Source organism: Anolis sagrei, chromosome 2, assembly GCF_037176765.1.
Source record: "Anolis sagrei isolate rAnoSag1 chromosome 2, rAnoSag1.mat, whole genome shotgun sequence".
Lineage (NCBI taxonomy): Eukaryota > Metazoa > Chordata > Lepidosauria > Squamata > Dactyloidae > Anolis > Anolis sagrei.
The window spans coordinates 179,186,422-179,257,869 of record NC_090022.1 but is presented as its reverse complement, the minus strand read 5'-3'; the positions used below and the strand labels follow the sequence as shown (position 1 = coordinate 179,257,869).

The following is a 71,448-nucleotide window of genomic DNA, read 5'->3' as shown; positions in this document are numbered from 1 at the left end:
GTGTCATATTTTGCTTCAGTTGTGCTAGATTTTATGAGTTTGAAATGGCTGACTGAAATGCTTTAAAAAAAATAAAACAGACCTTTCAGACATATTGTAATGCTTGTGAAAATCCCATTTCTAAGTACATTATTTGGACAAAGGTTTTGCAAACTTATCATTTTCAATAGATTCTAAAACTCGCGGAAGATGAGCACCAACCTCCAGAGTCAGGCACGACTGGACTTAATGTCAGGAGAAAACCTTTACCTTTACCTTATAATATAAAATAAACTCAATTCTGAAACATTTGGATGTATATGTAATCTCTTGTCATGAGACTAGAATTAATATTCATAATGATTAAACAGGAAGAAGAAAAATGAGGGAAGAGTTTATTTGGATGCTTAATCTTTAAACATCTATATAAATAAAAATGTAATGTTCGTTTGTGGGATTAACATAACTCAAAAACAATTGGACGAATTGCCACCAAATTTGGACACAAGACATTTACCAACCCAAGGAGTGGCTATCACTCAAAAAAATTGATTTTGTCATTTGAGAGTTGTAATTGCTGGGATTTATAGTTCACCTACAATCCAAGAGCATTCTGAAATCTACCAATGATGGAATTGAACCAAACATGGTATACAGGACTCCCATGACCAACAGAAACACTAGAAAGGTTTAGTGGGCATTGACCTTGAATTTGGGAGTTGTAGTTCACCTACATCCATTGGCACGAATATTCCATATGCCCAAATATGAACACAGAGTTTGGGGGAAATAGACTTTGACATTTGGGAGTTGTAGTTACTGGGATTCACCTATAATCAAAGAGCATTCTGAACTCCACCAATGACAGAATTGGGGCAAACTTCCCACACAGAACCTCCATGACCAACAGAAAATACTTAAGGCCATCCAGTCCAACTCCCTTCACCAGGGCATGAAAACGTAAACAAAGCTCTCCTGACAAAGAGCCATCCAGGCATAGATAGATATGATTCACACACAGAGAGATATATAGTATCATAGATCTGAAAGGGACCCCTAAAATAGGACAATAATATGCTGCATGTTCCAGAGTAGGCAAGCCACACAATCTCTACATCAACACTGACAAAGAAGTACTGTTTATCCACAACCATCAAGACATTCCATATATTAGAAACCAACACTTTCTCATTACTTTATTTTCGAGATCACCAGACTGGGCCACAACAATATGTGGCAGGGGACCACTAGTCATTAATAAGCAACTTAGCTTGTTTCAATGCTTCCTTGACACTAATGTCTGGTTTGAACTGCTCAGTTCACATCACTTCCTTTATTTTGCTGCTGTGAAGATTCAGCTGCAATGCCAAAGGAGAGTTCTTGCTTCTATATCTTTAAGCAATGAGTAACAAAGAAAACCAGTTTTGGGGCTCCTAAACTGATGGAAAATACCCCCTTAAAATATTTAGACCTGCTGCAGCTAGTGGCTTTCATGTCAGTGTGATGATGAATCCATTCTGGATTCTGGTATTGGCTTTAAATGAACTGTCCAAGGTGCTGAAACTGCCACTTCGTACCCATACCACTCATTTGGTTTATCCCTTGCCATTCAACAAAATCCTAGAGTGGTTTAAAAAACTCTAACAGTTTTAAGCCAAATTTAAAGTTCAAATTTTGCAATACTAGCTTTTGATTGTTGCTAATTACCATAGCTTGTTTATTAATTAAGAGCCAATAGGTTTTGCAACGAGTCCCTCAGTCGATTGTGCATTGACTTTATACAGAGTGAGGCAGCTTAATGTCCTTTTTAAAAATGTGCGCCATTCAGTTGGTTGAAGACGTAGCGGAGCACTAGTGGTCTCGTTCGAGAAGTGGGAGTATAAAGTTTTGTCACCATCATGCGTTGGAACAGTGAGGAGCGTTGTGGTGTCACGCACTGAGCCTATGACAATGTCTGTTTATACGACGTGCTTTCTGTATGCCCAATGGGATGCCAGGGTGCCTCAGCTAAAGGGTCCCATAGGTTTCCCAACACAAAGTTCTATAGAGGCTCAAAATAGGTTCAACAAAGTTCTTTATTAAGGCTTAAATCCTCGAACAAACGAATTAAATGCTTTATAATCTTGAAAAACTAGTAGCTTTCTTGATCTGCCAACAAGGGACAGGCAACTGCTTGATAAACTGTTCCTATCTTCTTTAGGGAAACCTTCCGACCCGTCCTTGGACAATCTTTCTTTACCCTGCTGGTGTGAAGCCCCAACTCCTGGCTCCAAGCTGCGTTATGGATAGCCCGAGTGTTCCCTTACCAGGCAATGGTTGCTGTAGATCTGCCAAGCTGGTGTCCTGTAGATTTGCCCTACGAAGGCCGTGGAACCATTCCTTTATTTTCCAGAAAAAGCTGTCTGTATTCCCCTGGCAAAGCTGTGGAATTGTAACTTTACTCCCCAGCAAAGCTATAAAGGTTTTCCTTTCCCCCCAGCAAAAGCCGTAAGAAGTGAAGCTTTTTGCAGGTGGGACAGAGAAAACCCACATATCCTGCTGTAAGGCTCCAAACTGTGAGACTGAACTAAAAGTCCCCTTTTCCCTCCAAACCTGGGGAAAGGGGCAGATCTAAAGGCTCTAATGATGATTGATAGGTTGTTGGCCCTATGATTGCAACCTGGGGAAAGCTAGCCAATTGCAAAATGCAAGGCCCAAATAAATTCAAACAAACTAACAGTGCAAGAAAAAGAAATTCAAATCTCCTGGCACAGCTGTGCCAGCACAAGCGTGCTTTTGCCATTGAGGCCTACTTTTCGATCAGATTTGGAGTGGCCAGCCCGCTCTCCAGATTTGGCCCCTTGTGATTTTTTCTATGGGGTTTTTTGAAATCCCATGTTTATGTGAACCGTTGAAGGACCCTACAACGGGTCCATTTGTAGACCAACATCCAGGAAGAAATTGCCAACATAACACCTGCTATGCTAGCAAGAGTCATGACAAACGCCAGAAATCGGTTTACTCAGTGTATGGAGAATGGGGGACATCACCTACCTAATTTGATCTTCAAAACTACATAAAACAAAACTTTAGGTATGTGCCTACATTATTAAAAAAAATCTGATTCATACAATGGGTTTTATTAAGTTTTGAAAAAAGGAAGTTACGCTGCCTCACCCTGTACTAGCTTAGGTACCTGGCAATGCCTGGCTTAGGTTGTTTTGCAATGATACATATTAGAAGTAGTCATTTTGGTTTTGGATGTTGGGAATAGAGGCAATCACAAGTTACAAACATCCAACTTATAAATGACTCATAGTGAAGAAAGGGAGTGAAAGAAGAGGAAGTGAGAGAAATCTAGCCATTGGAAGGGAAATTCACTCCTACAGAAGACATGATGGGACAAAGATGTCTCCACTAAAATTTTAACACCAATCCTGGTTCCTAAACCAAGCCAAATTTTTCAAAATGCAGTTATCACAGGGACAGAAAATGAGGTGAAATCTTCTGAACAGGGCCACTGGCAGCAAAACAGGCACCACAGGGGTGTTAACCCTTCCCTATACTAGCCTATACTTAAGGGGCTGTTGTGGCACAGCAGGTTAAACCTCTAAGCTGCAGAACTTGCTGATCGGAAGGTTGGTGGTTTGAATCCACGGATGGGGTGAGCTCCTGTTGTTAGCCTCAGCTTCTGCCAACCTAGAAATTCAAAAACATGCAAATGTGAGTAGATCAATAGATACCGCTCTGGCAGGAAGGTAATGGCACTTCATGCAGTCATGCTGGCCACGTGACCTTGGGGGTGTCTATCAACAATGCCGTCTCTTTGGCTTAGAAATGGAGATGAGCACCACCCTGCAGAGTCGGACACAACTAGACTTAATGTCAAGGGGCAATCTTCCCCTTTACTATACTAGTCTACCTAAAACAATAATATTTTAAATAAGCAGGGGAAAGGACCCATAACTCTGACACAAGACCATTGCATGCCTTCTGCCCCCCAATTTTCCCCAATCCTTTGTAAAAGGATTACGGTAATTTGAAGGATTGTTTTCTGGAGTCTAAGGTGTGTTGAGCAACATACCAAAGCAATTCATGAAGAATGTATTGTCGAAGGCTTTCATGGCTGGAATCACTGGGTTGTTGTAGGTTTTTTCGGCCTATGTGGCCATGGACACAGCATATTATTTGAGAACACAGAAATGCTGGACCACTCTAACAACCACCATGTCAGACTACACAGAGAAGCCATTGAAATCCAAAAGCATGTGGACAATTTCAACAGAAAGGAGGAAACCATGAAAACGAACAAAATCTGGCTACCAGTATTAAAAAACTCTAAAATTAAAACAGCAAAACAGCAGAGGGAAAACAATCAGGGACATCTAATCACCTCTCAACAAAAGATTGCTCCAGGCACTGTCAGGGCATCAAATGCTAATCAAGGTGGTCAGTTGAAACATTCACACCTCACTCCAGCAGACAAGAGTCCTTTGCCCCACCCTGGTCTTTCCACAGATATATAAACCCATTTTCCTAGTTCCAACAGACTTCACTACCTCTGAGGATGCTTGCCATAAATGCAGGCAAAACATCAGGAGAGAATGCCTCTAGAACATGGCCATATAGCCTGAAAAAACCTACAACAACCAATTTCATGAAGGAATGTTACAAGACAAGGGCAAATGTGGGCTTGCTATATGTCTCAATGGAGCCATGTGTCATCATTCATGTATTAAATAATCTGGGGTCCAGTTTTCAGTAACAGTTCCTTCGTGTCAGTAAAAATAAACTTTCCTAAGCAATTCTTTGTTATTCTGAGAAACAAAAACATACCTAAACTATACACTCTTCCCCGAAAAGAGAAGTAAAATGAGGGAAAAACCTATTGCAAACTGGATGGTACTTTAATTAGCTCTAAGAATGAAAAAAAAGATGTGTCATCACAAACAGAATTCACAGTGACTTAGAGGATTTTTGTCATTGTTATCTAGCCCAAAACTCTTAAAGTAATAAAACAATTGAAATATTCTAGCTTCACCTGTTACAAGTAACAAGTGGTATAAAAAATATCAAACCATCTTAAAGTCTTTTGAGAGTGATATACCCAAATTTCCAAGATTTTCTTAATCAGAGATATTCACACTATGCTGTGAAAGAGTTGCTTTTCCATTTTTAATCCTATGGTTATCTCCTGTAGAATTCTTGGGTTTGTAGTTGAATGAGGTCCAGGAGCTCTATGGCTGAGACTATTAAAGGCCCCTCCTTTAACAACAAACCCCAGAACTCCGCCACAGCATTTAAAGTGAGATAGCAACTCTTTCACAGTGTAGTGTGATAATCTCCCATAGTTCTTGGATTTGGTGCTTTAGGAAGAAATTGAAGTCGTGGTTCTGGGACCAGGCTTTTGGATAACAGACATAGATAGCACTTTGGACATAGAATTGGATATGGAATTGACTGGAATGATGTTACGGGTATTAATACTGTTTTTACTGTTTTACTTATTGTTTTAATTGTTATTATACTGCTATGTTATGTAGTGGCATCAAATTGCTGCCAAATGTAAACCATCCTGAGTCCCCCATTCGGGCGTTGAGAAGGAACGGGATAGAAATGCCATAAATAAATAAATAAATAAATAAAATGTTCTGTAAGCATTCTCTCCTGACGTTTTCCCCACATCTACGGCAGGCATGCATAGATGTTTAGGGGTCTGTTGGACCCTGGACACCCTGGACATTCCACGGATATATAAACCCCACTTGACTAATTTCCAACAAACCTCACAACTTCTGAGGATGCCTACCATAGATGTGGGAAAAACATCAGGAGAGAATGCTTCTGGAACATGGCCATATAGCCAGGAAAACTCACAGCAACCCAGTGATTCTGGCCATGACAACACAGAAAAGGTTTTGATGTAGATTAACCTCTCTAGTGACAATTATTTATTTGTTTGTTTGTTTACAATATTTATATACCACCTTTCTCACCCCTGGGGGGACTCAAAGCGGTTGGAAAATTACCCACAACATTTGTTACAAAAACATCTAAACAAAAGAAATCTTGATATATAAAACTAGATTACAACAACTAACAGAACTATATCTAAAACAATCATCCCGGCCTACATAAAACCACACTATTAAACACATACTAAACATACAAGAACTAGTCTACAAGCCTCATACTCGTCGCCTGTTTTTACTTCTTATTTTCTGTTCCCTTAAAATGTCACCTATATACCTACTCTTCCACTTTTAATAACACTCTTCTAAATCAAAAAACCAATAGTAGACATTTGTCCTTATCTTTGCTGTAGGAAAATGATAATCAAGTCCCAATCTTTCTTAAAATTAGTCAGGGATTTCTACTTGATCAACATCATCAGTTTGTCTATCTCAGTGGTTCTCAACCTGTGGATCCCCAGATGTTTTGGCCTTCAACTCCCAGAAATCCTAACAGCTGGTAAACTAGCTGGGATTTCTGGGAGTTGTAGGCCAAAACACTTGGGGACCCACAGGTTGAGAACCACTGGTCTATCTCTTCTAATTCATACGTCTTCACCAGTCATTCTTCTTCTTTTGGGGTAGCTGATTGTTTCCATTTCTGGGCATAGATGATTCTTGGTGCAGTAATCATGTATTAGTTCTCCATGTTTCCATGCTAGTTTCCATGCATGTTTCCATGCTTGTTCAGAATTCCCTACTAGTAAAACTGTGGTTTCATCATGATTTTAACCTTAACAATTTCTTATATTGTATATATTGAAGTCCAGTATTTCTGGGCCTTTTTACAAGACCATCACATAGGGGAAAATGCCTCATCATGTTCCTTGCATTTCCAACATTTATATGAACTGTCTTTAGCCATTTTAGAAAGCCTCTCTGTTGTCATACACCATCACACTATGAGGATCAAAGCATGAGGATAAGCATTTTAATCTATATAAATAAAAATGTAATGTTCGTTAGTGGGATTAACATAACTCAAAATGTAATGTTCGTTTGTGGGATTAACATAACTCAAAATGTAATGTTCATTTGTGGGATTAACATAACTCAAAAACCGCTGGACGAATTGCTGCCAAATGTGGCCACAAGACACCTACTAACCCAAGGAGCGACCATCACTCAAAAAATTGATTTTGTCATTTGGGAGTTGTAGTTGCTGGGATTTATAGTTGACCTACAATCAAAGAGCATTCTGAACTCCACCAGTGATGGAATTGAACCAAATGTGGTACACAGGACTCCCATGACCAACAGAAAACGCTAGAAGGGTTTGGTGGGCATTGACCTTGAGTTGTAGTTCACCTACATCCAGAGAGCACTGTGGACTCAAACAATGATGGATCTGGACCAAACTTGGCACGAATATTCCATATGCCCAAATATGAACACAGATGGAGTTTGGGGGGAATAGACCTTGACATTTGGGGGTTGTAGTTGCTGGGATTTATAGTTCCCCTACAATCAAAGAGCATTCTGAACCCCACCAACGACAGAATTGGGGCAAACTTCCCCCATGACCAACAGAAAACTTCCCCCATGACCAACTCCCTTCACCAGGGCAAGAAAACATAACCAAAGCCCTCCTGACAAAGAACCATCCAGCCATAGATATAGATAGATATGATTCACACAAACACAGATATAGTATCCTAGATTTGAAAGGGACCCCTAAAGTAGGACAATTATAAGTTGCCTGTTTCAGAGTAGGCAAACCAGACAATCTCCACATCAACACTAACAAAGAAACAGCAAGAAATACTGTTTACCTACAAGCATAAAGACATTACATATATTAGAATCCAACACCTTCACATTATTTTCCAGATCACCAAACTGGGCCACAGCAACGCGTGGCAGGGGATGGCTAGTCTTATATGAAATAAATAAACATACAATCTTACAATGAAAGAAGACATTGGATGATGGTATCATGGGGTATAGCACATGACATGCTGGGAAATCCCAAATAAAATAAACAAACATGCAATGTTATAGTGAAAGAAGACGTTGGATGATGATAATCATGGGGAATAGCACATGACATTCTGGAAAATCCCAGATGTCCAAATAGGTCCCCCATTAAAGCTAGATTCACTCCCTGGGCTTGAGGTTTTCCACTCCTGGTTTCATATGAATCAGTTCCAGGAGGGAATGCATAGATGGTGTAGATGTTGTTCTCAACCTAATTTCATTCACCCATCAGCACTTTGGATCTCAAGAATATGCAAGCCCTTCATTGTTCTCTGTGTGATTGCTCTTGGTTGCTAGGCTTCACAAATAAAGAAGCATATAGTAAATCAATAGCATGTGCACAAGACTTAAAGCTAAAGTACCTGGAAGCTTTTTTATAATAATAAATAAAAATGCTAGGGTTAAACTGCTAGCTGCAAGAAATCCGCTGACTGGAGGGTTAGCAGTTCAAAGATGCGAGTCGGGGTGAGCTCCCAGCTGTCAGCCCTAGCTTGAAAACATGTAATACAAGTAGATCAATAGGTACTGCCTCGGTGGGAAGGCAAAAGGGTGCCCCGTACAGACATGTTGGCAACACGATTAGAGAAGTCTATGGACAACAGACTCTTTGGCTGCAAATCAATAGCATGTGCACAAGACTTAAAGCTAAAGTACCTGGAAGCTTTTTAATAATAATAAATAAAAATGCTAGGGTTAAACTGCTAGCTGCAAGAAATCAGCTGACAACGAGACTTGAATTATACCATTGGTTGTTGATTCTGATGCTTGATCTATATATTGTTATGATGTTGTTTTTATGTTGTTTTATACTAACGTTTTGTATTTTAAAATACATAACATGTGTATTTTAAAACATATGTTTTAAATTTGTTGACTGGGCTTGGCCCCATGTAAGCCCCCCCCCCCCCCGAGTCCCTTTGGGGAGATGGAGGAGGGGTATAAAAATAAAGTTATTATTATTATTATTATTATTATTATTATTATTAAAATGGAACAAAACCACCTCCCTGTGGCTGGAACTGAGTATTGCCTCCAGATGCCGGAAATGGAAGGGGAAGTTTTTTTCCTCTGTTTGTGTATTGTATGTCGTTGTTTACTGTGTAAAAAGGTATTGCATGTTTGCCTTATATATGTAAAACTGTAATCCGCTCTGAGTCCCTCCAGGGAGATAAAGCAGACTATAAATAAAGTGTATTATTATTATTATTATTATTATTATTATTATTATTTTATTTATATTCCACCCTCTCTCCCTGAAACAAGGTAAATCCAGCTCTAAGCTGCAGGTCAGCCACTGAGAAGTTTTCAGATCTTCAGCTTAAGCGATCCCTCGTTGACCAAGTAGGATAGTCTTCCAGGATCAGTATTCTGGTGGGTTCGTAGGTGACTGTGGAGCCCTATTCTTGATCTGCATCTTCTCCCACAGTGAAGGCATTGGTTTCCAGGTGGAAGGCAGTCTCAGTCAGGGTTGGCTTGACATGCCTTCCTCATGGCACGTTTCTCTCTTTCACCTTCTATTCACGCCTTTTCAAATTCTGCAGCACTGCTGGTCACAGCTTACTTCCAGCTGGAGTGCTCAAGGGCCAGGACTTCCCAGTTCTCAGTGTCTATGCCAAAGTTTTTAAGGTTGGCTTTGAACCCATCTTTAAATCTCTTTTCCTGTCCACCAACATTCCTTTTTCCATTCTTGAGTTCGGAGTAGAGCAACTGCTTTGGGAGATCGTGGTCGGGCATCCAGACAACGTGGCCAGTCCAGTGGAGTTGATGGTGGAGGTACATCACTTCAATGCTGGTGGTCTTTGCTTCTTCCAGCATGCTAACATTTGTCCACCTGTCTTCCCAAGAGATTTGCAGGATTTTCCAGAGGCAGCGCTGATGAAATCGTTCCAGGAGTTGCATGTGACGTCTGTAGACAGTTCACGTTTCGCAGGCATATAGCAGGGTTGAGAGGACAATAGCTTTATAAACGAGCACCTTGGTATCCCTACGGATGTCCCGGTCCTCAAACACTCTCTGTTTCATTTGGGAAAATGCTGCACTCGCACAGTTCAGGCAGTGTTGTATTTTAGTGTCGATGTTGACTTTGGTGGAGAGGTGGCTGCCAAGGTAGCGGAAATGGTCAACATTTTCTAATGTTACACCATTAAGCTGTATCTCTGGCATTCGAGAGGGGTTGGCTGGTGACTGCTGGAAGAGCACTTTGGTTTTCTCAATGTCCAATGACAGGCTGAGCTCCTTCTATGCTTCTGCGAAGGTGCTTAGAGTGGCTTGTAGCTCTTCTTCTGAATGCGCACAGACAACATTGTCATCAGCATACTGGAGTTCTATAACAGATGTTGTTTCAGATCTTATGATAATCAGGTGGGCATGAGAAGTCTCGGAAAGTGCATTTCAAAGAGGGCAAACTGATAGGGCTGGTGGATTCGTAACTTGATCTGAAACCTGAGGAAACGTGGAATGGTATATCAGCCCTAGAAGAAATAAGCAAAAACTCACATACACACTTTTTCTCTTGGACTAAGAAAAGGGCCCAGCTTACCTCAATTCCTGCAAAACACAAACGTGGTTTTCACTCATTCAGAAGTGGAGAGAAGTCCAGAGGGGAAGCTAACTGCTACAGCCTCCCTGCGATATTACTCAGCCAGATGTGTCAAAGTTTTCATCTGTAAAATCTTAGAGGATATGTATCCTTTTGTTACAATTTTTGTGTGAATTTAGAGTTCACTTCCACAAATGCATGAAGGTCCTCTTCAATTGACAGCAGGGTGTACGTATACACACACCATCACTTAGGTACCATCCAACCATATGTCACATGCACAGCAATCTTTGAAGAATGTTTACTAGACATTTAAAATGTAGCTTGGACCACCTGGAAAAAAACATTTTTGTTAAGTGTTTTTAAATAAGAAAATGTACATTATAAATAATGTATAAGTGCACATTCACATAGAACATAAAAAAATAAAGATCAGCTTTCAAATGGTTGAAGCACAAAGTTGTGTCAAGGAAACACAAAGTGAGGAGACAGAAACATCATTTTCTTCATACTGTACTCATGCCAGCCTCCCTCCATCTCTTGCTCTCTCTCTCACTCTTCATGAAGCCAAACATATCAGGAATAAAAAACACACAACATCAACTAACTCAAAGTTCCTCAAAGCAAACAAGAACAAAGTAGACAGCAATCTCCCAAAGCAGTCAAGAGGCCTAAAGCCCTGTACTCTCACGCTAATACTCACTTGGATGCTAGCTCTTAACTCAAAATGCTGCTCTTATGTCAAAGCAAAACCGTTGCTGAGTGATAGCTCTTAACTCAAAACACATTTATCTTGGGGTGCTCTTAAGTAGAGGTTCCACTGTATAAATTAAGCAAGGGGGGGGGGGTTCCTTCATTGTATAATATATCTCTTGTTGACTTCTGCTTTAACTTTTAGCACATGCTGTTGTCAGATGAGGAGACAATTTCAGATTACACCATTTCCCCATTTTAGATTCATTACTGTCTATTTTATTGCACAATTAATCTTCTTCTTCCCGTTTAGACCCAAAGGAATTGTCAGAAGGCTTGGCTATAAAAGCCACCAAGGTTCTCCGAGGATCCATGCCTCATCCACGAGGGAACTGCAGAGATGAAACTGTTGGCCTTCATCCTCCTCTGCCTCTTCATTGCTCTCAATGAAGCCAAAGTGTATGAGAAATGTGAACTGGCTAGGATCCTGAAAGAAAAGCAGATGGATGTCTCATCTGGCTACAGCCTTGACAATTGTAAGTTTTCTCCTGCTTCCTCTCCAACATTGTCTTAATATGGTTTTGGACTTTTTAACAGCTAACGCAAAATGTGGGGTAGGGTGTATTTATTTACTATATTTATATACCGCCATTCTCAGCCTGGGGGCAACTCAAGGCGGTTTACAAAACGGCACAATTCGATGCCCACAATAACATAAAAACAGTTAAAACATTTAGCATAAATAAAATTCAGTAAGTAATAAAACTTATCAAGAAACAATCCACAGCCCTATAGATATACCCTACTGACTTCACTTTCATTGTTCTTGGTAGAGTAAGAGAACCACATAAGGATGGAAATGTCCACTTCACTGTAGATCTCTGTAAACAGTGATGTATTATACTTAATCCAGGGAATATGGGGCTTGTTAATCACAGGTGGCTCCAATGCTCTCTTGCGCCCCTGGAGCTCCTCTCCATAATTTTTCAGGTATGTTAGGTAGTGGTAAGGCATCTTGAGGTATGCTGGATGGGCAATGTGGCTGTTTACTTTTGTTTACTTCTCCCACACAATTCATGGCCCTTTAAGACCCTGAGGTCTTCTGGGAGGCAGCTACTCAACTGGTCAGAACCCGACTTGCAACCATCATCCAGAGGACCTTTTCAGCAGCTTCCCCAAGACAGTGGAATGACCTGCCGGAATATATTCGACAGCTAAATGAGCTGTCAGAATTTAAAACACAACTGAAGACCCATCTCTTCCAGCAGGTCAACTTTGAACCATGAATTTTGCATTTGCATTCTACTGCTGCTGTATATCCTGTATTATGGTCGCATATGGTTATATTATCGTTTATTTGTCATGTCAGGGCAACCAGTCAATTGTATTACATTTCTAACAGAACAAAACAAACAGACAAAACACAAAATTTGCAAGTTTGGTAGTTGATTAAATGTCCTTTGACCAGTATCTGGCCATTTGGAGTGCTTCTGGTGTTGCTGCAAGAAGGGCCTCCATTGTGCATGTGGCAGGGCTCAGGTTGCATTGCAGCAGGTATTTATTTATCGTGTCATCCGCAACCAGAACATTGTATTACATTTCTAACAGAACAAAACAAACAAACAGATAAAAAACCCACAAATTTTTCAAACTTGGTAGCTGATTAAATGTCCTTTGACCAGTATCTGGCCACTTGGAGTGCTTCTGGTGTTGCTGCAAGAAAGTCCTCCATTGTGCATGTAGCAGGGATCAGGTTGCATTGCAGCAGGTGGTCAGTGGTTTGCTCCTCTCCACACTTGCATGTTGTGGATTCCACTTTGTGGCCCCATTTCTTGAGGCTGGCTCTGCATCTCGTGGTGCCAGAGCGCAGTCTGTTCAGTGCCTTCCAAGTCCCCCTGTGTGCCCAGGGGGAGTCTCTCATTTGGTATCAGCCATTGGTTGAGGTTCTAGGTTTGAGCCTGCCACTTTTGGACTCTCGCTTGCTGAGGTGTTCCAGTGAGTGTCTCTGTAGATCTTAGAAAACTATTTCTAGATTTAAGTTGTTGACGTGCTTGCTGATACCCAAACAGTGGAATGACCTGCCGGAATATATTCGACAGCTAAATGAGCTGTCAGAATTTAAAACACAACTGAAGACCCATCTCTTCCAGCATGTCTACCCAGTCAACTTTGAACCATGAATTTTGCATTTGCACTTTACTGCTGCTGTATACCCTGTATTATGGTCACATATGGTTATATTATGGTGTATTTTATATTAGTACGTTTTGAAGCCGGTCTTAGTCCCTCTACGGAGATTGAGAAGATTGGGATATAAAAGTTTTAAATAAATAAATAAATGTATTTTGTTGTATATATTTTATGTTGATGTATTTTGAGCTGTAAGGAGAGGTGAGTAACAAATAAAAACCATCATCATCATTATTTAGTGTCCTAACTTTGCAATTTTATGTTTTAAGGTTAATTTGAAATGGGGAAGGAGGGGCACTTTTGAAGAAGAATGCACTCACATTCACAAAATATTCCATTTTCATGTAATTTTTAAAAGAAGCTTTTCTTTACTAAAAAGAAAAAAAACACCTTTCACCTTACTGCAGTTCTTTGATGATAATTTCCCTACCTCTTGCTAAACTTGTCCATTTTTGTTTCCCACCACCACCACCACCCAGGGGTCTGCTTGGCTTACTATGAGAGCAGATTCGACAGCAAGGCTGTGGGGCCACCCAACTGGGACGGAAGTCGTGACTACGGGATTTTCCAGATAAACAGCCGCTATTGGTGTGACAATGGAGAGGGACAAACTGCGAATGGCTGCCACACCTCCTGCAGTGGTAAGCTTGTTATAAAACCCACATCGTCAACTATTAAATACTCTATCAGGGCCTGTGTAATTCCCCAAACAGGGTGGTTGAGTGATGTTTTCAAAGGAAGGTTGTGATCCTCCATTTGAACCATTCTCCTATTGCCAACTTAGACATGTTGCCTGCTTGTCCTCTTCAAGAAATAAATCCCCAATGTTTCCCCAGTTACAGAAAAATCTATAATTTTGTCCTCACTTGTACTCCTCAAGACACCATCTCTCCACACACATAAAACCAAAGTCTCACTCACCTTAGCTTCATGTTCCACCTGGAAGGATACTGTGGGGCTGATATTTCAACTTGTTTACTTATTTAGGCGATCCCTCGTAGCTCGAGGATGATGGTCCTCCAAGTCTGGTGTCTTGGCGGTGGGTCCGTAGATGGCTGTGAAGCCATATTCTTGATCCACATGTTCTCCCGCAGTGAGGACGTTGGTTTCCAAGTGGAAGGTGGTCCCAATAAGGGTTGGCTTCACGCAGCTTCCTCTTGACACATTTCTTCCTTTCGTACCTCTTTGAATTGATATTTCAGCACTACCCTACAAAGCTACTAAAGCTTTGCATTTGAGTCCTCCCCAGTCTGGTGTCTACCAGATATTTTGGATTATATCTCCCCAAACCCCTTATCCTTGGCCATTCTTCATCTTATCTATAGGTGTTCCCATCCATACTATCCCTAGGGGAGGGGTAATACCTGGTGAAAGAAGTCCCACAGTTTTGATGTAGTGTGCTGTCACTGAAAGGGATTTTGGCCTGCATCAATAGGAGCATAGTGTCTGGATCTAGGGAAGTAATGCTACCCCTCTATTCTGCTTTGGTTAGACCACACCTGGAATATTGTGTCCAATTCTGGGCACCACAATTCAAGAGAGATATTGACAAGCTGGAATGTGTCCAGAGGAGGGTGACTGAAATGATCAACTGTCTGGAGAACAAGCCCTATGAGGAGCAGCTTAAGGAGCTGGGCATGTTTAGCCTGAAGAAGAGAAGGCTGAGAGGAGATATGATAGCCATGTATAAATATGTGAGAGGAAGCCACAAGGAGGAGGGAGCAAGCTCGTTTACTGCTTCCATGGAGATTAGGACAAGGAACAATGGCTTCAAACTACAAGAAAGGAGATTCCATCTGAACATGAGGAAGAACTTCCTGACTGTGAGAGCCGTTCAGCAGTGGAACTCTCTGCCCCGGAGTGTGGTGGAGGCTCCTTCTTTGGAAGCTTTTAAACAGAGGCTGGATGGCCATCTGTCAGGGGTGATTTGAATGCAATATTCCTGCTTCTTGGCAGGGGGTTGGACTGGATGGCCCATGAGGTCTCTTCCAACTCTGATTCTGTGATTCTATGAAAGTGCCATCTTTGCACAAGGTGGCTGGAAATGACTCAGTTATTGAATACGCGATAAGCTTTATTTGTCCCTTTTACGGCTTCAATCCATCATGGCTACCATAGGGTATAAGTCCACATGTTGAGTGATGGCTATGGTGATCCTTTTACCACTTCCCTATTCCTTTATGGGAGGATAGACCTAATAAAGTCCCCTTATCACATTATTATTCTCTGCCTGATAAGAAGTGGCAACAATAGCATCCAGCTGTGTCCCTATAGGCAAAATCAAAGAGATTACCTAGCCACTTTGTTAAATGCGGAGGGCCAAAGTGAATACAAACATTTAGGGTGATACAAAATATATGCATATGTATAGTAAATGTACACATGTGTTTGTCCCTAACAGACCATTGGTCATTAAATTCATTCATAGCTTTAATTTGGTTTATTATTTTGATTTGTTATATTCTTGTGTTTTCTTTTTGGGGGAGCAGCTTTCACAACTGATGACATCACAAATGATATTACATGCGCAAAGAGAATTGTTAAAGATCCCAACGGAATAAGTGCCTGGTAAGTCTGTTTTGTTTCTTGGCCATCTGTCTTCTCACTTGTTCAGATTCAATTGCAACCAAACCTTTTTTCTAAAATCCTTTTGGCAAATCAGAATACATAAGAAAAACCACAGACTTTGCCTTCCTTTGGTATAAAGATAAAGGTTTCCCTTGACATTGAGTCTAGTCATGTCCAACTCTGGGGGTTGGTGCTCATCTCCATTTCTAAGCCAAAGAGCCGGCGTTGTCTGTAGACACCTCCTAGGTCATGTGGCCAGCATGACTGCATGGAGAGCCGTTACCTTCCTGCCGGAGCGGTACCTATTGATCTACTCACATTTGCAAATTTTCAAACTGCTAGGCTGGCAGAAGTCCTTAGGTATAGTTGGTAGCTAAAGAGGTTTCCTCAACTGGGACACTTGGTTAAATGGTACTTCCTTGCAGCTGAGTGACGGATTTAAGACTATCTATAGATTCTATATAAACAAAAATGTAATGTTTGTTTGTGGGAACTTCAAATTTGGACACAATACACCTATCAGGCCAACAAGTGACTATCACTCATAAAAACACTGAAAAACACAGCAAAAGAGACTTAGAAAGCCAAAAAAACAAAAAAATACATTACAACGCATGCGCTAACCCACACACGCACACATACACATATACACAAATATATATACACACAAAACACATCTACACAGTCTGGGCCACAGCAACACGTGGCAAGGGACAGCTAGTATATATATAGTTATAGCACTTTGGTATCACTGTAATGGCTATCGCTTGTCCCTTTGAAGTAATGAGATTGATAATTCTAAGGTGTTTAGAGTTATTTCCCTGTGGGCACCACTGCTTCCCCATATCAACTCTGAATTTTAAGAGTTTTCTTTGTGTTATTATACAGCAATGCCCTTACTCAGGGTGCACCAGTGGGGGGGGGGGGCACATTAAAGACATTGTTCCCATAACGATTCTGCCCTCCATGAAAATGTTCTTCACTCCACAAATGGATAGCCTTGCAATCTCTTTCAACTTCAAATTCATGCATTTATTAAAAAAGTATGCTGACCAAAAGATCAGCGGTTTGAATCTGGGGAGTGGGGTGAGCTCCTGCTGTTAGCCACAGCTTCTACCAACCTAGCAGTCTGAAAACATAATAATAATAATAATAATAATAATAATAATAATAATAATAATTTATTTGTACCCCGCTACCATCTCCCCAAGGGACTTGGTACGGCTTACATGAGGCCGAGCCCAAATACAATAATACAAGCAATAATAATAACAACAACAATGCAAATATGAGTACATCAATATGTAATGCTCTGGCGGGAAGGTAACGGCACCGCATGCAGTCATGCCAGCCACATGACCTTAGAGTTGTCTACGGAGAACGCTGGCTCTTCAGCTTAGAAATGGAGATGAGCACCACCCCCCAGAGATGGACTCGACTAGACTTAATGTTAAGGAGAAACCATTACCTTATAGATATCCAAAGAAAAAAGGTGTAGGCAACATGACCAGTGGATCGTGAGCACAGAAAATGGATGCGTTCTTGCATGAATTATATTCTATGTCTCGCTCTGTGAAATGTTAGAAATTTGGAGACATTCAAGGAAGGGGTGTATTAGGGGAGCAATTCCCTTATTTTGTTACCTCTCCCCATCCCCACACCGATGGGGATATCAGTGGCCCTCACTTGTAGTTGTCAAAGGAACCTTTATCTCTAAAATGCTCTCGTTCTGTCTTTTAGGGTCGCTTGGGTGAACTACTGCCAAGGAAGAGACCTCTCTGGCTGGACAAAAGACTGTAGCCTCTGAAGCTGATGATACTAAATGATATTATTCAGCATTTCTCTTGAGTCTGCTTATGAGGAAAGCAATTCCTTTCCCTATGCAATTCGCTTTCAGCTAATTCTTTCTCTGCAGGTGGCTTCCCGCACAATAGAGGGATTCCCTTTCTCTGCTTATATTATGAGGCCAGATCAGATATTAAACATGTGGAGGCGGGTGGTTATCTTGGTTGAGAACTTGGTTGAGAACTTCGGTCTTTCTTTGATCAAAATTCTTCAATAAACTGAACTCATATCAATTCTTATATTCTGGTTTCAAAGGTTTTTGACCGCCATCTAGTGCCTGTTTTAGACATTGACACGAACCTGTCAGCAACAACATGTACAGCAAATGCTGCTCTTACTAATGGTTTTCTTTTCAATTTCAGAAATATTTCTCTTCCGATTTTGGGTCTAAAAGCTAAGTTGGGTTCATAGACCATACTCAGTTGAAATAAAAACTTTCAAAAATTTTCAAAACTTTCAAAATTTTCATTATTATTTCATTCTTGATTATTTTTATGACAGAACCAATTAGGAACTCCCATTTATAATGAAATTTTGAAAGTTTTGTTAGAGTTCTGAAATTTTCACCACCAGAACTTTAGCAACACTGTAGAAGCAAAGCACCAGCACCCCCTAGTTTTCACCACCAGAACTTTAGTTTTGTAAGTACCGTATATTTCGGCATATAAGACGACTGGGCGTATAAGACGACCCCCAACTTTTCCAGTTAAAATATAGAGTTTGGGATATACTTGCCGTATAAGACTACCCCCTCTTCCAACACGCACCAAATAAAATTTTTAAAAGCATCAGATTTGATTTCAATATGGTAATTTTTAAATTACTATACCTCCTTCTCTGCCTCTCAGATCTCACACCTGCACACCTGCACCACTTCACTGCAGTCTTCAGGAGAGAGATTTGAGAGGCAGAGGAGGAGGTACAGTAATAGGATACAAGGGCGGGCCGGACAGGTAAAAGAGATGTGTTTGTCTGGGCCCAGAGCCACTCTATCTCTTTTTTCCATACCCCAGGCGCCCCGGAAGCCTGCAGCTTGCTCCACCCTTCACTTACACCTTCCCGGTGAGGCGCCCCTTCACTCACCATCAGGACCACATTAAGTCCACGAATCCTGATTAATGGATTTTCTTCTACCGTACTTGTACAGTGTCGCCCTTAATGCTTTCATACAGTTGCTGCATACAGCAGGGACGTGGCCACTGCCATTTTTGAGCTCTCCCACAATATGCAGCAACCACAGATTCTCCAGTCCGGATTGGAAGTTTCAGCACCCGCTCTATAAGACGACTCCCGTGTATAAGATGACTCCTGCGGATAAGACGACCCCTGACTTTTGAGAAGGCTTTCTTGGGCTAAAAAGTAGTCTTATACGCCAGAATATACAGTACTTTAGAACCATGGATTGCATATGCCTACTAAGTACTCTAAAGACATACAGTGCTGTCTGATGTTGAAAGGTAAGCAGGGCCGACACTGGTTAGCAATTGGGCGGGACACCACCAACAAATACCAGGCACTAGGATGGATTGCAGAAGAAAGGAACCAGCAAAACCACCTCCAAGTATAATTTGCCTTTTAAAAATAACCCTATAAACTTCATGAAGTTACCATGAGTCAACAAGCGCTCTGAAGGTGCAAACATATGGGCTAATAAATGCATTATTAAATTCACCAGATGGATTTCCCTTTGGAAAATACAAGTATTTTCTTAATGGATTGAACTGTTTTCAGAAATGCTTAAAGGGAAGGTAGTGGCAGAACTTTTTAAAAGCTATAACTGGCTTTTAATGTAGCATGCTTTCTCAGATATTAATTCACATCTTCAGATGCAGTCCAGAGCAGAATCATGTTTGTGGATGTGGAACAGAAAGTATGAGAATCCAGAAATATGTCCTTTTTTTTTTTAAAGACTGTGTAGGTCAATACAGGTCTCACTATACATCGAAGTCAAATGATGACGAACAACAACAAAAAATCGGGATGTGGGTCCATTATTTTAGAAAGAATTTTCCCTGTGACTATTCCACAATTGTGGAATATTCTCACATGCAAGTACGCCCGAGGCTGACATTTATGGAGGGAGAAATTTAAATAATACAATTAGAACAAGATCCCATCTACATTATTTTCAACAGTTATACTTCCTCACCATTTAAGGCAGTTGTAGAAAAAAACACAGGGTCCGAATTCTGGGTGAAACGGGCCCCTGCACAAACATTTCCAGTTTCCCTAAATAGGGAGTTGCAGGTAAGGAATTATCACCATCTACCCAGCATGTACACACACCAAGCAAACAAGCAGTTTTGTATCGTTTATTTTTTTTTAAAAAAGATCACATTTCCACATATAAATGACTGATCTAGTGGAAGATGGAAAACATTCAAGTCATGGGTAATGGGAATGAGCTGTGCTGCTGAAAGCGTTCAGTAGCAAATGGGAAACAGATTTGAAGGGATCTAAAAAGACAATCCAAGTATGTTATGGATGGCTAAATACTAGGGCTGGGCGGTTTCGTTTCGTAATTTCATAATTCGTTAAAAATTCGTTATTTTTTTTATAACGAAGCGATATTGAACCATTCAGGAGCAACTAAAAAATGAAACGAATTTTTCCAATTCGTTTCGTAATTGTTTCAGAATTGATTCTTTATTGATTCGTTATTGATTCGTAAATGTTTCGTTATTATTTCCGCATGTCTGGTGCAAGTTTTTGTTTTCTCAGTGAAAAAAAATATAATTATCACACCAACAGTCAACAACAGAGGGAGAGGGAAGCTTCAGAAGTTTTTTTAGCGTACTGCGCGATCGCGGCCGCCATTAACGAATCGATTTGTAATCGATTCGTAATTGTTTCGTAATTGGTTTTTTATTTCCGAAATTTCATAAATATCGAACTTTTTTAAAGGAAAATTTCGGAATTCTTTTAAATAACGAAACGCAAAAAACCCCTAAAAACGAATCGAGTTTAGAAACAATTTTTTCCGTGTTTGGACAGCCCTACTAAATACCTAGACCGCACCATTATCTACCCATCCTTCACAGATCCAAGAGAGTAGAACTCAGCCATCCAGATTCTATATGTCCTTTCCTCATTTCATCTGAACAGTGTTCATTGCCAAAGAGTATCTGCTGGGTCTGCCCCAAGCATGGACTGATCACTTTGCTGGAGTAAGATCATAAACTGCAAGACAACCATCTGAACCTCCATTGCCGAGAGTAATGAACAGCTGGTGTCCTTCTAGCTTGAGTTCCTTTTAATTTGTGACCAGGATAAATGCAGAATACCTTCCATGAAACTTCTAATATCACTGATCTAAGGCAGCAGTGCTATGAGATAAGATACATGTGCTCCCTTTTAGTTTTGAGACAATTTAGGCATTTGCAACCATTGTTCTAAATGTTTCTAAAGTACTTACAAAGTTCTGGTGGTGAAAACTAGGGGGCGCTGGTGCTTTGTTTCGACAGTGCTGCTAAAGTTCCGGTGGTGAAACTTTCAGAACTCTAACACGACTTTCAAAATTTCATTAAAAATGACAGTTCCTAATAGGTTCTGTCATAAAAATCACCAATAATGAAATAATAATGAAATTTTGAAAGTTTTGTAAGAGTTCTAACATTTTCACCACCAGAACTTTAGCAACACTGTAGAAGCAAAGCACCAGCGCCCCCTAGTTTTCACCACCAGAACTTTAGTTTTGTAAGTACTTGAGAACCATTTAGAACAGTGGTTCTCAATCTTTGGGTCCCCAGATGTTTTGGCCTTCAACTCCCAGAAATCCTAACAGCTGGTAAACTGGCTGGGATTTCTGGGAATTGTAGGCCAAAACACCTGGGGACACACAGTTTGAGAACCACTGATTTAGAACCATGGTTGCACATGCCTAAGAGACATAGCTTTAGAACTAGGAGGGAAACAGAGCCTCATATGCATCCTCCAGAACACCAAGTTTGAGCCCAAGGGGGCACTGCAAAGGTATACTTACTCCATGTTTATTTACTTAGAAATAAAACCCACATACTTCAGGAATTTTTACTCTCTAGTAGCTTCTGTTAGGATTGCACTCTTGGAGGAGGACAATGGACTATTAACATTCACTATTTTCTGTGTGGGATAGAGCTGATAAGCATCTTCAGACCCACAACTACTGAAGGGCTACACATTACCTACTATGACTTAAAATATTTTGTTCACAGTTTCTGGAGCTAAAGCTCCAATAATCATTTTGGGTTGTTTTAGCAAACCAAAAGAAACACATCTGATCAACCCACAATGTAATATGGACATATATTGTAATTGAATGACATCTAAAGAGCCACTGTTGCCCATCCCTACTTTGGGGCTACATGTTAAGGCAGCAGTGGGGAATAACTGCCATAGATGGTGCTGTTCCTCAGAACTGGTTCTTGTTATATCTTGGCACAGGACCTCTGAGGGGTTTAAGGAATGAGAGGAGACAAACCTAGACATGGAGCTGGAAACAGCTAACCAACCCACTGAATGAATACAATACTGCCCAAACGGAACAATACTCCATATCCTGACCCTGCAAGAAATAGCGTGATCAGTGTTTCTTGAACTTTCCAGCATCCATTATCCTCTGGGAAGCGCTAAGGTGTTTCCAAGCATCCAAAATGAGAACAGAGGGGATGATGATCCAGAGTGCATTCATGAAGACAAAATAAAACCAGAAATAAATCGGGTGCCACATTTCGCTGTGTCGGAAACCATCCCGGTACTCGGTGTAGAAATAGAGAACGTCTCCATACAGCTGGCCTATGAGACAAAGACAAGAAAATCATTTAAGTAGAATAAAAAAGGTTAGATCAAAACAGCTCAGAATTAGTCTACAGCAAGGAAGAACAGTGATGAGATGTGCGTTGGTGAGGGGGAGGAAGTGACAGTAAGTATATATTTTTTTTCATGTCAGGAGTGTCCTGTTGTGAGAGAATTGGCCGTCTGCAAGGATGTTGCCCAGGGGACGCCCGGATGATTTTGATGTTTTATCATCCTTGTGGGAGGCTTCTCTCATGTTCACGCATGAGGGAGCTCATTCGCCTCTCCCCGGATTCGAACCTGCGACCTGTAGGTCTTCAGTCCTGCCGGCACAGGGCTTTAACCCAGTGCGCCACCGGGAGCTCAAGTATAAAAATGTTTTCAAAAGACTTTGTGAGCACATGTGAGATGGTATCCTTACTGTTAAGCCTAAAACATGCACACCATAGGCTCTCTTCCTATTAAAAAAATGTGTAGTACAAACACCTTTTAATTGCTGTCATATAAGTACAAGAATATGTTAATATAAACAACCCACAAAGTTAATAAAAGTTATTTAGGGGATTACAGCCCACAGGAAGTGTGGCTAGTTCCATCCACTGAGTTTTTATGCCGCACAGAATTAATAGGGAGGACCTCACTCTATCCTCAATGCATTGAAACATCAAATATAGACATGTAGTAAATTATGGATTGGATTTTTTACAATTTGCAAGACTCAATGAGGAGTTTTAGCATTTAAAACGAGTGTGAAATATGGAGCGCAAGCCATTCCTGCTTTCCATCCCTCTTGTTTTACACCACAATTCCCAAAGTTGCTTTGAAAGAACAGCAGGCAAGCAAGCATTCAGGGTGGAAGAGAAGCATGGGAAGATGTGAAAAAATCAGTTTGCTTGAGAGAGAAATGAATATGGGAGAAATTTCAGAGAAGAGCAAGAAAAAAAAGATTCAAAATGGGAAAAACAAGAGTAAAAACAAAGAGCTGCCGGAAATACATGGGGCATATAATCACATGTTAAAATATTATACTCAATCAGGCTACAGTTTAAAAATCCAATGTTTTGATAGGCTCACAGGCCCCATCTACATTGCCATATAAAATCCAGATTATCTGCTTTGAACTGGATTATATGGTTTGTTTTTGTTGTTGTTTTTGTCGTGTCAGGAGCGACTTGAGAAACTGCAAGTCACTTCTGGTGTGAGAGAATTGGCTGTCTGCAAGGACGTTGCCCAGGGGATGCCCAGATGATTTTTTAAATTATGTTTTATCATCCTCGTGGGAGGCTTCTCTCATGTCCCCGCATGAGGAGCTGGAGCTGATAGAGGGAGCTCATCCACGCTCTCCCCAGATTCGAACCTGCGACCTGTCGGTCTTCAGTCCTGCCGGCACAGGGGTTTAACCCACTGCACCAGCAAGGGCTCTGTGGCTCAGAGCAGGATCGCTCAAGAGGCAGAAGGATCTGCTGAGGCTGAAGCTGGAGGGCTTCCTTGATTATATGGTAGTGTAGACTCATATAATCCAGGTCAAAGCAGATAAGGTAGATTAGCTGCTTTGGCAATCTGAATTATATGGCAGTGTAGAAGGGACTTCAGTCTCCAGATGAGTTTAGCGAGTTGGAAGATGCAAGTATTACTCCATATACTAACCTAAAGACACCACCAGTTGCAGCACAAATCGGTACGGTTGGCGTGAAAGAAAAGCCAGCACTGTCCAAAGACTAAGAGGGCCCCAGGCAAAGGCTGTGATGGTCTCCATGCAAACTGTGAAGTTGTCGGCTCTGGAGACACAAAAATGTGAGGCAGACGTCACTTAGGAGTTCCAAAACACTTCAAATGCTTCTAGGATGTGCAAATCTTGTTTCTCAACTTTAGTTCCTCAAATTACTTAGGAATACAGAAGTAAATCAAATGAATTTCCTTTCCAGGATGTGGAAATGTTATTTATGGACTATAACTCCTCAGATCCACCAGCTAGCATGACCACTCTCATTCTCTTGGATTTACGGAGATACTGTCCAAAAATAACTTTTTCGAGCACTGTATCTGATCTCACTCTTTTGAATCTCTCCTTAGTACATATAATACCTGTCAACTCAGGATAACACTTCAGTGCCTTTAATGAAAGTTCATTCTACAACAAATATGTAGTCTTTAAAGTGCCAAAAGTCACCCTTGTTTTTGCCATAACGGAGTAACACAATTATCCCTCTGGAAACTGGTAACACAATCACTGCTAAGCAACAGCTGCCTCTCATCCTTTCACTATCCAATCAGTAAAATCAGAATGATCAAGTAGCAATAAAGAATTCCTAAGTTCGCCTCAGGCTAGTAAATATTCTTCAATCCATATTGCATATATACTAATTATACAATAATCAACAGTGTGCCTATTCAGATGACGGGCTGGGAGGAAACACAAGCAAAGTTTCTTTAAGGGCCTCACCCACCAGCAGATTTGATTCAATTGAAAATAAATCCATATATTATTCCACTCTTTGTTTAATGTATGTCACGTTTTTTTCCTTATACAATTCGCAAGGCAGCTTTCAAAGCATGTTTTTCAGATCAACGTAAATCAAGATTTAAATTGCTTCTCTGAAAGGCTAGTCCATATTATTTTTATCCAGAACCCTCTTTCTTTGTTCAGATATATGATCTGGCCGGGGTGGTCCACGCCTTGGTCACCTCTAGAATGGATTACTGCAATGCGCTCTACGTGGGGCTGCCCTTGAAGACGGCTCGGAAACTTCAATTGGTCCAGCGGGCAGCAGCTAGGATGCTAACTGGAGCTCATTATCAGGAGAGGTCAACCCTCCTGTTCAAGGAGCTCCACTGGCTGCCATTTATTTTCCGAGCCCAATTCAAGGTGCAGGTAGTCACCTACAAAGCCCTGAACGGTTTGGGACCACCCTACCTGCGTGACCGCATCTCCATCTACGAACCCACACGCTCACTCCGGTCATCTGGGGAGGCCCTGCTCGTGATCCCACCTACGTCGCAAGCGCGCTTGGTGGGGACACGGGACAGGGCCTTCTCTGTGGCGGCCCCCCGACTTTGGAATGCCCTTCCAAAAGAGCTTTGTCAGGCCCCTACTCTAGCAGTTTTCAGAAGGAACCTAAAAACTTGGCTGTTCCGATGTGCCTTCGCAGATTAGGAATCCCCATCCCAAGTCCTAGATGCACTTTAGCACAACTATTGTTGCTGCACACCGCACTTTTAATCTTACGTTCCTCCTGCCATCTCAGCACTTTTAACCCTGTACCTCATTGCGCTGGCCAAACCAGTTTTAATAGTGTCTTGATGTATTGTCATTGTGGTTATTTTGCTTAATTGTTTTGATTTGCTTTGTTTATTGTTGTGTTATGTTTTCTATTGTATTGTATTTGAGGCTTCGGCCCGTGTAAGCCGCATCGAGTCCTTCGGGAGATGCTAGCGGGGTACAAATAAAGTTAATAATAATAATAATAATAATATATTCCATCTCATATTCTCCATTAATTCATTTCTTCTATCATTGCACGTAAAGAGAGGCTAGGCTGAGAGAAAGGTAGTAAGAGATGTGCATTTCATGTACGCCATCTGCAGAATAGGATTGATCCAAGTTATCTCCAAAATTCATAAAGCAGTTGACAAATTTACATAATATATTCATTACATTGAGAATTTAATGCAGTTTGAAGCTAGCTTCCACGAAAGCACACAAAACAATGCCTTTGATGTTAATTAATGCTCTGTGGTTTGTATAATCACCATTCAAGCCTCGAATTAGTTCCAAGATTGACTATGTAATAATAATAATAATAATAATAATAATAATAATAATAAACTTTATTTATACCCCGCCACCATCTCCCCCAATGGGGACTCGGAGCGGCTTACATGGAGCCAAGCCCAAACAACAAATAACAATACAAAAATACAAATTGCAGTAAAATAAACAACATAACAATAAAGTATAAAACATCAAAGCATATAAACAACATACACAAAACATAGAAACCAAAACATAATGCCAGAGAGCAGGCCATATGTACATAAAATAATTTTAAAAACTCAGGGTGAGATAAAGGGGCAGAACTATGTAATCACCTGCACAGCAAAACAACTTTTATACCCGTTTTAAACTGTATTAAATTGTCAGTGTAGATCTGACTTTAGGTGTTATATTTGAGCTAGGTTAGTTATTGATTTACTAGTTGTTAAGAAAATTTGGATGTCTGAGTTAAATATTTTAAGAAATTTGATTTTAAAAAAACACTGGGGAATTAATCAGCCTATCACAGCCTATCTTATGGATAAGGGCATCAGAGATTGATCACCCCTATCATGGGAAAATCTCTGAACTCAGTTCTCTCTCTGGCAATGAAGCATCACAGACTCTCTCACAAAGCAACACACACTTTCTGCAATAGCATTAAGAGTGCAAAGTACATCAAGAGCTGGGTTGCTGTGAATTTTCTAGGCTGTGTGGTCATGTTCTGGAAGCATTCTCTCCTGATGTTTTGCCCACATCTATGGCAGGCATCCTCAGAGGTTGTGAGGTCTGTAAAAAACTAGGCAAGTGAGGTTTATATGTCTGTGGAATGTCCCGGGTGGGAGAAAGAACTCTTGTCTGCTTGAGGCAAGTGTGAATGTTGCAATTGGCCACCTTGATTAGCATTAAATAGCCTTGAATCAAGCTGGCCTATGGCAACATCACACTTGCCTCAAGCAGACAAGATTTCTTTCTCCCGCCGTGGACATTCCACATATAAATAAACCCTACTTGCCTAGATTCCAACAGACCCCTCAACCTCTGAAGATGCCTACCATAGATGTGGGTGATGTGTCAGGAGAGAATGCTTCTGGAACATGGTCATACAGCCCAGAAAACTCACAGCAACCATGAAAGCCTTCGACAATACATCAAGAGCTGTTCTTTTCATGTTTCTGGTCTTCAAGGATACTAATGCAGACTCTCAAGATCTTGAATCATAATAATCCAAACCCTTAGGATCATCAGTTATCTTGGAAAATCATAAAACAACAGGCAAATTAATTGTAGATATTATTAAAGTCTCAGTAACACATTTAACATTCCCTTTAATGTTTCTTGCTCTATCTTTTGCTGAAAGAATATTCAAATCTATCTTGTTGAGAAGTAAAATCTCTTCCATCGTGTGGCAAAGATAAAACCCTCACCCACCACCTAACACTTACATGACGTATCTGCTGTCACCTTTTGCATACTCTTTCCCTGCAATATAAGAGAAGAAAATAAGGTGAAACGTTAGTTGCCATCAACAGTGACACAAAAGTCTTCAGGAATTGAAGAACTGAGAATCTCAGTAGATTGTGAATCCACATTATCTCCTTCAAACTGGATTATATGAGTCTACACTGCCATACAATCCAGTTCAAAGCAGATTTCATATGGCAGTGCAGATGGGTCAGAGAGATGAAGGAATTCGCAGTACAAGGAGCATTTGAGGGACAGACTATGCAGACATGGGGTCAGTTTGGGATGCTGATGCCATTACTGCTCAAGCAGGGAGCTTTGAGATGGTTGAACAGAAACTTTCTGAAGCTCTAGGTGCTCTCACTGCCTGTTACAGGGAAAACTAGCTGATCCCTAATCCATCTAAAGCACAGACATGTGCTTTTCATCTTAAGAACAGACAAGCATCCCGAGCTCTGAGGATGACCTGGGAAGGAATCCCACTGGAGCATTGCAGCGCACCCAAATACCTGGGAGTTACTCTGGACCGTGCTCTGACCTACAAGAAGCTCTGCCTGAATATCAAGCAAAAAGTGGGCGTTAGAAACAATATCATACAAAAGCTGACTGGCACAACCTGGGGGTCACAACCAGACACAGAGAAGACATCTGCCCTTGCACTCTGCTACTCTGCTGCTGAGTACGCATACCCAGTGTGGAACACATCTCACCACACCAAAGCGGTAGATGTGGCTCTTAATGAGACATGCCGCATTATCACGGGTTGTTTGCGCCCTACACCACTGGAGAAATGACACTGTTTAGCCGGTATTGCACCACCTGACATCTGCCGAGAAGTAGCAGCCAATAGTGAATGGATCAAGACAGTGACATCTCCAGCTCATCCCTTGTTTGGGTATCAGCAAGCACGTCAATGACTTAAATCAAGAAAGATCCACAGAGACACTTGCTGGAACACCCCAGCAAGCAAGAGTCCAAAAGTGGCAGGCTCAAACCCAGAGCCTCAATCAATGGCTGATACCAAATGAGAGACTCCCCCGTGGGCACACAGAAAACTGGGTGACTTGGAAGGCGCTGAACAGACTGCTTCTGGCACCACAAGATTCAGAGCCAACCTTAAGAAATAGGGCTACAAAGTGGAATCCACGACATGCGAGTGTGGAGAAGAGCAAACCACAGACCACCTGCTGCGATGCAACCTGAGCCCTGCTACATGCACAATGGAGGACCTTCTTATAGTAACACCAGAGGTACTCCAAGTGGCCAGATACTGGTCAAAGGACATTTAATCAACTACCAAGCTTGCAAACTTTGTGTTTTGTTTGTTTGTTTGTTTGTTAAAAATTGCAACACAACTGTTTGGTTTGCTCCTGACACGATAAATAAATAGTTAGGGAGCAGGTGGGACAGCTCTTAAAGAATTGTGTGACCCTTAACATTTAATGTTCTAATGCATAACCTGTACTTAGAACAAGAAACTACCTTCAGGGCCCTTCCACACAGCCCTATATCCCAGAATATCAAGGCAGAAAATCCCACATTATCTGAGTGTGGACTCAGATAACCCAGTTCAAAGCAGGTATTCTGGGATATAGGTCTGTGTGGATGGGCCCAGAGAAACAGAATGTTTCCAGTTGGCAAGAGGGGCCAAGCAAGGCTGCATTTTATCCCACAATCTGCTTAACTTGTATGGTGGATGTATCACAAATAAACACAGGATGAAATTTGGAGAGAGAAGACATAAACATTAGAGGAAGGAACATTGGCACTTTAATATATGCAGATGACACACCATACTACTAACAGACAATAGCAAAGGCTTGGAACAATTACTGAAGAGTCCTGAAAGAAAGTGCAAAGAGGAGGTTTACAGTTGAATATTAGAAAACAAAAAGCATCACATTTAAATAACTTTAAAGCAGACAACGAAGATACCGAAATACTTCAAGGTTTTCCATTCTTTGACTGCCATTTATTAATTAAATTAAATGAAATCAATAAATCAGGGCTTGGAAGGGCAGCTGTGAAGAAAAGACCCAGAAGTGTAAAGACAGATAACTGGATGCTAAAGGTAGGATTTATGTATTTTTTGTCGTGTCAGGAGCAACTTGAGAAACTGCAAGTCGCTTCTGGTGTGAGAGAATTGGCTGTCTGCAAGGACGTTGCCCAGGGGACGCCCGGATGAATTGATGTTTTTATCATCCTTGTGGGAGGCTTCTCTCATGTCCCCGCATGAGGAGCTGGAGCTGATAAAGGGAGCTCATCCGCCTCTCCCTGGATTCGAACCTGCGACCTGTCGCTCTTCAGTCCTGCCGGCACAGGGGTTTAACCCACTGCGCCACCGGGGGATTATCTATGCTGTACTTGGGCTATATCACGAGAAGATATCAGCCCAAAATTGATGGTAAAAAATAGAATATCAGAGGAAGTATCTGTGTATGGCAAAATGATAGTATTATTTTTGTTCATTCATTTGGACTGCCTTACAAAAATATCCGTTCTGAGTGTTCCTTAACTACCTTATAACAGTCATGAGTTGGAATGAGTCAACAAGCAACTTGAACACACATGAATGTACGTATGCACACAAATTTACATTTCCACTTTATATGGTTCCCCCTATCCCTTTTAATCTCTATAAAAATCCTAATATATTTATTAATTTACTATATTTGTATACCGCTTTTCTCAGCCCTCGGGTGACTCAAAGCGGTTAACAATAGTAAAATTCAATGCTCAGAACAACATAAAACAGTTAAAAACAATTAAAACAGTAGCATATTAAACAATCCATTATACATCAATAAACATCTCATCTCGTTAGCGTCTCATAATTAGAATCAGGACCCAGTTTCATCACCCAATTGTTCCATATTCCTATATTCTTTACACTGCCTATTCAAATGCCTGCTCGAACAAGCAGGTCTTCACTTTCCTCTAGAATGATAACAAGGAGGGGGCCGATCTAATATCAGTAGGAAGGGCGTTCCACAGCTGAGGGGCCACCGCTGAGAAGGCCCTGTCTCTCGACCCTACCAGACGTACTTGTGACGCAGGCGGGACCGAGAGCAGGGCCTTCCCAGACGATCTTAATGTCCTAGTTAAAGGGTCTTTGAGTGAAATTTGCAAATGCTAAGCAAGGGGCTTTGAATGAAATTAACAGCAAAAGAGAAACATACCCTTTCTCTGTAGAAAAGGAGCAACAGGGAAGAAAATGTTTTTAAGAAACAAGATGTGACATGTAGAGGTCGGAAGTTGTGTTGTGGTTAAGTTCAAAGGTTGTGGTTAAGTGCAGAGTCTGCAGGTACAAGAAGGTACTTTCAATCAAAAGGTCAAGGGAGAGGAGCTGGAAAGAGAGTACTTTCCATGACCTATTACTTGAGTATAAAGTCAGCAGAAAAAGAAGAGGGGCGCGGCAATCACTTGAAGGGTAGCATCTGCGTATGCTGCCAGGCTGTCCGTCTTTTTCATGAAGAAACTAAAATAAACCTTGTTTTTTTAATCTTTTTTGGGACTGTCTCCTTCCTTACGTGTTCCTGTGATGTGGACCTAAGAAGACCCAATGTAGGGTCTCTCACACTATTGGGTTCATAGGTTTGTGGAAAAGTAGTCCTGATCCATACTCCCATGGTTATTCCATTACTAAATCCTTAACTACAGTGGCCAGGTAATGCAATGGCGAGGCAACAAACATCTACAAAAACATGTGAAAGAAATCCCTTAATGTGCAACAGTACTCTGTGGTTTCTGTAATCTCCACCTGGGCCTCCAGGATTTCCTAAGTAATCATCTGAGAAACAGCTTTCTTCAATACCCGTTGGAAACTTTATTAAATAGTCAGTGTAGTGGAAAATTAAACTTAGGTCTCCCTGCTCCAAATCCATAACATTAAATGTTACTTGACATCAGATACATTACTCTCTCAGATAACTTCTAACTGAAAAAAGAATACAATTTGAAAAACAGCAAAAGGGAAAAAATGTGCCTGATCTGCAACATTAGGTAATTAGAATAATTTGCTAATATACAATGAGGCAACAGATTTGAGGGACTAGGCAAAGGCAACCTTAGAGAAAAGGAAATGTAAACATGCAAGTTGCATAAATGTTGAACATGGTGGTGCAATGAAGGCTGTGGGAAGCAGTTCTGACAGAGGAACTAGAAACTGGCCCCAGCTAAGTGGAAGGTGTAGCCCATATCACCTCTCCTCTCTCTCCACTAACAACTATAGAATACAAGGCTTACTACGCAATATCTGATATAGTACTACTCAGAAGTAAGGCTTATTGAATTCAGTGTGCCTTACTGTGTGGTAACTGAATAGAGGATGGATCAGTTTCCTGACTTCAGGCAAATCATGGTTTAAATGGACATTTATAGTTGAAAAGTATATTATATGATCAGTGTAGATTTGTTGTTGTTCATTCGTTCAGTCGTTTCTGACTCTTTGTGACTTCGTGGACCAGTCCATGCCAGAGCTCCCTGTCGGTCGTCACCACCCCCAGCTCCTTCAAGGTCAATTCAGTAATTTCAAGGATACCATCCATCCATCTTGGCCTTGGTTGGCCCCTCTTCCTTTTTCCTTCCATTTCCCCCAGCATCATTGTCTTCTCTAAGCTTTCCTGTCTTCTCATAATGTGGCCAAAGTACTTCATCTTGGCCTCTACTATCCTTCCCTCCAATGAGCAGTCGGGCTTTATTTCTTGAAGTATGGACTGGCTGAATCTTCTTGCAGTCCAAGGCACTCTCAGAACTTTCCTCCAGCACCACAGTTCAAAAGCATTAGTGGTTCCCAATCTTTGGTCCTCCATGTGTTTTTGAACTTCAGCTCCCACAAGCTGGCTAGGATTTTTGGGAAATGAAGTCCAAAACACCTGGAGAACTGAAGGTTGGGAACCACTGGTGTAGATAGACCCTTATAATGCAGTTTGTATGGTCTAAAGCAGTGGTTCCCAACCTTTTTTTGACAAGGGACTACTCTCCAACATTAGTACCAAAAGGGTTATGAATTGGTCAACTTTAGATTCCGATTATTTGGGGTCCTGATGCAGAAAATTGCACTGGATAGACCACATCAGCTCTAGTTTCTGATATAGAACATATGCCATCCAGTAGTCACCATATGCTTGCCAACAGAAAACCATATTTAATAATCTAGAGCTGATATGGTTTATCCAATGCAATTTTCTGAATTAATAGCCCAAATTGATACCCCATCTCAGAAACAGACTTAAAAACAAAGGCACCAAGGCACCCCTGCTTCCAGACACCACATGGAACGGCTCCGTTCAGGAGGAGGGAGGAGGAGGAGAAGCAGCAGTCAAGCGGCTTGTTGTCGTGTCTTTCGTGGATAGAAATCCTCTCCCCTCCCAACACCCCTGTTGCCTCGGCACTATGAGAGGGTTTCGCTGAGGCTGTGGACCATATTTTAGTTCTTGGGGACCACTGGAGGTCCACGGACCACAAGTTGGGAATCACTAGTCTACACTGACCATATAAACAGTTACAAACTGCATTACATAGCAGTGTAGTTCCAGCCTGAGAGTTAAGAGAAAACCAGGGAGCTGCTATCCCCAATCACAGCACTGTCTACCTCCCTATCCCAGAGCTGAGGATAAAAGCACAGATAGAGCATGCAAGCACACATCCAACCACATCTTACATAGCTGGGAGAGGAAGGACTGGTCTCCAGGGATTTCCATGTGGTAGAGGCTAAACCAGCCCTCAATGACACCGTGAATGAAGCCGCAGATGGCAAACCAGCAGACCGCCAAGGAGCGCCAAGTTCCCAAAGGGGAGGCTTTCCGGCTGCGCCAGCCGGCCACCGACCAAGTCACTATCAGGAGAAGCCCTGAGATGGAGAAGAGGAAAGCCAAGATCTGCCACATGGGACGGTCATTCGGGATGTAATGCGGGAGCTTCAGATTTCGAGGCCAGTAAGGGTGGGCGACCACATGGGGCTTTGTTTCCAGTCCCATGGTGTCCAAAGACAAATCCAAGGAGGGCGTCAAAGACTGGCAAGTGCACTTTTTCCTGGAGAAAGAAAGGAAACAAAATAACCATGTTATTTATGGCTTTGATTCATTTATCACATCTTTTTCTTGCCTACAGATCCAGGGCCCTTCTACATGGCCATAAAAATCCAGATTATCTGCTTTGAACTGGATTATATGGCAGTGTAGACACATATGATTAGAAGGCTCCTCAGCTCCTCCTCACTTTTGGTCATCAAAGTGGTATCATCTGCATATCTGAGGTTGTTAATGTTTCTTCCAGCAATTTTCACCCCAGCCTTGGATTTGTCAAGCCCCGCACATCGTATGATGTGTTCTGCAAACAAGTTGAATAGGTTGGGTGAGAGGATACAACCCTGCCGTACGCCTTTCCCAATCTTGAACCAGTCAGTTGTCCCATGGTCAGAACTTTGTCATTATACAGATTCCTCAGGAACTAGTAAAGGGTAAAGGTTTTCCCCTGACATTAAGTCCAGTTGTGTCCAACTCTGGGGTGTGGTGCTCATTTCCATTTCTAAGCCAAAGAGCCGGCGTTGTCCGTAGACACCTCCAAGGTCATGTGGCCAGCATTTTGGCCTGCATCAATATGAGCATAGTGTCTAGATCTAGGGAAGTCATGCTACCCCTCTATTCCGCTTTGGTTAGACCACACCTGGAATATTGTGTCCAATTCTGGGCACCACAATTCAAGAGAGATATTGACAAGCTGGAATGTGTCCAGAGGAGGGCGACTGAAATGATCAACTGTCTGGAGAACAAGCCCTATGAGGAGCGGCTTAAGGAGCTGGGCATGTTTAGCCTGAAGAAGGGAAGGATGAGAAGAGACAGGATAACCATGTATAAATATGTGAGAGGAAGCCACAGGGAGGAGGGAGCAAGCTTGTTTACAGCTTCCATGGAGATTAGGATGCGGAACAATGGCTTCAAACTACAAGAAAGGAGATTCCATCTGAACATGAAGAAGAACTTCCTGACTGTGAGAGCCGTTCAGCAGTGGAACTCTCTGCCCCAGAGTGTGGTGGAGGCTACTTCTTTGGAAGCTTTTAAACAGAGGCTGGATGGCCATCTGTCAGGGGTGATTTGAATGCAATATTCTTGCTTCTTGGCAGGGGGTTGGACTGGATGGCCCATGAGGTCTCTTCCAACTCTTTGATTCTATGATTCTATGAGTGCTGTTACCTTCCCGCCGGAGTGGTACCTATTGCTCTACTCACATTTGCATGTTTTCGAACTGCTAGGTTGGCAGAAGCTGAGGCTGACAGCGGACGCTCACGCCGCTCCTCGGATTCGAATCTGCGACCTTTCGGTCAACAAGCTCAGCAGCTCAGCGCTTTAACCCACTGCACCACAAGAAGCTCAGTGCGTTACTATGCTGCCATATAATCTATCAAATCAGATAATTCACATTATCTGCTTTGAACTGGATTATATGAGTCTAAACTGCCATATAATCCAGATCAAAGCACATAATCTGTATTTTACATGACATTGTAGATCCAGCCTGATCTGGATCTGCATCTCTATGGGTTACAGACCTAACAAACAATCTGCCACAAAACAAAAAATAAGCCTAGGGCGAAGCATGTATAGAGTGAATTGCCCACCAGCAGAATCTGCAATCATGACCCCAAGCATGCTACCTACATCTATCTATTTGCAACGTTTAATTCTATTTTCCGCCCTTTCCCAAGCCTTACCACAATTACCTGCACAGCCTGTCCTCAAACGCGTCCGCACTGACTTCTCTCCCGCGCCAAGCTCACCTGTTCACTAAAGCTCACCCTTACTGCCAATGGAGGGCTCGCTGGGGAAGGAAACGGGCAGGCGTTTCCGCCAATCAGCGCTCCTCAAGTCGGGGGCGGGGCGCCGGCCTGGGCTTCCACCATCCCTCTTCTTTGAACTTGGAACTCCATCTCTGACGTCACGGGGCGTTCCGCAAAAGCGATTGGCTGCGACGCGCTGGGGCGATATGGGTTCATATGTTGATTTGGATGTCTTCCTTCCGCGTGGAGCTGATAAGGGTTGCATCTACTCTGCACAATTCCTGTACTTTGATTTTGGCACCACTTTAACCGTCTTGGCTGATGGATATGGAGTCCTGGGAACTGTAGTTTAGTGAGGCAGCAGCACTCTTGGGCAGAGAAGGTTAAAGGTCTTGTAAACGTACAACTCCCAGGATACCATAGCATGCCTAAGTATATTTGGATACTCTGTCTTCTAGTGAGATCAAAGCATAATATCGCTTCCTCGCACTCTTACAACCCTCTCCCCCCTGTTAAGTAGATCAGGTTATATTTTATTTATTTATCGTGTCAGGAGCAAACCAAACAGTTGTATTGCATTTTTAAACAAGCAAACAAACAAAACACAAAGCTTGCAAGCTTGGTAGTTGATTAAATGTCCTTTAGGTCAGGCTGAAAGGCCATAATGTGCTGCTCCAATTCTGTTTGCATTGCATTAAATGTTTGTTTGCAATCCCAGGCGTGGGATTTTGCAGCAGGGTGGCTTCCTGTTATAGTTTGCAATCATAGGGCAAGCCACCTGTCAATTATCGTTAGGTTCCCTGGTCCCGCCCCTTTTTGAGTTTTGGAGGGAATAGGAGCCTTTTTGAGTCAGTTCTCACAGAGAAGCCTTTCGCACAGGACATAAAGCAAAGAGCTCCTGTAGAAAACTTTGTCTTCTACGGCTTGGCCGGGGAGATATACAGCCTACAGCTTGGTCAGGGAGAAAAGGCCAGGCATGTAGCCGGGAGGGGGGGACTTCAGGGGCTTCAGCCCCCCCCCCCCCGAAATTCTCAGGGTGGTCTGCGAGAAGGCCTTACTGGTACATTAAACTGTTATGTATATTCATATCATTATCTGATCACCATCTATATAAATAAAAATGTAATGTTCGTTTGTGGGATTAACAGAACTCAAAAACTACTGGGCGAATTGACACCAAGTTTGGGCACAAGATACCTAACAACCCAATGTATGTCCTTCACTCAAAAAAATTGATTTTGTCATTTGGGAGTTGTAGTTTCAGGAATTTATAGTTTACCTACAATCACAGAGCATTCTGAACCCCACCAACGATAAAATTGGGTCAAACCTCCCACACAGAACCCCCATGTGGGCCGCAGCAAAGCATGGCAGGGGACGGCTAGTGATAAATATATCCCATATGCATGGGGGTATTGGGATAACGATACAAAAGGTTTGCTAGGGTAGATCCTAAGCCCCCCTCCCCGAAATCAAACTAAGCCCCCCCCCCCGAATCATACTCACCCCCCCCCTCGAATCAACATCCTGGCTATGGGCCTGTCCCTATCTCTCTCCCCCTCATTGGCTGAGCGGCCAAAGCAGGGCTCAGGCCGCCATTGGCTCTCCTGCTGGCTTGCTGATATTAGAGCCAATCATCACAGCCAGCTTTTGGGGGGGGGGGGAGTGTTGGGGTTGGTGGGCATGGGAACTTTTGAATCTGAAGGCTATAAATATTTTATCTCTCTGCCCAATGGGGATGTCGATTTTATTGGCAGATTACTGTAATCGTCATCCTTTCTGCTGGAATGAAATAAACAACTCAGTGGCATTTTTGCCAGGTGTCCGGATCCTCTTTTACAGATCTGGCTGGTCTTTGCCTCGGCAGGGCCTCCCAAATTCATGTTCAACATCAGTTCTGGAGTCTTACTAAACTACGAATTCATTAACATTGGCCAGTGGCAGCTATAGTGGTGTGAAACTGTATTAATTCTACAGTGTAGATCAGAAGTGTCAAACTCATTTTCACGAGGGTCACATCAGTCTTGTAGTTGTATTTAATGGGTTGTTAGTAATTGTAAGATCCATTCCTTGATCAATGGGGATTTTATTCTCCTCTCCACTGTATTGCCTCAGCTTTGTTGCAGTGTGCCTTCAAGTCATTTCAGGTCGCTTCTGCACTGCCTTGTAATCCAGATTATTAAAGCAGATGTAGAAGGGGCCTTAGTCTAATGCACAGGACACATCGTGCTGGTTCTCCCATTATATCAGCTAAAGTTATTTGTATCACTGAACATGAAAGGATCAAGAAATTACTAGCTAAACCCAAAGAGAGGGTGCCATTTATCACCACCATTGTGAGCACAAGAAATGTACTTTCTGCTTCGGTGCACCAAATATGAGGAAGAGCTTTAATGTAACATTTCCTCTTCTTGCAACACCAGAGATCTAATAAGCCAGTTCCTTGGTATTCTTACTCCAGAAGGAGCACAAGGGACAAAAAAGAATGGCCTACAATAGTCATGCAATGCTAATTAATTGCTAATATTAGAGGATTAGAGAGGTGGAACAATACTGAAAGCCCTGCAGATGTTTTGGTTTAGGCTCCTTCTACACTGCCATAAAAAATCCAGATTATCTGCTTTGAGCTGGATTATATGGCAGTGTAGAGCAGGCATGCGCAAACTTGCCCCCCCCCCCCCCCAGGTATTTTTGACTTCCACAATTCCTAACAGCCTACCAGCTGTTGTGAATTGTGGGACTTGAAATCCAAAACACCTGAAGGGCTGAAGTTTGCCCATGCTTGGTGTAGACTCTTATAATCCAATTCCAATCAAATAATGTGGGTTCTTTGATTTGATAATCTGGATTACGAGGGTTGAATGAAAAGTAATGCCTCCACCTTTGTAACTCCTCAACAGAGGGCAGTACTGGTATGCGGCAGGTACTGGCTTGTTCGGTAGACTCTCCTCTACAGTTCCATTTTGGTGGTAAGCCTTAGCATTGAATGGTTGTGTTGTTAAAGTGCAAAGTACGGAACCTTGCGCAGACAGTGTGACTTAAGCAACGTGCAGTCATTTAATTCTTGACAGCAGAAGGTGTCACTGCAAAGGAGATTCATTAGAGAATGCAAGCTGTTTATGGCGATTGTGCTGATGTGAGTACTGTGCATTGTTGGGCAGTAAGTTAAAAATGTTGAGGTGGAAACATCTAACTTGCGTGACAAACAAAGAGTTGGACGTCCTATGATAGCAACCACTGAGTTTCACAAGCAAAACGTTGACACATTGATTCAGGATGATCGTTGTATCACTCAGAGAGAAATTTCAAGCATAATCGGCATTTCACAAGAACGTGTGGGTCACATTATTGCTTTGCTTGACTATTGGAAGATCTATGCATGATGGGTGCCCAGGATGCGGACGCCTGAAATGAAAGCGCACAGACTTGAAACTTTAGATACTGGATCTCACCACTATATGACATCCTCCATACAGTCCAGGTTTAGCATCACCTGACTTCCATCTGTTCCCGATAATGAAAGAAGATCTGCGGGGACATCATTATGCTTTTGATGAAGACATTGAGAGAACTGTGAGACACTGGTTGCGGGAACAGAGTGCCAACTTCTTCCATGACGGCTTCCAAAAACTTGTTCATAATAGAAAATGAGCAGGGCAAATGGAGGAGGTAAAATGATAAAGCCCAGGATGGAGTAGGAATAGAAAAAAGTGTAAAGCTTGTCCAGATTATTTGCTGTGCACTGTATTATCTGGCAGTGTAGACTCATATAATCCGGATTATTTGCTGTGTACCGTATTATCTGGCAGTGTAGATTATTTGCTGTGTACCATATTATCCAGCAGTGTAGACTCATATAGTCCAGATTATTTGCTGTGTACCGTATTATCTGGCAATGTAGACTCATATAATCCAGATTTTTGCTGTGTACCATATTATCTGGCAATGTAGACTCATATAATCCAGATTATTTGCTGTGTACCATATTATCTAGCAGTGTAGACTCATATAAACCAGATTATTTGCTGTGTACTGTATTATCTGGCAGTGTAGACTCATAGAATCCAGATTATTTGCTGTGTACCATATTATCTGGCAGTGTAGACTCATATAATCCAGATTATTTGCTGTGTACCGTATTATCCGGCAGTGTAGACTCATATAATCCAGATTATTTGCTGTGTACCATATTATCTGGCAGTGTAGACTCATATAATCCAGATTATTTGCTGTGTACCGTAGTATCTGGCAGTGTAGACTCATATCCAGATTATTTGCTGTGTACCGTATTATCCAGCAGTGTAGACTCATATAATCCAGATTATTTGCTATGCACCGTATTATCCGGCAGTGTAGACTCATATAATCCAGATTATTTGCTGTGTACCGTATTATCTGGCAGTTTAGACTCATGTAATCCAGTTCAAGGCAGATAATGTGGATGATCTGCCTTGATATTCTAACAACACAGAAGGGCCCTGCGTTAATGCTACCCTGTAGGTGCTCCCACACACTCAATCTCTGTTCTCTCCCCAAATCTTCTCCTCATTGGCTGTTCTCTCTGAGCCCGGCCCTCCCCCTCGGCGCTGATTGGCCGCTCCGCCTCTCCGAATCCTTCTCCTTGGCGTCCCCATTGGTCCCTGTCCTCGACCCGCCTCCAATTTTAAAAGGGATTATTGCACCCCTTTCCCTTCCCAGGTGGGGGGAAGGGGGTGGGGAGCCGAGGAGGGCGCCGAGAGAGGCAGATCAGGGCCAGGAAAAGCGCCGAGGGGCAGCCCAGGTGAGTGGCCCTGAAGCCGGTGCCTGTCTCTTTAAGAAGCACAGCTGGAGGGAGGCCTGGGAACAGCTGGCCTGGAAGGGAAAGGTGGGATGGGGGTGGGAGAGAGGGGGGATTATAAGTATGGCTTAGACACAATTATTCATTTTCCCCATATTTCCCTGCAATGCAGCCCATCTGCATTCAGGATCATTTTGTCTCCCTGCATCTCTGCATACCAGTCCCTGATGGCGACTTTCCCTTTGTCTAAGCATCCAGGCTCTCTCTCTTTCTCTCTCTTTTTACTCCTCCCCCAGCATTTCCTTCCTGTCTCTGCATGTGATCGCCACACAACCAGCAAATCCAGTGGATCTATCTTCCCAAGGGCCTGCTGCTCGAAATCCACCTTGGAATCCCTTTCATGTAATTGTAACCCTTTGCAGTTTGCATTCCTCCTCCCTCCCCCATTCCCCTTCCACACAGCCCTACATCCCAGAATATCAAGGCAGAAAATCCCACAATATCTGCTTTGAAGTGGGATATCTGAGTCCACAATGCCATATAACCCAGTTCAAAGCAGGTTTTATACAGTTGTGTGGAAGGGGCCAAGGTCTTTGGCCTTCTCTGCAAAAGAATGTGGGTACCTCACTGAACTACAATTCCTAGGATTCCATAGCATTGAACCAGGTCAGTTTAAGAAGCATCAAACTACATTCATTCTACAATGTAGATGCACCCTTAGGCCCCTTGTACACTGCTGCATAAAATCCAGATTATCTGATTTCATAGTATCTTAGAATAATAGAGTTGGAAGAGACCACATGGGGCATCTAGTCCAACCTCCCCACCATGCAGGAAAAGCACGATTAAACTACCCCTGACAGATGGCCATCCAGCCTCTGTTTAAAAGCTTAGAGGGAAGGAGCTTCTGCCACACTCTGAGGCAGTGAGTTCCACTGTTGAACACCTCTTACAGTCAGGTAGTTCTTTCTAATGTTCAGGTAGAATCTTATTTCCTGTAATTTGAACCCATTGCTCTGAGTCCAAGGGCCCTTCCACACAGCCCTATATCCCAGAATATCAAGGCAGAAAATCCCACATTATCTGCTTTGAACTGGGTTATCTGAGTCCACCCTCAGATAATGTGGAATTTCCTGCCTTGATATTCTGGGATATAGGTCTGTGTGGAAGGGCACTTATTTTCCAGGGCAGCAGAAAACAAGCCTGCTCCCTCTACCTTATGGCATCCATTGAACTGGATTATATGATGGTGTAGAGTAACATAATCCAGGTCAAAGCAGATAACCTGGATTTTATATGGCAGTGTAGATCTCGGTTAAAGTTGTTAGTGTGGTTGGACAATATTCTTCAAGGAAGAGCCTTCTCATCCCTTTTTATTAGGAACTATTGTGCTTTCTGGAGAAACATGCCTCTATTTTTATTTTAAACTGGCTTATAAATCAGTTTCCTGGAACCACTGAAGAATTATTTGCAGGTGTATTGGTCCCCTTCTACACTGTCATATACTCCCAGTTTTCAAAGCAGATAATCCACATTGTCTGCTTTGAACTGGATCATATGAGTCTACACTACCAGATAATCCAGTTCAAAGCCAATAATCTGGATTTTATATGGCAGTGTAAAAGGGACCTGGCACACACTGACATACACACAAATATAGGAAATAAATAAATTAAATAAATACCTCTCTTAGGAGGTTCCTTCATTTTGCTTCCTAAAGACTCCCTTGTTTGGGATGGGAGACCTTATGGTCTTCCCTATCAATTTGATCAATCCGATTTCCCTGTTCAGAAGGTATTGCTTGTTAACTTGCAGGATGTTATACTTGGAGGCAGAGCAATGCAGGTATTAATTCTCCTCCCATAATGTAATCAAGTATTATTCCACACATGGAGAGAAGAAAGGCTGGTAATGAATGGAGTCCCATTTCCTTTCAATAAGCCTATTTAGATAGGGAGGCCTTATTCGCCAGTGGGACAGAAAAAGCCTAATGCTTCCATACAGAAAAGTGGTTCCCAGCCTTTTGTCATCCAAATGTTTTGGACTTTGGCTCCTACAATTCCTAACAGCTGCTAAACTGGCTGGAATTTCTGGGAGTTGTAGGGCAAAACACCTGGGGACCTACAGGTTAAGAACCACTATATAAATAAAAATGTAATGTTAGTTTGTGGGATTAACATAACTCAAAAACCACTGGTTGAATTGACAACAAAATTGGACACAATACACCTATCAGGCCAATGAGCGACCATCGCTCATAAAAACACTGAAAAACACAGTGGAAGGGACTTAAAAAGCTGAAAAAGGAAAAAGATGCTACAGCGCATGCGCAAAAACAACTCCCCCGGCATACAAAACACACAATAGCATATCCATACTCTCTTCTGGACTACAGCTTCCAGCATCCCCTAGACCAGGCCCTTTAGGAGAGGAGGATGATCCAAATGCACTTCTTCCAAGATGCAAGCTTTCTTCTCCTTGGATCTCTTTTAGAGCATCCCAATCCCGGCATGTTTCCAATTTCCTATTCCTGGACTGCAACTCCCAGCAATCCTCCAGATAGCTAGATTAGATAGAGATAGGTAAGTAGGTAGATCGATCAGGAGGACTGCTGGGAGTTGCAGTCCAGGAATAGGTAGAGAAGGAAGAACAAGGAGAAACAGGTAGGGAAAGAAAAGGGGGAGGAAGGGAAGAGGAAGAGAAGGAAAGAAGAGAAGGAAAGTAAAAAAGGGAAGGGAGGAGAGAAAGAAAGAAGAAGAAAAAGAGGAAGGGAAGGTTGGCCACAGCAATGCGTGATGGGTACTTCATATAAAATGATATGCATAGCACACATACATATAAATATTGGAAGAGCTGTTTCTTGATCCATGATGGAGTTCAAGGTGACATCCATGGAATTTACAAGCAGACTTCTATCCAGACCCCAGATCTACATAGCTTCAGCAGAGGATGGCATTGTATACTCTCAACCCAAGGCAATGTTTAAATTAGACTTCCTAGAGTTGCAATTTCCGTGGTTTAATGTTAACCTGAAAGGAAGAGGGAGAAGCAATATCCCTCCAAATATAGACCATATTTTACCCAAGGTAGTCAGCAGGATTGTACAAGATTCCCACGTAAGAAATGTGGCCTGTTGTTTGGATGAATGAAGATCAGCAAGAAAATTGGCTTGTATGGTTACGGTACAGTCAGCATGCTCTGAAACTGCAGAGCTTCAAAATAGCATATTATAAGGAATGTATTACTTTTTTGAGGGGTAATGAGGGTGCTTGGATTGGAGACCCCAAAGAACACTGGATGCTGAAAGCTATATTTTCACCTGGGTATCTTAGCTTGTCTTCCTTCAGGAGTCAGCTCCATGAGCTGGACCAGAACTGCCCAGTAACCAGGGCTGGGATCAACCCTTTCCACTCCTCTTGAGATCCCTTTGCCTTTGTCTTCCTCCAGGTTGTGGCCATGACCACTTACACGCGGGAGGAATTCTACCAGCAGCTGCTGAGCGGCTGTGTGCTGCCCACTGCTCAGCAGGGCATTGAACAGGTGTGGACGCTTCTGCTCTTGTGCCTAGTATGCCGTATCCTTTGGAGACTCTGTAAGTATGAATATCTAGAGGTGTATACCAGGGTTGGATTGCCAGTTCCCATCATTCCCTAGCAAACATAGCCAACACTGTGAGTCATTGGAGTAACACTACAGCATCATTAAGAGGGCAGTATCTTGACCCATTCTTGCTCTGGGCAAGTGCATGATGCAGTTGGCCCACAAACCCCCACCCCACAAGTCAACAATTGTGTGGGGGTATTTTTGCCCCTAAAAGTTGTCTCAGGCTTAGTGACATGGGGCTACTCATGCTATAGTCGGAAGGAGTTGGACAATTTTAGGCCTTGAAACCAATTCTTTTCCAAGCTCTGTTTAGGAGATCCTGCAGGAGTTTCTTCTCTCTTCCCCAAGGGAAGTAGTGGCTAGTGCTTCCCATGCCAGTAAGACTGAATTCATACCATGTTGTAATTCAGGCTTCTCAAAGATGCTGAACCCTATTCATGCTGAACCCATGGCCCCTCGGCTATGGAATGCCCTACTCATAGACATCAGGCAGGCCCCTTCGTTGCTGGAGTTCCGGAGGAAGGTCAAGACGTGGCTCTATGAACAGGCGTTCGGTCAACATGGCAATTGAACTCATGAAGACGGTATAAATGAACAAGGAATGGTAGAAGGATTACGAGAACGGAATCTGATTTTTACTGAGGCGTTGATGACTATGTTGTGTTGTTTGTATTGTCCGTTGTGTATACTGTGTTTTTAACTAATTGTTATTGTAATAAATTGCATTGTAAACCGCATTGAGTCGCCGAATTAGGCTGAAAAATGCGGTATAAAAATAAAGCAAATAAATAAAATAAATAAATATTCCTAATTCTTTTTGTCATGTCAGAAGTGACTTGAAAAACTGCAAGTCGCTTCTGGTGTGAGAGAATTGGCCGTCTGCAAGGACGTTGCCCAGGGGACGCCCGGATGATTTGATGTTTTTATCATCCTTGTGGGAGGCTTCTCTCATGTCCCCACATGAGGAGCTGGAGTTGATAGAGGGAGCTCATCCGCCTCTCCCCGGATTCGAACCTGCGACCTGTCAGTCTTCAGTCCTGCCGGCACAGGGCTTTAACCCACTGCGCCACCGGGGGCTCCTTCCCTCCTATTCCTAAATAAATCCAGTCTATTCCTAAATAAGTCCAGAGATAGGAAATATATGAATCCAAAATCCTCTGGATGCTACAAGATTGCAGTTTCCAACACCCCAAATTCCTGGATGTTTTGTGATAGGGCTGATAGCAGTTGCAGTCCAAGAACATCTAGAACACTTTTCTTTAACTGTTGATATCAACCCTAAGTAGGGGCCCCTTAGCTCAGTGTTGGGATTAGAAATATTTGGCAACAGTAGAAGGTTTCCAATGAATTGGTTGTTGTAGACCAGGGGTCCTCAAAATAAGGCCCAAGGGCCAGATACTGCCCTCCTAGGTCATTTACTCGGCCCTCACTCAGGTCAACCTAAGTCTGAAACTATTTGAAAGCACACAACAACAACAACAACATTATCTCATCAGCCAAAATCAGGCCCACACTTCCCATTGAAATACTAATAAGTATATATTTGTTAATTTTTTTCTTCATTTTAACTATTGTATTGTTTTTAAGTGTTTTTTGCATTACAAATAAAATATGTGCAATGTTCATAGAAATTCATTCATTTTCTTTCAAATTATAATCCGGCCCTCCAGTAGTTTGAGAGACTGTGACCTGGCCCTCTGTTTAAAAGATTTGAGGACTCCTGTAGTAGACATTTACACAAATCTACTGTGCCGTGTTTACAGTGGACTTTATAGAAGATATTTCTGCTACTTTTCATAAAAAATTAAAATCAGCTTATGTAGCAATCCTTGCAAATACTGATTTGTTATCAACAAATGTTTGATCTTATACCTACTTAATATATCTGGGTTCACATAAAAAATTCTTAGGCCAAAAAGAGTCACATGTGGAAAGGTTTAAGAAGTCCTGGTCTAGATTGCCACATGCTCCCCAGAGCATCCCAGGATATATGAACAAGATATTTTGACTCGGAACACAAGATCATCTTAAGTCCCTCTATGTGTGCATCCCTCTCTTAACTGTCTCTTCCCTTCCTTTGCAGCCCTGCCATCCTATGCCAAGCACCTGAGCACAGTAGCCAGTGGCTTCTATGCCCTCTACCATTTCTTCCAGCTCCAAATGGTGTGGGTTGTACTCCTCAGCCTCCTGTGCTACCTTGTCCTGTTCCTCTGTCGCCATTCCACCCAGCGCGGTGTCCTCCTTTCCATTACCATCCTCATCTATTTGCTCATGGGGTGAGTAGAAGATTGGAAAAGAGAGGGCACAAGCATTTGTCACTGACAAGCTGCTGAAGTTAAAGGGAGAGGCAAGAAGAATAAGGCATCTCCTTCTATGAACCGGCGCAAGCTCTAAGATCTTCTGGGGAGGCCCTCCTTTCGGTCCCACTACCGTCTCAAGCGCAGTTGGTAGGGACAAGAGAGAGGGCCTTCTCAGTGGTGGCCCCCCCATCTCTGGAACGTCCTTCCAAAGGAAGTAAGACAGGCCCCATCCCTCCCCTCCTTTTGTAAGAGCTTAAAGACCTGGTGGTTTCAACAAGTCTTTGAAAACGACCAGTTCTAACTCAGTCTGAGACATTGTCTAATGCGGCCTTATTCTTCCTACCAATTACCCAGATTCTTTCCTCTAATCAGCCCTGGAATGGACAGCCACAGACCTAATATTATTTTTGCCCGTCATAGTATTGCACTTAATTCCCGGGCCCCTAGAACTTTTTGGGCTTGCACAAATCTTGGCCCAGCCTTTTAATTGCCTTGAACAGGCTGGATTACTTTTAATATATGTGTGTTATGGTGACAATTTTTATGCTTATATTTTGTTTTGTTAATCTTATGGTTATGTTGTTTTTACTCTGTATGTTTTGTGATGTTATTTGGGAACCGCTCTGAGTCCCCTCGGGGAGATGGAGCGGTATATAAATAAAGTATTATTATTATAAGGGAGAGGGTACTAGACTCAAACAACAGAAACCTGGTAAGAAAAATCTGCATATTGACAAATTATAGCTAGGATAGAAGGGCCGTGCTTCATTAGTGGGTTGGTTTGATAACCTTTGAACTGCAATTGATGGTGCCCTCCATTCTTTCCTCCAGCTGCATCCCATGTTACAGTGCTTAGTAGCCAAGGTCACTCAAGGTGGCACTTGAGACAGAAAAACCCATAAGCATGTGAAAATGTAAAGTAGTCATGAGTTGAATAATAATCGGTCACTATATGTCATCCCAAAGCAGCTGCCCGAAACAGGCATCTTATTATTCTTGATGGAATTTGGTATTTGTGAGAGAAAAAGCTGGGTGTTATATAGAGAGCATCAGTCACTGGGTGAGAAATTTCAAAGCTGCTGTAACCGAAGCATCCTGAGAGGCTGTTGAGAATGAGATGAGAGAAACTACGCCAAGCAAAATGGCACTTTCAAATGCAAAGCAGGCTAAAGCAACAGGCAGGGAAACTCATCAAATGGGAAAACAAGAAAGGACCAATAAGAAAAAAGATTTGATCAATTAAAGAAGGAAATCACTATGTAGTACACAATAGGATTCCAGTAATGGTTTCCAAGTTTGTTGGGATTTGTAAATATGTCCAGGGAAATGAGATCAGTACCAATAAGTGAAAATATGGACAATAATTATTTCACAGCTCAAAAACATTCCTTTTTGTATTATAACTTATGGGCATAGTAGCGAGGGTTTCTGGGAGGTGTAGTCCTAAACATATTTTTCCTATCATCGACCAGTTTTTCCAGTCTCAATAGTAGCTTACCACTTGTGGGTCAGATGTCTAGCTCTTTTTTGTTCCTTTTTATTGGAAAGCCTTGTGAGAGAAGCAGAAAGAACATGTCTTTTCAGAAAGGCAGTCAGAGGACTGCATGTCAATTATGTTTTATTGTTGTTGTAAGCCTTCAAGTCCTTCCCATCTTGAAACAACCTTAAGGCAAACCTATCACATAATTTTCTTGGCTTGACTTTGCCTCCTTTGCTGAGAGAGTGTGACTTGCCCATGTCACCCAGTGGGTTTCCATAGCTGAGTGGAGATTGAATCCTGGCCTCCAGAGTCATACTCCAACACTCAAACCACTTCACGACACTTGCTCTTTGATTACTTTGACATACACACAAATTATCAATATTTCTCTATGCTTTACAGGGAAATGCACATGGTGGATACTGTGAGTTGGCATAAGATGAGAGGTGAGTATTAAACCAATCTGGGCATACGTATCTATGTGCCTTCAAGTCACTTACTGGGATAAAAATAGAATTTTGGTGTCCTTCTATAGATTATTTGTCTTGTAAGATTCTGGGAATTTTTGGGTTTTCTGAGCATGCTGATGCCTCCCTCTTTTTTCTCGGTGGCTCTGTTTTGGTTGCCATCTTTTTCAGAATTTACTAGTTAAATTCTGAACAAAAGAACATATATTGGTCCTTTCTATACAAGTCACATTGGACTATCACTTGCAAGACCAGTTGGAATTTGAGTTTCTTCTTCCAAACTGCTCAATACTCACTGTGCCTTGGGTCAGTGAATTTTTGGACCTTACCTGTAAGGTCATAACCGCAAAATGTCTCTCACACTCCCGCAGGTGCACAGATGATTGTGGCCATGAAAGCTGTGTCATTGGGATTTGATCTAGACCGAGGCGATGTGCCAGCCATCCCCTCACCAGTTGAGTTCATGGGATATATCTACTTTGTTGGAACAGTCATCTTTGGACCCTGGTTCCGCTTCCGCACATATTTGCAGGCCGTGGAGAGCAGGAAAATGGTGAGCATCCCATGCTGTTTGTTATTGTTAAAGTGGGCAAGGTGATTGGGTTGCATGGACAAGTCATTGTTGATGGAAGATTAAAATGGCACCATCCCGGAAATGGTTCCAGCTCAGCTTACCTGTTGGAACGTATCTCTCCTTATGAACCATCTAGGAGCTTAAAATCATCTGGGGAGGACCTGCTCTCGATCCCGCCTTCATCACAAGCGTGATTGGTGGGGACGAGGGACAGGGCCTTCTCAGTGGTGGCCCCCGGCTATGGAACTCCCTCCCCAGGGATATTAGATCATCCCCCTCCCTCCTGACTTTCCAAAAAAAGTAAAAACTTGGCTTTTTGAGCAAGCTTTTGAGAATGCAGCGGAATAGATAACATGAAACTGAATGATGAACGTGGAATGGCCAGACAATGCTACTAGAAAACGATTTTAACAGGATGACACCAGTGACTACATGTTTTAATGGTTTTTATGTTTTTATATTGTTATGTTGGTTGTTTTTAATTGTATTTTTATGAATGCATGGCACTGAATTGTGCCAATCTGTAACCCACCTTGAGTCACCGTATGGTTGAGGAAGATGGGCTATAAATGTCATAAATAAATAAATAAATAATAAACAAACAAATAAATAAATACTTTTTAAACTGCCCAGGTTCACACAAAGAATTTATTTCATTTCTCCATCAGTACCATATATCCACCTAGGTTTATAGGCCAGACATTTTGGCTAGGTAAGGTTAAAGGCACCTGTAGAAAAATTACTAATTTCAAAGACATGCCTATGTTGATTTGGAGTATTAATATGCGAAAGGATCTTGAACACCTAAGGGTTCAAGATGAGATGACAAGATTGGTGCAGACTGAGCATCCCTTTTCAGGAATTTTGAAATCTTTCAAAATCCAACATTGTCCACATGGGTGGCTGAGAGATTGACACTTTTCTGATGGTTCAGTGTACACAAATATTGTCTTGTGCATAATTTTGTTGAAAACATGGTATATAAAATTACCTTGAGGATATGTTTATAAGGTGTATATGAAACATAAATAAATTTTGTGTTGAGATTTGCATCCCAGCTCCAAGATATCTCCTTATGTACATAGATGTAAATATAGGTTTTCCAAAATCCACCCAAAATCTGAAATCTAAAACACTTTCTGGTTTTAAGCATTTTGGATAAGGGATACTCAACCTGTAGCATTAGCTTTTGTATATTGCAAAATGCCTGTGCTACTAAATTTGTTTTCTTGGTCTCTGAGGTGCAACAAGAACCCTTTGCATACCTTCTTTTAAATATGTCTGTTAATTGTTCTAGTATTTTTGCAAAATACTGAAAGTAAACGTATTTCCAACTGAGGAGATAATTACATAACTGTCTGCTTTTCTTCTTCCAGTTGCAGAAATATTTCTAGAGTTAGGGAGGGGGGGGGGGGGTTCTTGATTTCAACTCCCTGAGCGTACCATGGATGGATGATTTGGATGGACAGATATGAAAGAATGGCTTTATGCTGTGTGTGATGTTGTCGTTGTTTGCCTTATGGCACACAATTGTTCCTGACTTATAGCAAACCTATCATGGAGTTTTCTAGCGCTGAAAGTGTGCAATTTTTGCAGAATCATCCAGTGGATTTCCTAGTTTAAGGATTTAAGAAAGTTTGTTTTGTTTTGGTTTTTTGTTTGTAGAGCTTCTCCTGGTTCCGGAAGGTCTGCGTCAGCTTCTTCCTCTGCCTTGTGTGCCTCATCACATCCACTTGCGTCGCTCCTTATCTGTTTTCTTACTTCATACCCCTCTACAACTACAAGCTACTCAGGAAGTAAGTGGGTTGCTCTCAGAAGACACTTCCTTCTCCCCTGACTCAGACTCTCTGTGTATACAAGTGACACTGGATTTATTAGGCCAAAAGATGGCCAGTGGATCTAAAAAATGGATCTGATTGCTAAGTAGATTATGAAACAGAGGTCCAGTTATTATTGAAAATACATTATTCTTCCCATTCTGGGCTGTTCTCTTCATTAGTCATATTCCAACCAAACCTTTAAACGTATAAGAAGCAGTGCTCATCTCATCTTATAAGTATCCCAAAGCACCAGAGACAGAAGCCATATTTACGCGCAGGTTCAATTCCAGGGAATGGCGTGAGCTTCCGCTGTCAGCCCTAGCTTCTGCCAACCTAGCAGTTCGAAAACATGCAAATGTGAGTAGATCAATAGGTACCGCTCCAGCAGGAAGGTAACGGCGCTCCATGCAGTCATGCCGGCCACATGACCTTGGAGGTGTCTATGGACAATGCTGGCTCTTCAGCTTAAAAATGGAAATGAGCACCCCACCCCAGAGTCAAACATGACTGGACTTAATGTCAGGGGACAACCTTTGCCTTTTTATTATGGAATCTATATAGTTTTATTGAAGTTTACCACAGATTGATGTTGATCTGTAGACCATCACGTTGAATCTACATAGATGTTGATCTGTACACCATCACTTTGAGTAGCGCAGCTCCAAGGGGAAACCTAGGATTATGTATTTGTTTAAATATACACATATATGTGTACGTAGGGACTACATATATTTTGCTGTTTCCCATAGAACAGTGAAACACATCTGGATTTGGCTGTGCCTATTCCAGGTTGAGTATCCATTTTTTCTAGATGCTTGGGACTAGAGGTATTTCAGATTTTGAATTTTGAGGGAAATTTGTAATACCTGTATCTTGGAGATGGGACCCAAATCGAAACACGGAATTCATGTATGTTTCATATACAACATATATACATGGAAAGTAATTGTATACACAATATTTTTAATTGTCTTCTGCACGAAACAATGTTTGCGTACATTGATCCATCTGAAAGCAAAGGTATTTTGGAGTATTTAAGACTTCCGGTTAAAGGACACTCAACCTGTATTAGAACTGTGATGTTTACTTCTTGGCATCTTTCATCACGGCATCCTAAGAGAACGACCTGGAATCTTCCCTTAAGGCTCTGAGAAATACTGTCTCTCTTAATAGATCCCTTTTGTGGAGGTCCTTTATCCAGCTTTCCTTTCTGATCCTTTCAGTTTTATTAAAGTTTTTGCAACTATGAAAGAACAACAAAGAGAATCTCCAGGCAATACCAAAATATGTAACAATCATATAAACAGCTGTGAGATTAACGAAAGTTTGACAGCTGAGATAGTTAACAGAATAGGAAGTCCTTTTAGAGGCAGATCTCCTAAAAAACTGATTGGACTGCCCTATGACTTGATAAGCTTCTTTTCTCTTCCATATCCTTCAACCTTTTCCTATCCTCCCTCTCATTTCCTTGATCCTTTCTGATGGGGATCGCGTTACTTGCAACAGGAAGCGCAAAACCAGGTAATGGCCTCTGTCAGTGTTTCTCTTTAGTTGTTTCAGTCATGGTGTAGCTGTGGCCTTCACCCCATGGCGACTTTCTCCATCCATGGCAGTCATTTCATTTGTTGCAAAGGTCTGTGATGGTTCCCTTCGTATGTGCATCATGTACCTGACATGACTCAGGCTTTCTTTTGTCTTTGTGGCCCAGCAGCCAGTTTGTCCTGTGGTTCATTGACACATTCCCATCATGGCTGAATCTATCACACAGTACGTTTGTGGGGGGCTTTTATTTCACCTTGTGTGTTGTGGCTGGTGTGTCTAATGTGTGCTCTGCACTTCATCTTGCATAGTAGCTCAGCTTTGTGCTTCATATTACATGCCTAATTCTGCCACATTCATGTATTCCAGTGTTTTTGAAGTCCTCCTGTTTTGTCTGTATCACATTGTTTACTCCTTGGCTCTGTTGCTTGATTATGACTTTTAAGAAATAGCAAGACAATTCAATAATGGTAGCACATTGTGCCTAGTGAAAAAAAAAGTAAACTGTCACTAATATGGATCGTATGGATTCTGCCTTTTACATTGAACATCAAAACATGATGATAATGATGATAATAAAAGTATGTCTTACCCTCTTCTTCTCATGGTTTGAGGAGGAGCACAATACAATTAAAACACATCATAAAAATTCAGTAAAATGTTTAATCTTAAAACCCATTTTTGTAAAACACAGATATTAAAATACATAGAACAATTTAAAATTCAGTTTAAATTGGGTAGGCCGGCTGGAAGTGATAGGTCTTCATTATGTCTTATATTCTGATAACTGATAATGGCAGCTTTTCTTCCTCATGGAAATGCAGAATTACATTGGTTATGTATCTTTTATGGAAATGGGGACCTAAGCAGTGGGAAGAAAAGGAAACAGCCTTTTAGAGAAGGGAGAGAAGGAAAGCAGATCCAATGTGAAAGGAAAAATAATATAACATCACGGTCATCTAATCTGCAGAGAATCAGCAACCAGTTCAGAAAGAAGTTGAGATTTAAACAAGGTTCCCAACCAAGTGAGGATCACCCTTGCATCTAGACCAGCAGTGGGAAATTTGTGACCCTCTGGCTAGATCCTTGACTTCTAGTTTATTTAAGCCAGTATGGTCATTTATTAGATATGCTAATGTTTATAGTTTGACAGCAACTGGTGTGTTCCCACTGCTGATCTAGTCAATATATATCAACAAAATATCAGAGGTGTGATCTGTGAGTAAAAGTCACCCAAAAATATTTCTGATGGGACTAGAAAGTCACCACTCTATATTCAACTGGTTCTGCATCCACAGATTCAATGGTCTTTTGCTGTATCATCAGCACTGTACTGCTGTGTGTAGGCATACTCTGGTGGTAGCTTCCCAATTTTTCACAGAATTTCAGTCTCTTTCTGACACTAGCTCTAGCTGTTTTCCATTTTATATGGGATTTAGCATGCATGGATTTTGGTGCCCATGGAGAGTCCTGGAACCAAACCCCCACAATACTTAGGTGTCACTGTATATATTTTTTGTAACCAAGAGACCTAGAAACTTGCTTTTTTGCTCTATACATATGCAGAAAAACAGAATAATAATAATAATAATAATAATAATAATAATCTTTATTTATACCCCGCCACCATCTCCCCCAACGGGGACTCAGGGCGGCTTACATGAGGTCAAGCCCATACAACAAATTACAATAAAGTAAGATATAAGTTACCATAAAATAAACAACATCGCAGAAAAATGCAGTACATATGACTACAATAGAAAAAATAAAAACAAACAAACAAAAGTAAACCCAACATAATGACAGGGAGCGGGCCGCATGTACATAAAATGATTAAAAACTCAGGGTGAGATAAAGGAGCAACATTATTTGTGAGTGAGAACTCGTAGAGAGACAGGGTGAAAGACTGACCTTCATACAAGGGGGGGGGGGTGTACTCCTAGGACAAAGACGTTGAGGGGAGCAATAGGTTAAGAATATGTTACTCTCCAAAAGCGCAACGGAAGAGCCAGGTCTTGAGATTCTTTTTAAAGGTTACTAAGGTAGTGGCTTTCCTAATCTCTCTGGACAAACTATAGGTCCTTCCAGACAGGCCCTATATCCCAGAACCTGATCACAGGTTTTCTGCTTTAAATTGGATTATATGAGTCCACACTGCCAGATAATCTGTCAGGAAAGGCCCATAGTTTGCTGTTTCTCAATTCATTATAAAACAATTCTGCCCCAAATGCAACTGAACCCTCTTGCAGTGCAGGTGCTACCGACTGTGGCTCTTTGTGGCTTTTCTCCTTGTGTTGTGGCTCAGTCTCTGTGCCAAGTCCTTCTGCCTCGGAATTTATTGATATTTCTTCTTTACTTCTGTTACTCATTCCTATGCTTTCTTTTTGCTGCTGGGGGCATGCCAGAAGCACCATGGTGAGGTGAGTTCCTCTAGGAATTCAGTTTCCTTTCCTTAGTAATGTACGGTGGCAAAAGTCCCCCCAGTTTCTAAGGCAGAACTTGTTTTCTGACACAGATGGCTGCGGGCTTACGAGAGTGCCAGCTCCTTCCACTTCAGCAACTATTTTGTGGGCTTCCTGTCCGAAACCACAGCTACGTTGGCAGGCTCTGGCTTCACCGAGGAGAAGGACAATTTGAAATGGTGAGTAGTATACAAAGGGATGTGTTTGTGTGAAGAGAGAAGAGAGACTGTTCACAAACTTAAATACCCTAACAGCAACATTTTGTGGAGAGAATAAATCTCTTAAGCTCTGTGTACAAATGGCCCACTACATTTAGGGGCTTAACTTTTACTGATATGATTATTTGCAAGTTTGATTAATATAGTCTCTCTAGGGATCTCTCTAACGGCGCTCCATGCAGTCATGCCCGCCACATGACCTTGGAGGTGTCTACGGACAACGCTGGCTCTACGGCTTAGAAATGGAGATGAGCACCACACCCCAGAGTCAGACATGACTGGACTTAATGTCAAGTGACTACCTTTACCTTTTTAGGGATCTCTAGGTCATCACAATTATGATACCCTTCAGTCTTCTATTCATCGAGCTAAACATGCCATCACAAAGCGACATCACACTGGCAACCAAGATCCGCATAGTTAAAGCAATGGTATTCCCCATAGTCACCTATGGATGCGAGAGCTGGACCATAGGGAAGGCTGAGCGAAGGAAGATAGATGCTTTTGAACTGTGGTGTTGGAGGAAAGTTCTGAGAGTGCCTTGGACCGCCAGAAGATCCAACCAGTCCATACTTTAGGAAATAAAGCCCGACTGCTCATTGGAGGGAAGGATAGTAGAGGCAAAGATGAAGTACTTTGGCCACATCATGAGAAGAGAGGAAAGCTTGGAAAAGACAATTATGCTGGGGAAAATTGAAGGAAAAAGGAAGAGGGGCCGACCAAGGGCAAGATGGATGGATGGAATCCTTGAAGTGACTGGACTGACCTTGAAGGAGCTGGGGGTGGTGACAGCAGACAGGGAGCTCTGGCGTGGGCTGGTCCATGAAGTCACAAAAAGTCGGAAACGACTGAACGAATGAACAACAAAAACATGCCAAATTCCCTCATTTTTTCCTCAGATGTTTTGCTCTCCACGCTTCTTAACATCCTTGCTATGGAGCCCCTGGTGGTGCAGTGGGTTAAACCCCTGTGCTAGCAGGACTGAAGGCCGACAGGTCACAGGTTCAAATCCGGGGAGAGTGTGGATGAGCTCCCTCTGTTAGCTCCAGCTCCTAATGTGGGGACATGAGAGAAGCCTCCCACAGGGATGGTAACACATCAAAACATCTGGGCGTCCCCTGGGCAACGTCCTCACAGACAGCCAATTCTCTCACGCCAGAAGCAACATGCAGTTTCTCAAGTCACGCCTGACATGACAAAAAAACACATCCTTGCTGCCTTTCTCTTAACCTGTTCCTACCTGTATACATTGTGCCCAGTGTAATGTTTATTTCCACCTTTCCCTTCTCCTCCTCTTTCTTCCAGGGATCTGACAGTGTCTCGACCACTGAATGTAGAGCTGCCACGTTCTATGGTGGAGGTGGTCACCAGCTGGAATCTCCCCATGTCCCGTTGGCTAAACTCCTGTAAGCAACCTGTCATCTGTCTTGTTATCTTTATTCAGGATGGGCCTAGCCCTAGAAGCATACTAGGTGGAGCCCTCAGCCTTGGGCACATGTGGTACATTCTCTATGCCCTCTAACAGAAGTGTAAACATTTTTCCAGTGCATTTGGGGTTTCATGGTTGTTCTTTCCTTTCATTGCCACATTTTAGAGAGGAAACAACTCCTATCTTCCTTGTTCATTAGCTGTGATAGCGGGAGCAGATAGACTTGAAATCCCAAGCATTTTGACTTCGGCATCAGCTTGGGAAGACTCTTCAAAGGAGGCATCTTCAAACTGTGGCCCTCCAGCTGTTTGGGCCAACAACTCCCAGAAGCCCTAGTCATCTTGTTCAATGTCAGGAATTTTTGGAGTTGGAGGCCCAAACAGCTGGAGGGCCAGAGTTGAAAGATACCTGTTCTAAAGTATCTAGAGTCCCTCCCTCTATTGTGAGTACTTGCAGGATCATGGGGTGGGATAGAAGTAGAACAGAAGGAGAGTTTTTCCTACTACCTTTGAATGTCAATGTATCAGTGAGTTATGAAAGTTATTATGTGACGCCTCGTATTCCTCTGGATTAAAACCACATGAAGAAGAAAGCCAGGGCCATTCACCATCCTTGCTTCCTCTGTGAGTTACTTTTGCTGTCCTATAAAAATGGGAGCAAGGTAGTGACACAATACCACTGCTTTACATACAGAAGTGGACTACGAGTATGATTTTGACCTCTGCAGAACTGGGATCCGAAACTGATTATTTAAGTGCCTATTTATTTAACTTGTATCCTGCCTTTCTCCTTGTACAGGATACAAGGCAGCTTACAATCATTAAAATAAAGTATTATTTATAGAAAAATAAAAAAACCGGTTTAGTTAAAAACAGACAATTAAAGTAACGTAAGTTGTTGTTATTGTTATATTTATTTATATCCTGCTTTTTTCTCCTCAAAGGAGACTCAAAGTGGCTTAAGTGATACATAATAAAAAATACAGCTCTATGAAACACCCTTTCCGCCACCTAAATAATAAGTCAAAAACTGATCTGAATAAAAAGGTAATTGACTGCCAGGGAGAGGAGAAGAGGAACAGGAAAAGGAAAAGAAAGGAAAGCAAACGGGAAGGAAAAGAAAGGGAAGGAAAAGAAAGGGAAGGAAAAGAAAGGAAAGGAAAGGAGCGTGGCAGTCAACCTGCTTGTGGGAAGGAATTTCATAACCTGGGAATAGTCACCAAGAAGTCTCCCATGTCTACATCAGACATTCCTGTGATGGTAATGGGACTGAAACAAAGTCTTCCCTCAAAACTTGGGCAGACTTGTCTTTCAGGAAGTGTGTAAGCCCAGATAGTGTGGAACATGACTCCTTACTTAACTTGCCCCTCACCCCCAGTCTTAGTCTTAACTCCTTAGTAGGTATTGTTCCTCTAAGCTGGCCACATCCAGGACAATTTTACTACTCCAGTGCCTGCAGAAAGGATATGGTGGAGTAGACAGGGGAAAAACAGCATCCCAAAAGCTACTAAGCTAACTGGATCTCAGCTGGGAACAAGTTACAGTAACAGCTTGAAGTGAATACCTTTTTGTTTCAATGGAGGAGGAGGTGGTGGGAAAACTGAGGATTTGTGTTTGCTTGTAGAGCAGAAGAAAAGTTGCTCAATTTTCTAAATCAATTTGTTCCTAGATGTTTTCAAGAACTCCCTAAAACTGGGCACCTTCTCGGCCATCATTGTAACCTATGCAGCTAGTGCTCTCTTGCATGTGAGTATCTTCCCCCTGCAGAAGTCATTATGGCTTGAGAATCCCTTATCCAAAATGCATGGGACCAAAAGTGTTTTTGATTTCGTATTTTTTTTTGGATTTTGGAATACCTATATTTGCATATACATACATAATGAGATATTTTGAGTAGAACCCCATTTGTCTCATAGACCACCTTTATAAACATAGCCCGAACATAACTTTATACAATATTTCTAATAAGTTTGTGAATTAAATGAAATTTGTATAGAACAACTATAAAGCAAATATGTCGCTATCTCAGCCATCCATGTGCATGTGGAATTCTGGATAAGGGATGCTTAGTTTGTTTAACCTATGCAAAGGGTACTTTCTTTTATGTGTGTTTCTCTCTCCCCACAAGACAGTCTATGAGTTCTGTTTTTTAGTAGCAACCCAATGGTACTATATTTCTATAAATTTGGGGTGAATTTGAAACATTTGTATTCTATTTTTCTATCTTAGGGAGCTCTCAGTCAGCTCAAAGGGATACAATATAGTCTTTGAGTATTGATTTTGAGGAGGCTCAGCAACCATCGGGTGTTTAAGTTGCTTGCCAAGTCAGGATGGTACCAGGCCCTGAGACCTAGAAACAACCCTTATAGTAATGTCACTAGAATCATAGAGTTGGAAGAGACCTCATGGGCCGTCCAGTCCAACACCCTGCCAAGAAGCAGGAAAACTGCATTCAAAGCAGCCCCGACAGATGGCCATCCAGCCTCTGCTTAAAAGTCTCCAAAGAAGGAGCCTCCACCACACTTCGGGGCAGAGAGTTCCACTGCTGAACAGCTCTCACAGTCAGGAAGTTCTTCCTAATGTTCAGATGGAAACTCCTTTCCTGTAGTTTGAAGCCATTGCTCCGCATCCTGGTCTCCAGGACAGCATAAAACAAGCTTGCTCCCTTCTCCCTATGATTTCCCCACACATATTTATACATGGCCCTCATCATGTCTCTTCTCAGCCTTCCCTTCTGCAGGCTAAACATGCCCAGCTCTTTAAGCTGCTCCTCATGGGGCTTGTTCTCCAGATCCTTGATCATTTTAGTCACCCTCCTCTGGACACATTACAGCGTGTCAACATCTCCCTTCAATTCCAGTGCCCAGAATTGGACACAGTATTCCAGATATGGTCTGACTCAGGCATCATTGAGCAAGCATCAGACATTTTCTAAGACTGAGAGGATGTTAGAAGTTTCTATTTTGATACTGAACCACGTCTCTTCCTCTCAGGGACTAAGCTTCCATTTGGCTGCTGTTCTGTTATCTCTGGGATTCATCACTTACATCGAACATGGTGAGCTCTTCACAGTCTTTTCTTGTTGTTTTTTTTTTTGTCCCGGTTCTTTACTCCTATCCAGCCTGCAAGAAGATAGTACAGTTCAGACATTATGATAAATCATTATTTGTTTTACATGCACGATCTGCAATAAGCCATAGATCTGTGTGCTCTGTGTCCCATCCCTCCTCTAAGTAGGAAAGAGCATTCATAGCATGTAACAAATTACTGTTTAATCTGAGCCTAGCATGTAACAAATTCATAGCATGTAACAAATTACTGTTTAATCTGAGCCTTGTTAAAACATTTATAAGGTAAATAAGTCAAGATATAAAGCTATCATTTAGATTTTATCAGCAAAGAAAATTTAACACTTAAGGACAACTAGAGATGTAACAAATAAAAATTAAGCTGGGAGTTAGTATTCTTTTGGGTTTTTAGTTCCATCTTTGTTCTGCATTAAAGAAAATGCCTATACAATAGATGCTCAACTTTCCCGTGAATTTGGGATGCAAAGCCTCCAAAATGTCAGAAGAGAAGCAAAATTTTGAAATTATATTTGCCCAAAGAACCTCTCCCTAGGAAACTTTAGGTACTCCAGTACAACTCTGTGGTCAACTTCTGGTGGAAGTTGACCGTACAGTTCTGCAGGAGGATTTCAAGATTCATCAAAAGAACATATTAATCAAACCCACAAAAGTTAAACCTGCAAATGTGGAAGGCTGATCTCAGTTTTCCAACTTTATTGTAATATTCCATTTATTTGGGGTTTTATTGCATTGTTTCCATTGTATTTGAATGTATTTATGTTTTGTAAAATGCCTTCCTGTCATTTTAAATTGCCAGGTATTTTAATAAATTGGTGCGTGTGAACCACACTTCAGACACAGTCCACTGTGGAAAAGTTAGTGGCATATTACACTAATATGTGCTTTGGTTTCTGCTCAGTTCTCCGGAAGAGGCTTGCTGTCATCTTTGATGCCTGCATACTCTCCAAGAAGTGCCAGCCAGGCTGTTCGCATCGCAACAACACGGTAAGCTATTTTGTGTAGCTTGTTGTCGACCTTTGCAACCCGAAAGACAGTTGCATCTGTCAAGTAGGAAAATTAGGTGCCACCTATGTGTGGGGAGGCTAATTAACTGATTTATAAGGCCATAAAAAGACTCCAGCAAAAAGCACTCCAGCAAAGCATGCGGGGAATGCGGAAGTACTTCATCAGTGTTGCAGATGGACGATGAAAGCGACAGCTTCCCTGGTGGCCAGAAAAAGTTAAATAGCCCTGTGTATGTCTATATAAGTTGTATGTCTAATTGGCATTGAATGTTTGCCATATATGTGTACACTGTAATCCGCCCTGAGTCCCCTGAAGGGTGAGACGGGCGGAATATAAATGCTATAAATAAATAAATAAGATGGACCTTTAAAGTCCAAGAATTGAAGGCACTGCTGGATAATGCCAGGGCAGCACCTTGAGGTGCCACCTTTCCTTGTTCCACAAGGTCTCAGGAAGAGCCCTTTCCTAGTTAAGCCTGTTGAAACCAACTTGGCAGTCAAGCAGATTAGATAAAGTGTAACTGGGCTTGAGAAAGGCAGGATAGAAATATCGTAAATAAATAAATATTTATTTGCAGCTGCGCAGCATTCCTTACCATTATGCTAGCTACACCTTGTGGGATTTGGAGTCCTTCACCTTTTGGAAGCCTGCTTGATTTCATTCCTGCTAGAGATGCTGGAGGTGGGAACTTTAGAAACCTGAGACAGACCTCGGCAAAACAAATCACAGATCCTTTTTCTTACCCTTCCTTTTTCAACATCACTCTTTGTTTTGAAGAGTCAATTCCTGCTTAGATGTAGCTTGACTAAGTCTCAATTACTTCTTGCCTTACAGAATCTGTGGGTGAATCTCCTTAATGTGCTCTTTGGAGCTCTTGCGATCTTCCACTTGGCTTATCTAGGCTCATTATTTGACATGGATGCAGATGACTCTATGGAAGAACAGGTAAGGGATGAAGAACCAGCAGGAATCATAGTCTGTGTCAAGTTCTCCCTCCTTCCCCATCTATAATGAAGTGCGAAGATATATCTTATTATAAATCTCGCCGCTTGCCACCAATTAAGAAGATTTTAATATAATATCCCACCAGCCGACGCCACTATAAAGAATGTCTTGTAATATCACAGTGCAAGCTACCAGTATAAAGGAATCAAGTCCCAGCTGATCTATATTATGATAGCGATATGGTAGCGATTATATTATGCTAGCGATATGGTAGCGATATGGTAGTGATTATATGTAATGGTAGAGTGTAAAGTACTTGTCTTATATTTATATGCTGCCACCAACCCAAGCTGTCTTAGGATTTTTTGAAATGCCGTTCTGAGGTAAACTTTTCCCTCTTCTGTCACCACTGCCCTTCCTTTGACTCCAAAGAAAGGATTGTCAGGGTTAGAGTTCTTTCTGTGATATCAGGATGTTGAACTGACTAGAAATTCTACTCAAGGATTACCGATGGAATGAGTAACAATTGAGGCTTCTTAAAAGTCAAACAGAGAAAAGATTTATTTATAAAAACGGACAACTGACTTCTTCTTTTGAGAGGCACAAACGCTTGACTTGTTACTATAGCACAATATCGTAATGGTTGCTCAAAAAGAGTTTCTAGACTTGGATACAGAGCTAATCTCACAGATTTAGCTATTGGTTACAAAAAAAATCCCTCACTCTACTTCAGCGAAATAGCAATGAGTTCTTGACTAACCTATCCCAGGCTGTCTTCTGAGTAATTAGCTAACTCTCCCCAGAGTCCTTACAGCTAACTTACTCAAACTAGAGAGCAAATCCCTTGTGTTGTCTCCCACAAGTAATCAGGATGCTGCCTGACCTTTCTTGTCAGCTATTCAGCCCTGCCCTGACACAAAACACACTCTCTCTCAGAAATACCCAGCCTCCAAACCACTTCTTCTCCCTCCAGTTACCAAATCTCCCCTATCTCATAAGCTGAAATCTCCCCCCCCCCCCAAGACTTGGCTCCTCCTCCTCTGCTCTAGCCAATCCCAGGAGACCTCCAACTCCTCCCATCTTCTATTTATTCTCCCTCAAGATGGCTGCTTTACTGGCAGACACTCTCAAAATGGAGGTTTGCCCTACTGTCTTCCCAGGCTTCTATTCTGGCCTATTGGGTAAGAATAATTACACCGTCCCTGTTTTGTCCATATCACCCCAAAACAATTTCCACTGATGTGCTCTTTTTCTCTTTCTGCTCCAGGGCTATGGCATGTCGTACACCATCCGCAAGTGGTCCGAACTAAGCTGGACCAGCCACTGGGTGACTTTTGGTTGCTGGGTCTTCTACCGTCTCATCAGCTGAACCTCTGTGTGGCCTTGAGGGGAGATGGAGCAAGAGGAGAAGGCAGGAACTGAGGTCCCTGTGTCCTCCAAAAACTTTGGATGCCCTTTCTGGATTTGGGTGCTCTGAACACTAATGGAGCCCTTTTCTCCTGGGACAGTTTGAGGGAAGGGGTCCCTTTGTCAGGATACACTTTGTGCCACGTTGCAGGAACGTCTCTTCTCATTTCCTTCGAAAGAAAGTCAGTTATGGCCCACATAAAAATGAATGTTGGGAAAGGTGGCCCTGGTAAAGTTACCTTTTCTTTAGGTACGTATAAAAAAGGAAATCCTTTTGGGATTTTTTTTCCTTGAAGGAATAATATCTGTTACCACCAGGACATTGCATCATGACGCTACAGTTCTACTGGCCTATCCATGCCCATCTTAGGCTCCCTCATGTGGTTATGTGTGGAAACTCTACCAACTCTCCTCTTTGTATGACTTTATTCAATTATTTTTTTTATTATAGCTACAGCCAGCCCTCTACATTTGCTTAATATCTCTCTAGGTATGTCTCCAGTACAGCTCTTACAGGGGAAGTAGACTATGGAATCAAACTGAAACTAGAAATTCCTAAAGAGACCATATGAATTCAATCCTCAAAAGTTAAACCCACAAATGAAGAGAGCTGACTGTATTGTCCTACTGATTCCATGCATGCTGTCCTATTCCCTTCTGTGGCTGGTTGTGGAAACCACCCTCTCTGCTCTCGTGGTATCCCAATTATCCTTAGAGTTGTTGTCTTTTTTAGCATTAAAACCTGCTAGTTGGCCAACTAGAGCAGCGATCTTTCAAACAGTATCTGGGTTTTAAAGTATTCCCTTTTCCATAACTTTAGATTTAGCAGTGTTGTATATATAATTTGCATTTCCTGAAGCTCTGTTAGCAAAGGGTTTGAGGGTTCTATTTTTTCCTGTTAATGGCAAAAATAATGAACAGATGGAAAGGGAGGATTGGGAGAACAGCTTGAAAAAGATGAACTACAGTTTCCATAATTCATAAAGCTGTATTTTATTGAAAAATAATTTTTCCAAGCTTTTGTTTGGAGTTTGGGGGTGAGCAGTTGTTAGCCATGCAGAAGAATTAGAAGAAATTATGCAGAATACTAGATTTTGTATTTATCTTTTTCTTTCTTAAGCATGTGGGCTACAAACGTGCTCCATTTTTTTTCTCTGATTGAAAATTAAAAGTTACAGAATTCTGTGGCAGATTATGTCTTGTTACTCAAAATAATTTCAGCCTCAGGATAATATTGTTTTGGTTGAATTCATCTGGAATAAAGTTCACTCTCATTCCAGTTATAGTAATATGAAACAGGCCTACATCTGCATCCGTAACTATACATTAAATGAGTGGAGAGTGGAAGTGGAGTTTTTTTTTAGCTTTTTATCACAATCCACTTTCATGATTGTGAAAAGTTAAAAAAATCCCTATAGACTCATGTATAAGTTTAAAAATTTAGCCAATTTCTAACAGGAATGCTTTGTCAAAATGAGGAGTTAAAATGAGGAGTATAATCCATAAAATGTGGATTATAACTTTCACCGGATGATTTCTGCAGGATATATTATTATTATTATTATTATTATTATTATTATTATTATTGGAAAGCTAATTTAAATATGGTTAGTTCTTTACAGTGGGTCTATGAGGCATCATCCACAAATGTGGCAAAAAGGGGTGGTAATAAGCCTGGATAACACAATTGAGTTGTACTATGTCAGAATGCAATTGGCAATCTCATTATTAAAAATGTCAACTTAAAAGCATATACAGTACTAAGATGAGTCTGCTGAGGTGGTCATACTTTGGATATGTCATAAAACAACGTGACACACTGGAACAGGAAAAAATGCTCTGGTAAAGTGGTTGGTAATGAGAAAAAAGAGTGCCTACACTACCAGTAGATTGACTCACTCAAGGAAGCCATGCCTCTGAGTTTGCAAGATCTGAGTTGGGCAGTTGATGATCTTTGAGGTCTCCCGTTTGTTGTGTCTTCATAAGTAAAATGCAATGGCAAAGAATCAAGAATTTCAGAGGCATATCATTATCCCACAAGTTGTTCTCAGCAGAATCCCAACAACCATCCTATATTATATTTTGCATAACTAAGACTTGTGCGCCAGCTGCAACCGTACCTCACTAAGGCTGATTTGGCCGGGGTGGTTCATGCCTTGGTCACCTCTAGACTGGATTACTGTAATGTGCTCTACGTGGGGCTGCCCTTGAAAATGGCTCGGAAATTCCAATTGGTCCAACAGGCGGCGGCCAGAATGTTAACTGGTGCCCCTTTCAGAGAGAGGTCAACCCTCCTGTTTAAGGAGCTCCATTGGCTGCTGTTTACTTTCTGAACCCAATTCAAGGTGCAGGTGCTTACCTACAAAGCCCTAAACGGTTTGGGACCTGCCTACCTGTGTGATCGCATCTCCGTCTATGAACCCATATGCTCCCTTCGCTCATCAGGGGAGGCCCTGCTCGTGATTCCACCTGCGTCTCAGGCACGGTTGGTGGGGACGAGGGACAGGGTCTTTTCTGTGGTTGCTCCCCGACTCTGGAACACCCTCCCAAAAGACATCAGATTAGCTCCCACATTGGCAGTCTTCAGGAAGAACTTGAAAACTTGGCTATTCCGATGTGCCTTCCCGGAATAGGAAACTTCACCACCACGTCCCAGAAGCACTTTATTAGAGTATTAAGATTCTCTGCACATTGCACTTGCCCTAAAATCCAACATGCCCCCTATCACTCCCAGCACTTTTTTAACCCGTACCCATTACTTGGCCCGGCCTGGTTTTTACCGTGTTTTGTGAATGTTTTGTTGATATTGCCTATGTTTTATTTTATTTTATTTGCTTTCAGTTGTATTGTTTTGTTGTTGTAATACTGTTGTTGTGTTGAGGCCTTGGCCTATGTAAGCCGCATCAAGTCCTTCGGGAGATGCTAGCGGGGTACAAATAAAGTTTAATAATAATAATAATAATAATAATAATAATAATAATATTACAGGATGTTGCAACCAGAGTTGCCTGAAATGTGAGGGAACCATGAGAAGCTGCTTAGGGTTTCACAAGAAATTGTGAATCAAACACAAACATTTTTATACAGGGGTTCACTGACATGAGTACACTATTTCAAGGGATCTTCCAGAGAAAAAATGTGAACATTTGTCGTTCTGCCTTCTAAGCAGATATTATGTTGATATACATCAGTGGTTCCCAACCTTTTTTTTTTTTTACCAGAGCACACTTTGACCAGGGACCACTCTCCAACATTAGTACCAAAAGGGATGGGGCTGGTCAGCTCTGTGGAAAAGAATGGAAGTAAAATAAATAAAGAGGAAGGAGATTCTCAGACTAAAATTTCGTTCTCATGCCTCACTGCTGGGCTGTGGCCCACAGGTTGGGAACCACTGATATACATGGTCATCTGTTTTGCTTCCATAGCTCCATTAATACACTACCTGTTGACATTTAGCACCGGGATTGTGGTGCAGCTGGCTGAGTGTCAGCTGCATTAAGATCACTCTGACCAAAAGGTCATGAGTTCGAAGCCAGCCCGGGCTGGAGTGGGTGTCCAGCCATTGTGTAGCCCGTTGTCGACCTTTGCAACCCGAAAGACAGTTGCATCTGTCAAGTAGGAAAATAAGGTACCACCTTGTGTGGGAGGCTAAATTTAACTAATTTATGAGGCCATAAAGAAAACTCCGGGGAATGTGGAATGCGGAAGAACTTCATTGGTGTCGTTGATGGACGATGGAAAGCAGCAGCTCCCCTGGCGGCCAGAAAAAAGTTAAATAGCCTCGGTGTATTTGTCTGTTAAACGTTATTTGTCAAACTGGCATTGAATGTTTGCCATATATGTGTTTACTGTAATCCGCCCTGAGTCCCCTGCGGGGTGAGAAGGGCGGAATATAAGAACTGTAAATAAATAAATAAAGTGGGAGCTATGATGGTTGAATGAAAAGTAATGCCTCCACCTTCGTTACTTGGATTTGGATGGGAACAGTTTAATAAATCAATCGCAAAAATAATCCTTAGAATGTGCTCTTTAACTACCACAACTCACTTTGTGACATAATCACCAGATAATTGGATACATTTCTGCCAACGATGAACAAGTTTTCGGAAGCCGTCATGGAAGAAGTCAACACTCTGTTCCCGCAACCCATCGTGCACAGATCTTAGGCTAGGCGCAAAAGGCAAAAGGCAAGGCAAAAGGCAAGAGTGCCTCACAGTGCTGGGCAGGAGCAACAGGGTTTGATAGTTTGAATTGCAATGTGCTCTTTGGTCAAATCCTTTCTTATATTCTTGGAGTTTTTTTATTCCACCTCTTTGTCTTCCCTTTGTCTTCCTCTTGCATCCTGTCCAATTGTGAGAAAAGAAAAAAAATCCATATGAAAGGGATCTAGGAGTCTTAGGAGATCGCAAGATGAACATGAGCCAAGAGTGTGGTGCTGCAGCTAAAAAGGCCAATGTGATTCTTGGCTGCATCAATCGGAGTCAAGGGAAGGAAGTCCCAGTCTGGTGAAGTCTCCTTGGGATGGTCTTAAGCAGAGACTGGATGGCCATCTGTTAAGAGGGCATTGTGTTTTCCTGCATAGAAGGGGGTTGGATTAGATGGCCCTTGAGGTTTCTTCCAACTCTACAATGAGCACTTTCATCAATTTTCCTAATGGAATTCTTATAATAATGTTTACTTTCCTTTCTCCAAACAATTGGTGTATTTTTCCTTCAGTCAAGCTCTCTGATGGCTCGACCATGGGACGCATTTTAACAAACACTATTGTGAGCAACACAAGACATGAAATAAAAGATATTTATTTACTTTTACCATTGCATGGAGCACAATCCCCTTACAAGGTATCTATGGCTTTCACTGGGCATGAATGATGCACCACCCATTGTGATGCGCCGGATGTTCCATGGCAGTTAAGGCTGAAGCAAGGGACCCAGAGTGAAGTGGTTGTCTCCATGAACAAGGATTATCAAGAAACAGCCAATGGGTGGATGATTTTTCATTTTGTTATGTTGCCGCTTTCCTTTGAGGAAAGGAGGAGGGTGTCCTTCCCTTTCAGATGAAGGAGGCAAAGCTGAGGATCGGAGGAGACATTGGATCCCTCTGGAAGAAGAGAAGCCCAAAGAGAAAAGCAAAGGGATCGATAGCAACTGCTTCTGAGATCCTGCGCTATTCAGCTGTGTCGGTTTGGTCGAGACCCTGCAGGGTGAGTTTGATGGAAATCTACCTGTATATTTGGCAGGCTGGTTGGAGGGGGAAGACAATGCCCAGAGTTGGAGCCAGGCTCATTCCTCCCAATGCCTTTCTGGGTCACAGTGTGAGTAAATTGTATTGTTTATTGTACTAACCATAGGCCATGACATAAAATATACAACCTTTAAAAGTACAATAAGCACTTTCCAATATAAGTATTGACTCTTTAAAGTTATAGTAGTAATGACATAACAACAATTACAAATGTCTGATTCGTGTTATCCCAAAATATCTCAATTTCCATTTCTGCTGTGGACTTTACTAGTTTGGCTCGGATTTTTTGGGCTGCAACTGCACATGTGGCAACCTTTAATGTTATATTTTTGGAATAATCCAAAACTGCTGACTGTTGCCATGTTGCCCATTCTTCCAAAAGGGGTCACAGAAGGTTGTTTTGAGGGTCCATTATACAACGGGCAATATAACAGATAGTGTGTTAAATCCTCTCTTCCTCCAGACCCACAACTACAAAGATGTTGTGCATGAGGGATCCCTCTATGTCTTCCCTCTAACCAGCCTGATGGCATTGTTTGAAAGCGCAGGGCTGTAAATGCTTTTCTAAGGGCTACAGATGTTAAATCTTGAAGATATTGTTGGTAATATTGGTCACTCTTTAGTAGAGGATGCCAAGTGGAGAAACCCTGCTGTTTACTAGTCTGCAAGTTGTCAATTGCATCCATCTCAAAGATTTTGTCTCTGATCGCCTTCTTGTTCAACTACATTAGGGTTGTTGTTGACCCATCAAAATACTGATGGAGCAGAGCTAACCAGTGTTGAGCCAACCTCCTTGATTATATTGCTCCAACAAGCATTGTTTTGTTATACTGTCACCCTCCATTTCCAGAAGTGTTCCCATATGAAATGTTAAGCTTACACATTCTGGCCTTAAGTGAGGGAACATCCAATTCAAGCCTTAACAAGGCAGATAGTGTCCTGGGGAAGGGCTAAAAGAGCTCTTACAAACTTATTCTGGATGAATTCAATCTGCTTTGTGTTGCCCCGTCCCTATATTTCTGCTCCATATAACAATTGTGGTAGAATTTTAGCAGTAAAGATCTTAATTGTGGGACATACCAAGGAATCCCCCCCCTTTGTTTTCCCAAAGGCTAGAACTGATTTTGCTGACCTCTAGGCGGATAGTTTGGCTGCCTCTATATGACGTTTCCAGTTACCGTTATATGAGAAGTGGATGCCCAGATCTTAAAAGCTGTGACACCGTTCTATTGAGTGGCCATCCAGTTGCCATTTATGTATCTGCTTCCTCTTGGAGAATACCACCACTTTGGTTTTAGAATGGTTAATGCTCAACTTCTCTTGATCAGAATTTCTACTTGGTGTCCTCAAGAGTCTCCTGAGTCCTATTTGTGTAGTTGACAAGAGGACCATATTATCAGCATATGATAAGATTTGAATTCTCCTATTACCTCCAGATGGTGGGAAGTGATCAGGGGATGTCAGCAACTAAATTGTTCACATAGAAATTGAACAGAAAAGGTGCCAGCAAACAACCTTGTCTGACTCCCCTTCTTGTTTCAACGTTGTCAGAGAGTTTACCTAACACAATGTTCGTATTTTCCAGACTAACAGTTCTATCTCCCAAGACGGTACCACAATATGATTTTTAGCTTTGAATATGTTTTAATGGAATTTGACTGTGAATTTTTAGTACTGTTATGTTTAATTCCGTTTTAATGTTTGCATTTTCATATATTACAAAATTTGTGGTCATACTTTTAATTGTAAGCTGCTTTGAGTCTCCTTCAGGGGATATAAAGTGGGGTATAAATAAACATTGTAACAACAACAACAACAACAACAACAATGTGAGGGTGATGATCCCTGAAAGTAAAAAGTTTGGGGAAAGAGGTAGAAAGATAAAGGACCCTCAGCCTGCCAACACAAAATGAAGAACAGATAAATAAAGGAGAGAATATGAATGATAAGAGAAGAAGAGGGAAAAGCAAAGAAAAGAGAAGAAAAGAAAGAAGAGAAGGCAAAAGAAAGAAAAGTGCCAGAAATAAGAATGATAAACAGAAAAGAGAAGGAGAGAAAGAAGTAAAGAAGAGAAAACAAAAGAAAGAGAAGCACCAGAAAAAGGAAATGAAAAAAAAGAAGGAAGGAAGGAAAGAAAGAAAGAAAGAAAGAAAGAAAAATAAGGAGGGGTGACAAAAATATGAAGGACAAGTTCCTCAGAATGAAGGGGAGAGGGAATAAAATAAGAGGAAAGAGAAAAGGTGAATGGAGAAGAAAGAGGAGGTTGGCAAGGAAAATTTGGTTAAAAGAAGAAAGAAATGAAAAAAGGCAGGTTGCAGCAAAGCTACTCATAGATTTAAAAAGATCTGGAAGCTAATGGTTGGGAAAAGATTTTAAAAGACTGGGAAGCTAATGGTTGGAAACATATTTTTTATTGGCATTTTAAAACTAGAAGGTTGTTCACTGTCCAAGTGGCCAGATTGGTTTGTGGATAACAAATACGGTATACTGAGTTTTCCTAAGGAATGTATTACTGAAGATAATGAGAAAGGCCTCACTACTTCTGAGGATGCTTGCCATAGATGCAGGCGAAACGTCAGGAGAGAATGCCTCTAGAACATGGCCATATAGCCCGAAAAAACCTACAACCCGATGAAAAAGATCTTAGTTAAAGCGGATATATCAGCCCGAGAAGTCCATAGTACCTGACGTTACAGAAGATGAGAGTCTGTGCCCCATGTGGAAGATTTCTAGGAACCATTTCAAACCACCAGATAAGGCAATTTCAGGGAATGAATTCCAACACTCAAGGGAGGAATTTAAAAGGAATGATTTTCAACTACCGGGTAAGTAAAGGCTTTGCAGGTGGGTGCTTCTTCAATACACAGCATTCACCAAGTAGAAGGTCTTCAGGAAGAATTTGCAACCACCAGGTAAGTGATTCTCAGGAACGAGTTTTTTGAACATACTGCATTGAAGACTCTATGCACCAATAAGAAGATTTGCAAGACTCTATGCACCAATAAGAAAATTTGTGACAAACAGGTAAGAGGCATTCACAATCATCTCTCTTTCCACTTTCTGATTTTTAAGACTGCAAACTTCAGGTGAAATGTAATGTTTCTGTGTGTGCTTACATAAGGAATTTTGCATCTGAACATCAATGCAAAATGTGAAGATCTTGCTCAAGAATTGATACTGCTATGGCTCAGCAGAAGATATGCTCAGCTGAGAACCAACTGGGAAGGAAGGCTTCAAAGAAGTCACGGAGGTACATTTTCTGAGAAAGCACTTTCCCTTCCCTTTTAGATTCTTGAAGACATTTGCAGACCCAGTTTCTCCTTTGAAGCATTATCAATGTTTCATGATGCTATTTCTCTGCCTTGCAGCACATCAGATCTCTCTGAGTGAATGGGAAGAGAACTTGAAGTCAGAACTTTGCATTTTTTCACTGGAACATAAGACCACAATTTGGAAAGGAAAGTTAGGGAGGTAAGTGGTTCCAGGGATGTCTAAAAATATGCCCAACCCAAAGGAATTTTCTCCTACCAATACAGCTAAA

The 71,448-nt window shown here is 41.8% G+C and overlaps 3 protein-coding genes across 6 annotated transcripts; 2 read left to right on the top strand and 1 right to left on the bottom strand.

The window, feature by feature from the left end:
• Positions 1 to 11,499: 11,499 nt before the first annotated feature.
• LOC132767795 (lysozyme C, milk isozyme-like) lies at positions 11,500 to 17,978 on the top strand. Its single transcript, XM_060763118.2, has 4 exons — positions 11,500 to 11,714; positions 13,848 to 14,009; positions 15,858 to 15,936; positions 17,677 to 17,978. Exons 1-4 carry the CDS (start codon positions 11,579 to 11,581, stop codon positions 17,741 to 17,743), a joined length of 444 nt encoding a protein of 147 aa, XP_060619101.2. The 5' UTR covers positions 11,500 to 11,578; the 3' UTR covers positions 17,744 to 17,978.
• A 3,038-nt stretch (positions 17,979 to 21,016) lies between these two features.
• EBP (EBP cholestenol delta-isomerase) lies at positions 21,017 to 35,623 on the bottom strand. Of its 2 annotated transcripts, none has more exons than XM_060763119.2 (5): positions 35,493 to 35,623; positions 33,435 to 33,805; positions 27,754 to 27,790; positions 24,202 to 24,332; positions 21,017 to 22,554 (listed from the first exon to the last, which is right to left on the bottom strand). In XM_060763119.2, exons 2-5 carry the CDS (start codon positions 33,748 to 33,750, stop codon positions 22,343 to 22,345), a joined length of 696 nt encoding a protein of 231 aa, XP_060619102.1. In that variant the 5' UTR covers positions 33,751 to 33,805; positions 35,493 to 35,623; the 3' UTR covers positions 21,017 to 22,342. The 2 variants fall into 2 exon arrangements, with proteins under 2 accessions (XP_060619102.1, XP_060619103.1); XM_060763120.2 differs by having other exon boundaries at positions 35,550 to 35,620.
• A 4,622-nt stretch (positions 35,624 to 40,245) lies between these two features.
• On the top strand, positions 40,246 to 63,853 carry PORCN (porcupine O-acyltransferase). 3 transcript variants are annotated; one of them, XM_060763121.2, is made up of 15 exons: positions 40,246 to 40,329; positions 43,774 to 43,918; positions 46,013 to 46,205; positions 48,112 to 48,155; positions 48,548 to 48,729; positions 50,416 to 50,546; positions 52,077 to 52,091; positions 54,515 to 54,529; positions 54,625 to 54,750; positions 56,095 to 56,195; positions 57,887 to 57,963; positions 59,211 to 59,274; positions 60,205 to 60,290; positions 61,146 to 61,256; positions 62,524 to 63,853. In XM_060763121.2, the coding sequence occupies exons 2-15, from the start codon at positions 43,783 to 43,785 to the stop codon at positions 62,623 to 62,625; spliced, it is 1,383 nt and encodes a 460-aa protein (XP_060619104.2). In that variant the 5' UTR covers positions 40,246 to 40,329; positions 43,774 to 43,782; the 3' UTR covers positions 62,626 to 63,853. The 3 variants fall into 3 exon arrangements, with proteins under 3 accessions (XP_060619104.2, XP_060619105.2, XP_067320309.1); XM_067464208.1 differs by lacking the exon at positions 40,246 to 40,329 and adding an exon at positions 40,627 to 40,728; XM_060763122.2 differs by lacking the exons at positions 52,077 to 52,091; positions 54,515 to 54,529.
• The last annotated feature ends 7,595 nt before the right edge of the window (positions 63,854 to 71,448 follow it).

Excerpts from the sequence above, each read along its gene's own strand:
- EBP (XM_060763119.2), bottom strand. The coding sequence starts at position 33,750 with ATGGGACTGGAAACAAAGCCCCATGTGGTCGCCCACCCTTACTGGCCT. Across the intron at positions 24,333-27,753 it reads GGTGACAGCAGATACGTCAT|AGCCGACAACTTCACAGTTT; the intron begins GTAAGTGTTAGG and ends TTGTGTCTCCAG. Across the intron at positions 22,555-24,201 it reads GCAACTGGTGGTGTCTTTAG|GCCAGCTGTATGGAGACGTT; the intron begins GTTAGTATATGG and ends TTTGTCTCATAG.
- PORCN (XM_060763121.2), top strand. The coding sequence starts at position 43,783 with ATGACCACTTACACGCGGGAGGAATTCTACCAGCAGCTGCTGAGCGGC. Across the intron at positions 48,156-48,547 it reads GAGTTGGCATAAGATGAGAG|GTGCACAGATGATTGTGGCC; the intron begins GTGAGTATTAAA and ends ACACTCCCGCAG. Across the intron at positions 57,964-59,210 it reads CAGCTAGTGCTCTCTTGCAT|GGACTAAGCTTCCATTTGGC; the intron begins GTGAGTATCTTC and ends TCTTCCTCTCAG.
- LOC132767795 (XM_060763118.2), top strand. The coding sequence starts at position 11,579 with ATGAAACTGTTGGCCTTCATCCTCCTCTGCCTCTTCATTGCTCTCAAT. Across the intron at positions 14,010-15,857 it reads CTGCCACACCTCCTGCAGTG|CTTTCACAACTGATGACATC; the intron begins GTAAGCTTGTTA and ends TTGGGGGAGCAG. Across the intron at positions 15,937-17,676 it reads CCCAACGGAATAAGTGCCTG|GGTCGCTTGGGTGAACTACT; the intron begins GTAAGTCTGTTT and ends TCTGTCTTTTAG.